A 72,089-nucleotide genomic window follows, 5' to 3' on the forward strand; every position below is an offset into this window, starting at 1 on the left:
ATTCTACTGGGGCTCCTCTCAGCTCCGATACCTGCCGACCCCCTTGTGCAACTCAGGCCCCTGACTGTCAGATATTCAGCCTGGATTCAGGGGCAGCGAGTGCCAGTGAATAAGAGCAGCTATTTCCCCCACACGTTAAGGAATCGGCTCTGTCACTTTGTAGCTGATGCTCCGGCCCCAGTCAGTGTGAGGATGCGGCGACCCCGACACCTTGAGCGCACGGAGACCCGTCTGTGAGTGGAGATTGTACCTGACACTGAGGATAATCCAGGGGGGGGGGAACTGGTCACCTGTCATGGGAGCTTTATAAAGTGGGACCCCCAGTCCTGATGATCACAGCGTCTGATCCTGAGAGACAGGAGTAGCGGGTTATTATTATGCCAGTTCCACTTCCAGCCTCTCCCAATCGCCGACATGAAGGAGAAATCCAAGAACGCAGCTAAAACGCGCAGAGAGAAGGAGAATGGGGAGTTCTATGAACTGGCGAAACTCTTGCCTCTCCCCTCGGCCATCACCTCCCAACTGGACAAAGCCTCCATCATCCGCCTCACCACCAGCTACCTGAAGATGCGAGCTGTCTTCCCAGACGGTAAGTCTCTTGTCCCCGACCCCGGCACTCCCTGCTCCTGCACCCATGGGTGGCACAGTCCCCCTGCCTGTCACCTCTTATAACCTATTGCAGCCTAAATACTCTCACTAGTGTAACCTTCATTCCTTTATCTTGTCACAACTGAAACATTATTTCCTATTGTATATCACTAGTGTAACATTGTTTCTTATATTTTGTTACTACTGAATTATTTCCTATTTTATATCACTAGTGTAACTTTGTTTCCTACTTTGTGTCACTACTGAAACCTTATTTCCTATTTTATATCACTAGTGTAACCTTGTTTCCTAAATGTTGTCATAACTTATACCTTATTTTCTATTTCATATCACTAGTTTAACCTTGCTTCTTATATTTTGTCACTACTTAAACATTATTTCCCATTTATATCACTAGTGTAACCTTTTTTCCAACTTTGTGTCACTACTGAAACATTATTTTCTATTTTATATCACTAGTGTAACCTTGTTTCCTAAATGTTGTCAATATTGAAACCTTATTTCCTATTTTAAATCACTAGTGCACCATTGTTTCCTAAATATTGTCATTACTTATACTTTTTTTCTATTTTATATCACTAGTTTAACCTTGTTTCTTATATTTTGTCACTACTGAAACATCATTTCCCATTTTATATCACTAGTGTAACCTTGTTTCCTACTTTGTGTCACTACTGAAACCTTATTTTCTATTATAAATCACTAGTGTAACCTTGTTTCCTAAATGTTGTCACTGCTGAAACCTTGTTTTCCATTTTAAATCACTAGTGTAACTTTGTTTCCTATTTTCTGTCACAAGTGTAAATTCATTTCCTACACTGTCACTACTGCAACTTTATTTCCAAATTTACTCGAACAGATACTGTTTAGGCGCAAACTTAGCGCCTAGATAGTGACATCAATAAAACCTTTCTGCATACAGTTTCTTTAGTGCAAATGTAATAGAGAGAGAGAGAGAGAGAGAGAGAGAGAGAGAGAGAGAGAGACCTTGATATTTTGGGCTATTTGAACAAATGTGTTTTGTTACAAGAACAATAAGTTCATTCGATTTTATGTCATTAAGAAATATAATAAAAAAGAGAAAAAATCCAGGTTTGCTCTTAACTCAATTCATAAAATAATTTTCCAATATTCTTTTTTGTCTACATAAAAAAATAGTTTAGGAAATGGAATTTAAGTTATTATATATTAAAGAGAACTGGTTCTAATAAATAACTTTTTCACTTTTTTTTCACTTTTTAAGACCTTGTGAGTGCGGACATTGCTGTTCGGTAAATATATAAATATATTTACAAAACATTAATTCCATTTAAAGGACCAGTAACATCACATTGTTAAAATCGTTAGTATATACATCGAAAAAAAAAAACACCAAGACAAATGAAATTTTAAAATCGCAAAGCCTTCATTAATGGGTCTGTGTTGAGAAATATCGTTTTAGAGTTACTACTGAAATTCTGTTTATGCGAATAATGAAAAAAACGTTCTTCTTCTTCTTATTATTATTGATCTCATGATTAGTGGAATAAAGGGATTGTTAGTAAGACTTGTAACATGAGAGCAGATGATTTAAGAGAAATGTTTGTGCGCTGCAATTGTGTCGCAAGAAGCAGAAAGTGTTTCAATACAGACGCAAGAAGGAAAAAGTCATTTCTTAGAGCCAAATGAAGATGATTATTCGGTTACAATGTTACTCACGCAGAAGATTATTATCCCCAGGACAAATCGGGCGATATAATTGGACGGTAATTTAAAGGCTAAAGGTGGCCATACACGGATAGATCCGCTCGTTTGGCGATGTCGCCAAACGAGCGGATCTCCCTCCGATATGCCCACCTTGAGGTGGGCAATATCGGGCTGATCCGATCGTGGGCCCTAGGGCCCAACGATCGGATCCTAGCGTTCGCCAAACGGGCGGTCGGATCGCGGGACCGCATCAACGAACAGATGCGGCCGCGATCCGACGGGATTTTTAACCCCATCCGATCGAGATCTGGCCGACTTTCGGCCAGATCTCGATCGGGGAAGCCCGTCGGGGGCCCCCATACACGGGCCAATAAGCTGCCGACTTGGTCTGTCGGCAGCTTTTATCGGCCCGTGTATGGCCACCTTAATGATTTAAAGTGATCTATGGTTTGGCAGCACGGGTTAGGCCTAATGGCTAAAGTGAATGATGTATCGGTACCTTTAATGCCCCATTTCATTCGCAAATGATTTTCTTCCTGTCTCTAAACTCTCTGCAGTAATAACTCTCCCTCCCAGAGGCAAATTGTACAGTGCAGGGCACACAGAGAATAATAACAACATATTACAGTCCATGCGAAAATTCCCTGTTTACAGGCGCAGGATTAAACGACCACCTAAATTAATTGTAAGCTCTGCGGATCACAGTTTCCGTCGTGGTTTGTTTTCTTCGGTTGTAAGCGGGTATTGATTCTGAATGATAAAAAAATAACCAGTACTAAAATTAGATTTCTCTTTTGTATCACAAACAACTGCATTTATTACAAACAGAAACAACTATACATATATATATATACATACATTTATATATCTATATATATATATATATATATATATATATATATATATATATATATATATATATAATGAAGGTGGTTTTCAAATTACCTTATTCCATAAATTACACCAACGTTTCGGCTCCTGCTTGGGGCCCTTTTCAAGCTTTATATATATATAGATAGATAGATAGATAGATAGATAGATAGATAGATAGAGATAGATAGATAGATAGATAGATAGATATATATATATCTTATATTATATTATATATAAAGGCCCCCAGGTGGGACCGAAACGTTGGACAATGCTGTGTTACAAATAAAAACACTTTAATTCACCTTTACTAGAGTGTGCTGGTCCCTGCATCGATTATATATATATATATATATATATATATATATATATATATATATATATATATATATATATATATATATATATAATTTTATATATAAACATACATAATATAGTTAAAACTTTATATATATATATATATATATATATATATATATATATATATATTGTATATATTTTCAAGCAAATCCTCAGAGCACCAGTTATATCACATATATTTTTATTAGTTGTCAGTTGAACCTTTATTAATCGAAGGTGATGTGCTTGTAGTCGTTTATATTTGACATAATTCCGTTGTGTTTAATACAGATCTAATGAAACATTAAATTCAGTACAGTCAGTATTAAGGTCAGAAAGTGAAATTCCTGTAACGATATCGCATAATCTATGGTGGACTAGGATTGAGCGATCAGACAGGTAACGCGCGGTACAAACTGGAGATTTCAGGCAGAAGATAATGGAAGAAGATTAGAGGGATCCCAGTGATTTGTACTCAATGGGGGGAACTTGTTGGGGGGACATGGGACGCACAGAATTAAAGGCTGCTTTTTTAAATAAACCCAAATCCTTTCCATTGTCCGATTTGCTTTCAGGACCTTTTACTGGAATTAGAATAGAGACCCCCCCCCCCATTCCAGATTTCTTCTCAGGTCACTAATGAGTTACAAAAAATAATATTTATAATAATCCCAAATGCCTCTTGGGAAACGGTTACCATCAGACAGAGTTTACACACACACACATATATATATATATATATATATATATATATATATATATATATATATATATATATATATATATATATATATATATATATATATATATATATATATATATGCTCTTGTTTTTTGTGGAAAGTAGAGGGACAAAAGAACACATTTTCTATAGGAAACGTATATATTTCTATTTTGGGCCATCTCTGATTTAAAAAACACCCCCACATATTTATGGTATAAAATGACATTATTATTATTATTGAGGCATTTCAGTAGGTTGTTTGCAACATTAATCGCCAGATGAACTAAAACTCTTGTATTTGTCAGAGTGTTGACACGTGGATGAAGAAAAGAGATAGATACATGGGTTATTGTACAAATAGACAGACAGAGTAGATGATTGATAGATAGATAGATAGATAGATAGATAGATAGATGATAAATAGATAGATAGATAGATAGATAGATAGATAGATAGATAGAAAAGAAAGAAAGAAAGAAAGAAAGAAAGAGGAATCTAGTAGCCTGTGAATATTTAGCAATGCAGGGGAAGTGAAACGTTGGCAGGAGCAGGGATGCTTCGCCAATGAGGCAAGTTGAGGCTGTAGCCTCAGGCGGCAGCACCCCACTAGGTACCAGGGGCAGCAAAAATGCTGCTCCTGGTACTTTAAGAGCGAATTTCCGGGGGAGGGGGGGGCAGCAGCAACTGCTGCTGCCTCAGGTGGCAGAGGGGCCAGGATCGCCCCTGGGCAGGAGTGTATATATATATATATATATAATACACAAAAGCCAGGAATATCTTGTAAATTATATCCTTATAAACGGTGAGTAGTGATGTCATCAGTTATAAACGGTGAGTAGTGATGTAATTTCTGTCACATGACTCACTAAAATTTGTGTATTATAATTAATAAAGTACCCCCAGTTGTAAAATATGAGGATATTATAAGTTACCTCGGAGTTCCATGACCTGTATAAAAACACTCGGCCTTCGGCCTCGTGTTTTTATATGGTCATGAAACTCCTCGGTAACTTATAATATCCTTATATTTTACAAGAGGGGGTACTTTATTCACTATATTATGGACAGAGGTGAGAGTAAGGGGGTGTTACAGTGCTACACGGGTATATTTATAGAGTCAGAAAGAATGTGAGAGGGAGTTGCAAGTGACATATTCTGAATTTCTGATACTTGTGTATAATAAATCCCATCCTGCTCTTTGACTCCATGCCCTCATTTAACCCTGTGTGTGCCATGGGCCGTGCTGAAATCTGTATCGGGCAGCAGAGCACACAGATACCGCCATGACTTGTCTGTATAACTGGACTACATGTGCCGCTACCATTTACGAATTGAATGCACGGGCGAGTCTGCTCTTTCATACAGTTACACACACAAACACAGTTACACACACAGTCACACACACAGTTACACACACACAGTTACACACACAGTTACACACAGTCACACACAGGGCTGCTGTGGTTCTGCTGGTTCTGCAAGGCATCGCATGGTGAGTAGCACATCGTCTGTATTTATACATACTTGTGGCACACACACACATATACAGTTGTTTTATTATTATTATTATTATTATTACTAATAATAATAATACATATTATTATTATTATTATTATTATTATTATTATTATTATTACTACTACTACTACTAATAATAATAATAATAATATTACTTGTTATTATTATATCCATTATATAGAGCGCTCTGTTTCAGTCCCTGCTGCTGCATTATGCCCATGTCAGGAATATTCATATTATACAGAATATGTTTATATATATATAGGATATGGAAGGTGTATGTGAGGCTCAGGGTTTGTGCAACTACACAAAACATCTACACAATGAGTACTGAAAGCATGTTATTTAGAATAATCACACTATAGGGTATAATAATAAGAATAAGTACATCTATACACAAGGATATATTAAGCACATTTATACTAAAAGCATAGCCTATACATGTATGGGATCTGCTATGCGGGACCTGGGGCTTTCCGGATAAGGGGGTCCTTTTGTAATTTGAATCCATATACCTTAAGTCCACTAGAAATGATTTAAATATTAAATAAACCCATCAGGGTTGTTTTTACTTCAATAAAGATTAATTATATCTTAGTTGGGATCAAGAACAAGCTTCTGTCTTATTATTACAGAGAAAAAGGAAATCATTTAAAAAAATATATATATATTTGATTAAAACTGAGTCTATGGGAGAAGACCTTCCCATAATTCAGAGCTTTCTGGTTAACAGGTTTCCGGATAATAAGTGCATTGATGCACAATGGCCTGTATATACATTTATATAAAAATGTACAGGATTTGTGCACAATGCTCAGCAATAAAACAGAAAGTATGGGATGCAATAATGAGTATATATCTAGTCAGGGAGCTGGATGTATTGAGTATATACAATATACAGGCTATAGCAGTCTAAATTCACATCTAATTATATCCATGTGTATATCTATAGGCACAATGTATATCACATACAGTAGGATATAATCGATACATCTACATTTGTATATATATTGCATAGGATATATAGTAACAGATGCACCTATATAGAGTGTATTTTCCATAAGTTATATTGTTAATATATTGTTGTACAGGTATGAGACCTGGGGTTTTGCAGATAACGGATCTTTCTGCAATTTGGATCTTCATACCTCAAGTCTACTAGAAAATCATGTAAACATTAAATAAACCCAATAGTCTGGTTTTGCTTCCAATAAGGATTAACTATATCTTTAAGTTGTTTTATTATTACAAAGGATATCAATTTAAAAAATCTGGATTATTTGGATAAAATGGAGCCTATGGGAGACGGCCTTTCCGTAATTTGGAGCTTTCTTAAAAACCGGTTTCTGGATAAGGGATTCTATACCTGTATATATATATGTAATATCTCTGTTCCTTGTTATTATACACAGTAACATTTCTATGCAGTGATGTTGGCTTCATATTGGTATTTCTATTCTTTGTGCAGAGAGGGGTCAGGACCCCATTTACGGCACCAGTGATTAGGGATGTAGCGAACCGCCGATAATGTGTTCGCGAACGCCGTTCGCGAACACCGGCAAAAAATGCGAACAGTTCGCGAACAGTTCGCGAACTTCGAACATCCGAAAATCGTTCGATTCGAACGATCGAAGGATTTTAATCGTTCGATCGAACGATTTTCGTTCGAATCGAACGAAAATCGTTCGATTTTAGCGACCGAATGGTCGAATGGTCGAACGATTTTGACGCGAACGCCTATTGGCGAACGTCGCGCGACGTTCGCGAACTTGCGGCGGACGCGAACAGCCGATGTTCGCGCGAACAAGTTCGCCGCAGAACAGTCCGCGACATCCCTACCAGTGATTGGGGCGGATGATCACCCTAGCCAATGACTTCACCAAAAACAGGTTGAAATAGATGTTTCGCGAAATTTTCGCCAGTTCGAATTTCATGGAAAATTCATGAAATTCGTGGCGAAACGGGACAAATTCACCCATCACTATATTCCTCTTGCAGTCCATTGTGTGAAATCCAATAAAATATTTGCTGCCAGCTGTGACATCATTTACGCACTATTTTGTATTTTTGGAACTAGAATTCATCCCATGCAAATTTTATATTTTCCCAGTGCAGTTGCCAGTGGTGGTGCCTTAATTCACGGCCGGGCCAGGCTAGCCGGGTGCCCTAAGCAATCCGTCCGGCAAGCCCCACCCCAGGCTGGCAAGCCCCGCCCCCGGAGCGCACGCGATGGAGAGTGAAGAGACGGACGGGAAGAGAGGGATGAGTGACAGAGGGAGAGCGACAAGAGGTGTGGACTAGGGGTAGACAGAAGAAGTTTTAGAGGTAGCTGCCCAGCACCCCCCTATTATTGCAGCCTAGAAAGCTACCTCTTCTGTCTACCCATAGTTCCGGCCCTGCCTTAGTTGTTTTGTCAGTGACAGCAACCCGATTTTGCACAATTCTTGGCATTTAAAGGGCACTTTGAGCAGTTTTGCTTGGTACTAGTGAAATTTCAAGGAGCACGGTGACCAGCCTATGTGTGACATTAGTGATTTAACGTTGCACTGTGAGCAGCCTTTGTGCAGCTCTTACTGTTTGTGCTGATGTGGCTATTCTTGGTGGTAGACTAGTGGTCTCACGTGACTATTTCATGTGGCACTGGAACCATTAGCATTTTGTATGACGCTGCTAATCCCATAGGGTTCATTTTCTAATACCGCACCGCTACAAAGTCATGCCCCTTATTGCTCATTCTCGACATGCCAGGGAGCACCAACAGCTTCAAGGTGCCACAGAACCCTGTATTGACCTCCTGCCTGTGGCAATACTCATATCATGTGACCAGTCTCTGTGGATTCTGGCAAATGCCAACCAGGCCGGGACTGGGAGTCAAAATAGGCCCAGTCATTCTAAGTACACAGAGGCCCAAACAGCCACCTACCAGCCCAAACAGTCCCCTACCAGCCCACTATATGGTAACTTTCTATGGAACCATACAGCAGCCCCTCTGGCATTTGCCGGAACCCACGGATTGCCAGTCCGGGCCTGATGCCAGTGGCTATGCCATAGACAGCCTGGGCCTGTGGACTTGAAACACCATGATGTATTTTGAATCTCTGTCCGGACATGTGACCAGTAGTGATGGGCGAATCTGTCCCACTTCGCTTTGCCGAAAAATTCACGAAACAACGATAAATTCAAGAAATGCATTGAAGTCAATGGCTGGCAAAATAATTTTGACACACGACAATTTTGATGCGAGTGACGATTTTTATACGCGTGAATATTTTGTCCAAATGCATTAAAGTCAATGAATGGGCCTCCGAATAATTTTGACGTGCACCAATTTTTTTTTGTTGCAGCAAATTTTTGCCGCAGTTTTGCGAATTTATTCATGGGCGGTGAAACACATGTGGATCCATGCCTGGCAGATTTATTTGCCCATCACTAGTGACCAGCATTTGTGAAGTGCTAGAGCAGGGGTGCCCAAAAGGTAGATGGGGATCCAGTAGATCTTTAGCTGGTGATCAGTAGATCTCAAGACACTGTCAACAAACAGCTTGTCTAAATCAACCTCCTGTTTCATGTGTTTCATTCAGATATTTATTACGTTAAGGTCACATAAGAAATAACTGTTTGTTACATTTTCTCATAAAGCAATATTTAAGTAATATTTTCCATGGAACAGAATGGTAACAATGCTTTTATGGATGTAGATCATAATGGGACAACATCGCTAAAAGTAGATCTCACATTAGTTAAGTATGGGCACTCCTTTGCTAGAGAATTAATTTATATGTTTATAGCACAATGAGCATTGTGTAGTACTGAAGAATTCATATAGTAAAAAGTAAAAGGATATCAAGGATTCTGGCTGTCCGCTTCCTCTGCCGGTATGTCGTATGTCTGTTCTCCTTCAGACTCAGGATCCAAAATTTTTAAAGGGAAACCAGCGCTCACAGCACGAGGTCAGGCTCACAGAGAAGAGAATAAAAAAGAATAAAAAAAGAAAAGAGAGATTTTTGCCAATATGGTGCAGTATTTTCCAAATGTGTTTGCACACCTTTTGTGATTATCTTATATAAAAGATAGTGTCTCTTATATCCACTCGGGTGTATTTTTGTGATTTATTAACCACTATCTCCAGCCTTGTACTGTGAGAATTTGTATAGGGGGGTACTCACAGACGTTTAAAGAATGATGCACATTAAGAGAGCATGGATGTCATCAGCGGGTTTTGCATACGGCTCCAAAACTTCATCCCACTATAAGAATTCCCTGACATAGTGTAAAATTATAAACATTTTTAATAAACACTCACAATGTTCCAGTGATAAGTTCGCATATAATACTATGTTTCCCACAGTCACCGCTTTCGCGTTCCCAAGAGTCTCCAAGCTGTCGGTGTATGTGCGAAGAATCGCCGGCGTCTTTTCCCACCACGTGTAGACCTCAGGCGCTTAGCGATGGCGTAATAGCCTTGATGCGTTTCGTCCTTCGACGTTTTTCGAAGGGAATTCAGGGAATTCTTATAGTGGGATGAAGTTTTGGAGCCGTATGCAAAACCTGCTGCTGACATCCACGCTCTCTTAATGTGCATCATTCTTTAAACGTCTGTGAGTACCCCCCTATACAAATTCTCACGGTACAAGGCTGGAGATAGTGGTTAATAAATCACAAAAATACGCTGGAGTGGATATAAGAGACACTATCTATTATATAAGATAATAACAAAAGGTGTGCAAACACATTTGGAAAATACTGCACCATATTGGCAAAAATCTCTCTTTTCTTTTTTTATTCTTTTTTATTCTCTTCTCTGTGAGCCTGACCTCGTGCTGTGAGCGCTGGTTTCCCTTTAAAAATTTTATGGCACGTAACAGCCTTTGTTTGGTATAAAATATTTGCCTGGCACTATGGCCACTAGTCATTTGTGACACTATGGTCAAGTTTACTGCACAATAATATGCTAACACCTAACAGGTCTCTTCGATTGTGATGACAGGTATTATAATTATGAGCACTTGGGCAGCTACAATTGAGCTGACAATCATCCCCCCATGTTATAGCAATCGTAAAAGGCACTTCTATATATCACCTTTTAAAGGAAAGGGACAAATTGCTCTAAGCCAAGCCAGTGTCGGACTGGCCCAATGGGATACCAGGAAAACTCCCGGGGGGCCCAGGTGTCTGTGGGCCCTTATGCTGCCAAACATTTGGCCTATTTCATGGCCATTCCCTATTTCTTTGAGAACAAAGAGGCTAAATAGATGGAATAATAGATTATATTATGTAAAGAATAGAGACTAGGAGAATAGAGGTTAAGTGAGGAGAGGAAGAATAATAGTACTGAGAGTGGGCCCCTGGTCTATGATTTTTTGGTGGGCCCCTGGTCTAAGTTTTTTGGTGGGCCCCTGGTGTCCCAGTCCGACACTGGGCCAAGCCCTGTTCATGTTTATGACCCTTATTCTGTTATTGAGATCCTTCATTGGGTGCTTGGAATTCTACTTCAATAGGAGACGAAGGGCGGGAGGTACAGTAACACTGATATATGCTGCTGGTGTTAAAATCTTGTCCTACAATGTCCATCTTATCTAATTGTCACTATCTTGCCCTGACATTTCTACAGTACTTTGCCCTTTTATACCAGCTGCCCCCAATTTTTTTTACTGACAACTGTTGCTCATAAGGGTCACTCCATGAGTAAGGCAGTCCCCACTATTTGTAACCATTCTCTGTACTGCTAAATTCATATGGCTGTCGTGCAATGGATCTTGTCTTAAAAAGTACCCCCATTCCCCATGCTACACACATAGCGCTGCCTTAAAGCCAAAAACAAGACACTTTCTTTAACAATAGCCCTAGTGCCAGACTCACTGTTATATTCACTTCCCTTACAGCTCTTCCACATATCTTATTTATAAACCCATATTACCTGTTAATAAGATGTCCAAAATCATTTACATTGATAGAAATCTACCAACTTGTTCAAAGCATGTGAGAGGTCACTGATTGGCCAGAGATAATGGAAATGCGCTGATATCAGACACGTTTCCATTTAAGTATCCAAACAATTCCACATTTTATAGAAACTGACTGACCTTTGGACCCATGAGTAACCAATAACATGGCCATTATCACACACCACCTGTATTCACATTAGCCTCATTTTTAGCCACTAGTGAGACATAACCAGCCATTCAGTTGGTCATTATTTTATGGATTTGTCAGTCCTGTCTGCTTTTTTTCCAACCTAGAAGCACTGAACATTGCAGGCTTTATGGAATTTAATATAAAAAACTATTAAAGCTCAACACCCTTATTTGAGATAAGCTCAGTCAGGGGGACTTTTGCTAAAATAGTCCATAAACCAACGTAACCTGCTTTAAAATGATTTATTAAAAAGTACACAGACATGTTTGGGGACCAGTTCATTGACACAACTTTGAAGGAGGCACAGTGGATGACAAGTTCTTATTTTTCTGCAAGATGAGGTCCTTCAAGTCCCAGAAGTCTTTACTTTCACTGCAGTAGTTGATAGAAATTGAGGGTCTTCATCAGTAGGAAAATGGTTGGGCTGAGTCACTGCCTGGAGGATCCAAGCAAACAGTGTAAGGCATTATGTGGGTGTATCAATCTGTTAAAGGCAATGCAAGAGCATGCAATGAGTTTATGTGGGCATGGGACAATACATGGGCTTGAGCAGATCAGAGCAGTAGTGTGTAGAGGGGTGAGACAAAAAGTAGAGTTCATCAGTCAGTCAGTGTCAACGTGTCTATCAATGAGTGTCACTACACTGAGCAGGCCTTTCAGACGTCGATTCATGATTCTTCCCAGTTCACATGAGCTGCACCTCTGATACTTGTTTTTATTGCAAAGTTGAATCTATGTTCTGGGCCAGACCCTATGACTTGCAGTTGATAGAAGAGTTGAGTCCAAGTTCTGAGACAGACCACTTGACTCAGGGCCGGAAGTAGGGGTAGGCAGAGTAGGCGCAAGCCTAGGGCGCAGTCATAGGGGGTGCAATTTTGAAAAGAAAGAACTTGGCAAATGGCACAACAGGTTCAGATTGGGGGCAATATTTTGGGTGCTGCTGGCTGGCACAGGTACAGATTGGGGACAATATTTTGGGTGCTGCTGGCTGGCAGGTACAGTAAAGTAGAGTGTACTTTATTTTTCTTTGTTAACATTACATATTTATAAAAAAGAAACTTTTAATTAAATCCACATGTGATTTTTAAGGTTTCTTTATTAAAAAAAAACTGTAAGTGATTAGGTGGGAAATGGTCCTACAGAACGGGGGGGGGGGCGCTGATTCAAGTCCTTGGCTAGGGTGCCAAACTACCTTGGCCTGGCTCTGACTTGACTTGCAGTCGATGGAAGAGTTGAGTCCAAGTTTTGGGACAGACCTTGTAACTTCCAGTTGAGTTGAGTTGAGTTGAGAATAGTTGAGTCCAAGTTCTGGGACAGACTACATGCCTTGTGGTTTATGTAAGCGTTGAGATCAACTTTTGGGATAGGCCACTTGATTTGCAGTTATGGAAGACTTGAGTCCAAGTTCTGGGACAGACCACTTGACTTGTAGCTTATGGAAGAGTAGAGTCCAAGTTCTGGGACATACCTCATGATTTGCAGCCTATTGGCCAGATCATATGATTTGGAGTATCTGGGAGAACTTTTTCCAAACTCTGTCTTTGTCCATAGTTGCTTAATGGCATCACTTTTTCTAGCCTATGTGGCAAACTCATTTTTTGAGATCTCATGGTCTGTGTCCAGCCATCTTTCATCTTCAATCTTTTTTTTCACCACATTGTAGCTTCTGTCATGGACCAAGCAAAACGAAAGACACAGCTAGGGTAGCAGAAATATTTTTTTTTCTATTGGAATGCCATATTCCGGTTCATTAGAGATTTACAAAGTAGCTGTGGCTTCTACCATCTATGTTGAGCTTCCCCTAACTCTTGCAAGTGAGCCGGCCTCACAATGTGGGAATCAGAGGTCTGTTCTGTGCAGCAGACACTTATAGGGGGGAAACAGAGGTATATTAAAGATATATGAGCAAATGTAAGCCCTTAAATCTGCTTTGCATTAAGTATTTTTAAAGGGAACATCTGTGGCAGTAGATAACCACATGCGTCTCTGTAACACGGCCCCGGCAGATTGAAATTGATTTTTATATTATTTCTCCTTCCCACTGGAGAAGTCATCTCCTTGGTGCTTTTTAGACAGAAATCATTTTATGAAGAAGGATAATGTAAGGTTAAAGGTAAACAATCCTCAAAATGAAAAGGGGTTCTGGTTTTTATCCCTGAAAACAGTGTGCAGAATATATAGAATTATTACACAGGTTCTGTAGTTATTCGTAAGTGTTATTGCAATCGAGATCATCATCTGTCTGGCTGTTACTATTGGGTGACCCTAATAAAATGTAGCCAGAACTGATTGAAGGGGTGGTTCTCCTTTACCTTTAATTTTAGCATGATGTAGATATGCATATTCTAAAACTATTTGCAATTGGTTTTCATTTTTGAAAATGTTTTCTATTTTTTTTTTAGATTTTGCTTTTTGCTCAGCAGTTCTCTAGTTTTGAATTTACAGCAGCAGCCGGGTTGCTAGGCTCCAGTTTCCCCTAGCAACCAGGCAGTGGTTTGAATAAGAAACTGGAAGATGCATAAGGGAGGGTCTAAATAGAAAGAGAAGCAACAATAACTATAAAATTATAGTCTCGCCGAGCAATAGTTTTCGGCTTTCAAAGGCAGTGACACCTGGAAAGAAGCAGAAAAAACAGACATAGTTGAAAACTATTGCAAATAAAAAATGAAGACCCATTGAAATGTTGCTAAGGATAGGACTTTCTATCTTTCTATAACATACTAAAATTGAAAAATGAACTAAAAAATGAGCCCTTTAAAAAAATACTGAGCTCATCATAATCTTGCCTGTCAATGATGTCACTTCCATCTCCCCGTGCCCTAGCAACCATACACTGATATTATAAAGCTGGCCTTATGCATAGATTTTAACCTCTCATCGTATGAACAATCATATCAGCATGTCTCCTGACCTGCCACTAACCATTCAGATTAAATAAAGTAGTAAAATAACAAATCAGAAGTTCTGGCCGTGACAGCAATCGTATGAAAGTTCTGTCCAACAAATAGAAGGGACAGTCACCCATAGATATTATCATTAGCTGACAGAAATCTTCTAACCTGTCCAATCGACTAAATGACTGATCACCATGGTAAGAAAAATGTCAGGACGATCCACATGCGGTTTTAAAAACTGTACGAATCGATTTTTCTTGCGACTTTATCTTTGCGTTTATGGCCACAGCTTAAGAGGAAAGGCCTGAATTGAAAGATGAATAATAAAAAGTAGCAATAAAAATAACAGTGTATGCTATGGAGCATTTGTTTTTTTTAGATGGGGGTCAGTGACCCCTATTCGAAAGCTGGAAAGAGTCAGAAGAAGGCAAAATATTCAAAAACTATATATAAAAAAAAGAAGTAATGAAGGTCAGTTGAAAAGTTGCTTAGAATTAGCCATTCTATAACATACTACAAGTTAATATAAAGGTGAAGCACCCCCTTAAACTCCCCCATACAGGGTTGGACTGGGGAGCCCAGGGCCAACTGGGGCTGCTACTTCAGGGACCCCCACACACCTCCCTGCCCCAGCCGCAAAGTCCCTTCCTGACCCCTGAAACCCCCCTCGGCCCCCCATGAGTAACTTTCTCCTTCTCATGGTCTCAACTGGGTCCAGTGAGGGGGCTCAGTGGCAGTGGCAATAGCGGGTCTGGGCCATCGGGGCCTACTGGGTTTTTTTTCCCGTCTGACCCTGTCCCCCTATAAATCTCATGCCTGAGTGCTATACTCACTCCTCCATCTGCCCTACCTACATTGTTAGACTGGCCCAATGGGATATCAGGAAAACTCCAGGTGGGTCCAGGTGTCCATTGCCCCTCATGCTGCTAAACATTTGGTCTATTCCATGGCTATGCTAACTAAATGGAATAATACATTATAGTATGTAAAGAAAAGAGACTAGGAGAATAGAGGTTGAGTGAGGAGAGGAAGAATAATAGTATTGAGAGTGGGCCCTGGTCTAAGGTCTTTGGGGGGACCCCTGGTCTAAGGTCTTTGGGGGGACCCCTGGTCTAAGGTCAATGGGTGGGCCCCTGGTCTAAGGTCTTTGGCCCCTTGTCTAAGGTCTTTGGGTGGGTCCCTGGTCTAAGGTCTTTGGGTGGGCACCTTGTCTAAGGTCTTTGGGTGGGTTCCTGGTCTAAGGTCTTTGGTTGGGTCCCTGGTCTAAGGTCTTTGAGTGGGCCCCTTGTCTAACGTCTTTGGGTGGGCCCCTGGTCTAAGGTCTTTGGTGGGCCCCTTGTCTAAGGTCTTTGGTTGGGTCCCTGGTCTAAGGTCTTTGGGTGGGCCCCTTGTCTAAGGTCTTTGGGTGGGTCCCTAGTCTAAGGTCTTTGGGTGGGCCCCTGGTCTAAGGTCTTTGGGTGGGCCCCTTGTCTAAGGTCTTTGGTAGGGTCCCTAGTCTAAGGTCTTTGGGTGGGCCCCTTGTCTAAGGTCTTTGGGTGGGTCCCTTGTCTAAGGTCTTTGGGTGGGTCCCTGGTCTAAGGTCTTTGGTTGGGTCCTGGTCTAAGGTCTTTGGGTGGGTCCCTGGTCTAAGGTTTTTGGTTGGGTCCTGGTCTAAAGTCTTTCGGTGGGTCCCTGGTCTAAGGTCTTTGGTTGGGTCCTGGCCTAAGGTCTTTAGGTGGGCCCTGGTGTCCCAGTCCAACACTGCCAACCTTCGCCATGACTGGCCCTGAATAGAAAGTTTACCCGGCATCCCCAAACTATCTGCCACTCAACCTTTTCCAAGGTCCATCCCTCTTACTCTCTCTCATTGGCAAGATTATTGACAATGACTGGACTTCTACAAGAACAGTTAAAGGGGTCAGTGGAAAGACAGTTGATTATGATGACGTTCTTTTTTTTTGGCATCTGCCGTGCAGTTTCTCCTATTGGGACTTGACTTATTGGACTTCAAGAAGCAAAGACAGAAGCTCAAGCTCAGATGATTCGCTGTAACGACTGGGAGACAAACACAAGAGCAGAGTGATCATTCAGCAGTCGCATCTTTTCATCCCCTTCATCCATTAACTCTTTATACGCACACAGCAACTACGTTTATCCCTCATTTGCTTTGTATGGACCAGCGCCGTGAATCCACTGCTCACCAACATTATACACAGGTATGGGATCCGTTATCTGGAAACCCATTATCTAGAACGCGCTAAATTACACAAAGCCCATCCCCCATAGACTATATTATAATTGTTTAATCCAAATTTGTAAACATGATCCCTTTTTCACTGTAATAATAAAACAGTAGCTTGTACTTGATCCCAACTAAGATATAATTAATCCTTATTGGAGGCATAACCAGCCTATTGGGTTTATTTAATGATTTTATGATTTTCTAGTAGACTTAAGGTATGAAGATCCAAATTACAGAAAGATTTGTTAAACCCCAGGTCCTAAGCATTCTGGATAACAGGTCCCATGCCTATAGTAATGTTTAGCTTTCTTCTATCTACTATTTTACACTTTTTAACTTTATAATAAACTATATTCAATATATATATATATATATATATATACACACAGAATTTCTATAAATACAGTCATAACAAATAGCAATTTATATACCAATTAGAATTATTAGAAATACTTTTTGGTAATATAATATATAATATCTATATATACACAGAAATTGTTTCTGTAATATCAGAATAGCTGAATATATTTTTATTATTGCAGTCATTACAAGAAAAAAAGATTAATGCCATAATATATTTATTACAATAGATAAATGGAATAATAACAATAATAATAATAACAATAATAATAAATAATAATAACAATTGTTGTTATTAGAAGTACATTTTGTGTTTAGAAATATTAAAAATATTATTTATATTACTTATTTTATATAAATATATAGAAAAAATATATATATACATACCAATAAAAATAATATATATTTTAATAAATGTTATACATATGAAACACATGTAAATACTAGTAACACTTAAATCATATTTCTAAACATAATATTAACAACTTTCAGAACATTTTGGGCCTTATTTATCAAAATCCGAATTTTTCTGAGCATTTAAATAAAAAAAGGCCGACCAAACTAGAATCCACAATTGGACCTTATATATTATTTAAAAAAAAGTACGATTTAAACGGATCGGGGACAAATCGATAAAATCAAGCGAAAATCCAAGTTGTAAGGTGTATTCAGATTTTTTTTTACCCCAAATCGATTGATCTTTTCTTGCTTTTTCCCAAATAGTTGGATTTTCAAGATAATCCCAGCGCAGACCACATAAACTTCCAAATAAGATAGGGACCTCTCCCATTGACTTATATACAACCTCGGCAGGTCTGAGATGGAGGATTTTCGGATTCAGACTTTTTCCATCCTCGGGTATAATAAATCTTGAAAAATTTTAGTTCGAATTTTATAGTAAAAAAAACTTTTTTTTGCATTCAGACTTTAATAAATAACCCCCTTTATGTTAAAAATGCAAAAATATATGTTTTTTTTTAAATTTATCATAGTTTGAAAGCTGCACTGTAAATTGTACAATAATTGTACCATCATAATATACTGATGAAATTCTGAAAACACAATTTCAGTTTTTAATTGATCTGTGATATATATGTACATATAGTGAAGAGCAATGAATAAAATATATATGCATATAGGGTCATATTTATCAAGGGTAGAATTTTGAGGGTTAATAAACCCTCGAATTCGACCTTCTAATTTAAATCCTTCAAATTCGAAGGATTTAGCGCAAATCCTTCGATCGATCGATGTAAAAATCTTTCGATCGAACGATAAAATCCTTCAAATTGAACGATTTTAAGCGAATGATTGAAGGATTTTTCTTCGATCAAAAAAATGTTAGAAATGTGCTGGGGAAGGTCCCCATGGGCTAACATTGTACCTCGGTAGGTACAAAGTCGCGAAGTATGAAGTCGAAGTATTTTTTAAAGAGACAGTACTTCGACTATCGAATGGTCGAATAGTCGTACGATTTTTACTTCAAATCGTTTGATTCGATAGAATTTGACCTATTCGATGGTCGCAGTACCCAAAAAAATACTTCGAAATTCAAATTTTTTATCATTCGAATTCTTCACTCGAGCTTAGTAAATATGCCCCATAATGTACAACAGACAATATACACGCCATTGATATCTACAAAATAAAACTTCTCTTTCCCTTTAGCTCATAGACAATAATCCTTATTTACAATAATAACATTCTCACGATGACAGTAAAAATATTCCGTATAAACAAAAGCGTCCATTCCATCCATTCTACACGTACATTAAAATTGCCAGTTTGAGACAGTGTAAGGCTTGGTGTAAATTTTATCTGCGGCTTCTACTTATGCCCTTGCCCTTTGGAGCAGCAGAAGTGGATCTGCAGTGCCGAGGCTTATTATCTGTGTGCAATTGCACTTGCAGGAGCGCGGTTCCCCTGCTGAGCGCAAGCCTCGGCTCTCCCACTCTATGTTTATATTGTACAGTGGAAATTTATAAGGCTGGTTTCAAAGGATTGACTTCCCTGATCTGATCTGACAACCCTGAGCTTTCTAACAATCCAAAATAAAGTCACATTTTTATCGCCTTGGTTTATTCATGTGATGATATATTGTTTACCATTAAAATAATGACAGTTTGCCTTTACTACTGTCCAATTCAAGCGTCGGCTACATTTTTTGTTATTAGCTGAAATCTTTTTACGTTACTGCGATTTCTTTAAATCTAAACAGATTTCATTTTTATTGGGAAAAAATTGGAAAAATATATACAGGTATAGGATCAGTTATCCGGAAACCCTTTATCCAGAAAGCTCTGAATTACGTAACGGCCATCATCCCATTTTATCCAAATAATCCAAATTTAAAAAAAACATTTTTCTCTGTAATAATAAAACAGTACCATGTACTTGATTCAAATTAAGATCTAATTAATCCTTATTGGAAGCAAAATCATGATTTTCTAGTAGACTTATGGTATTAAGATCCGAATTGCAGAAAGATCCGTTATCTGGAAAACCCCAGGTCCCAAGCATTCTGGATTAAAGGTCCCTGTATATATTTTTTTTAACAGACATGGATTTAGAAAATAGTGCATGAATAGAGTAAAAATGGCTCAGTAGCACATGGAATAAAATTCAATAATTTTACAATAATATTACCAAAATGTTATGTTTAATTGGAATCAGATCTCTGGATTTAAAAGAACATTATCTTAGTTTTAGATTGTATTCATTACAATGGGGGACACAATGGTACAATCCTGCACCCATAGGGCTCATCTTTTAGGTGGTGTTTATTAAGGTAAGTATTATGGGATAGCATCTCAGGGGAGCAATAATAAACTGATGTAGAAATGAAAGATGCAATGAACCCCTCACAGTAAGCTCAGCCGCTGGCACCCTGTTATTGTTACACACAAAAATATCTGCCCGTGAAATCGCAGGAGCATTAACCTTGGAAAAGGTGGAGATCACATTCTGCTCACCCCCCCAGAACAGGAGCCGATCACATTTTTTTTTTCTTTCCTATTCCTCTTGCGACAGACTCTTTTTTTTTTTTTCATTGTTCTGGATTTTATTACACAGAGGTTTTTTTTTTTTTAAAAGGAATAGAAATTTGCTGACATGAAAAGAAGTATTAAAATGGTCTTAATCTGAGATGGCGAACGCAAAACACGCACTGGATCTTTAGAAGCAGCGGGGGCGAGGAAATGTAGAACGCCGAGACCCCGGAGAATTAACCTCATGAGAACTGGATGGGAGAGGAGGTGGGAAGGCTGGCAGATTAACTCTATCAGTTGGCATAGAACTATAGAACTGTGTAAAGAAACCCAAACCTAAAGCGCCGGAGAGGAAAGTGCTCGGCTTGGGAAAGGATAACTTTGAACACTTCTATATTTTCAGCTTGAACAGAACATTTCAATAAAGTCCTTAGATCTTCAGTTAACACTCTAGAAAAGAAAAAGAACACAAATAATGGGTGCTTCTGATAGGCCAGCCCTGGGGTACCCACCTGGGTGACTGTTCCTGCTCCATGTTGATCCAATGTGAAGGACTGATCTCTGTTAGATGGACATTTGCATTATTTCTTTGGGGTATTTTTACAGTTTAAGCGGAGGGCCACTTATTATTCATGAACTATCGTGACCAGTGCAAGAATTCTGAAAGCCCCCACTACAGCTATTTTTTGTATTTGAGGTTTGAGACCAGTGCATGTTATAAGTCATTGCTGCAGTGCAATGTAGAAGTTCCTATTACTGTCTGGACTCGCCTCTGCCGGAAAAGTTACCTCCAACTTAAAGGTGGACCATGGATCCAACTCTTTGGGCCTTATTTATCAAAATCTGAATTTCTTAAAGATTTAAATAAAAAAAAAAGTCTGTCCAATAGAATCAGCGATTATTAAAAAAGCAAGAATAAATCGGTTCAAGGAAAAACCCGAAAAATGTGTACGAAAAATCAGATCGTACAATGTTTCCGAAATCGTACGATTTTTTCCCGAAAAGTCAGAATTTTTGGGATTTTGCCCGAAAAGTCTGGAGTAAACTAATTTTCAGGCTAATTCCAGCGCAGAGCAGAGAAACTTCCAAATAGGAAAGGGACCTCTTATTTACAACCTTGGCAGGTCTGAGATGCAGGTTTTTTGGATTCAGACTTTTTGCAGCCTCGGGGTTCAATAAATCCTGTAAAATATAGTTTTTAACCTTATTTATTATTAAAAAAAACCACAAATTCATTGGTTCAGGGAAAAACACGAAAAAATCGGATCGTATGGCTTTTCTGCGTTTTTTCCCGAATCATACAATTTTTTGAATTTTTGCCCGAAAAGTCCAAAATAGTCCGAATTTCAGGCTAATGTATGTTGGAGAGGTGCCGACCTTTTTTCCGGAAATCAAGCTAATTGATTGGAGAGGCTGGGGACTCTGGAATCCTTGTTGTGAGTTATAATTCCAGAGCAGACCACAGATAAGGGCCTCTCCCATTGACTTATATACAACCTCGGCAGGTCCCTAGATGCTGGATTTTTGGATTCTGACTTTTTTGCAGCCTTGGGGTTTAATAAATCCCCAAAATTTTTTATTTATTTCCACTAAAAATTTTATTTTGGCATTCAGAACTTGATAAATAAACCCCTTTGTGTTTACTGCGGAAGCATTTTTTGCTACTCTCTTGCTGCCACTCTTCCCTAAGGATTTTCCTCCATAAAATAGAAAAGATCAGGATTCCCAAATGGCAACATAAGAAAAGCAGCGCTGGTACGACACCGCAGATCTAAATCCAGCCCAGAGAATTCTGTCTGGTTCCAGTATGAGTATTAGATGACATGAATAATCCAGCAAAGAGACCATTGTGTATTGTTCTCATTTGTGATGAGGTAACAAGAAATGAGGAACAATGAAAAATTGGGTGTAGTAAAGCCGTGAGCGATACAAAATCGAGTTAATCAAAAATGCAGCTGAGACTCCTGAGCATTAAGCACAATGTCAAATACAAAAAAAGAATGGTAGACTATGTGGACCTGGCAGCGTATCAAAGCTCCTCCATGACCACCTGCAGCAACTACAACTTGATATAGAGGAAAGTGTCAGTGGATCTCGGTAACACCCCACAACTTCAGTGCTGGGAAAGAGAGACAAGCTTTAATGGTGATGGGACCAAAATAGAATTTATGGGGCCCCACAGGACTATGCAATCCATGGGCCTTCAGAGGGATGGTGAAACTACAGCTTGAACTTGCTTTGGGAATGATTATGGTTGGATAACACTCATACAAAGTGTTGATGTCACCATCTTGCTGAACTCTGGTCAGGGATGTAGTCTCACGGGTAGGGTTGGCAACTAGGGTTGCCACCTTTTCTGGAAAAATATATTTATCTATTTCCCTGTTAATAATATTGGGATCAACCATGATTTTTACCGGCCAGGCCTGTAAAATACCGGCTAGGTGGCAACCCTGTTGGCCATCTGGTGGGCATCCAAGGGGAGCCCAAAGTTCTCTATGATTACATATCATTTAGATCCGAAACGGTCAGGATGTAAAGTTGAATTTTACCAGAAGAGTGGATTCCGGATTGCTTGCTGATTTTCTTCATTACGAGCCCAAAGTTCCAAATAATTCGATCTTTAACCAGAAAGAAAAAAACCTGTTGAATAAAGCTTCGCTACATAATGATATGATGCTGAGTTAGGAATTAAGGGTTGGATTCATCCATGTAAACAAAATCTATGTCGTGTTTTATTTTTATAAAAATGCGTCAAAGTCACAGAAACGTGTAAAATTGTGTATTTTTCTATGCCTTTTACGTAATTTACACTCTAGATGTGGGGTAAACTAATTATGTTTGAAGGACAACTTTTTTAATTTTGTAATATGAAAAAATGGTGTAACCTTCATTCTCAGACTGTTGTGTTCCTTGTATACTCGACTGTGGAGCTCCCTACCGCCATTTTTTCTCATTCAGGTGACCTGGCACTGGTTGAGGGTGGACAAGATACATTACAGTTGGAATTTCAAGCAGTGCCAAACAGCTGCGCATGTGTCCAGTCAGACATAGTGTTTTACTGTTTTAGCCATAGTTCAGAAAGGTAAAGTTTTTTTTTGTTGTATCATGACATGCAGGGTCAGACTGGGCTGGTGGAACACCAGGAGAAAATCTGATGGACCCTGGCCCTTGTGGGTCCCCCAACCCAGGCCCACTTCAGCTACCCAACAAGACCTTTAGCTCTACCAGCCCCACCCCGACCATGGCTTTAAAAAGAAAGTAGAAGGTGGGAGCGAATGTGGGAAAGAGGCTGGGGATGTTTGGAAGAGTTTGCAACTGGGTCGTGGACTCTGAGGTAGCAGCCCCAGTGGGTCCAGAACTCCCCAGTCTGACCCTGGTGATGCCATTTATTAACTAACTGATATATTTCAAGAAAATATTACATCACTTCATCATGTTTTTTGTGATGGTATCTAGGAGGTGGCATTGTACTTCCGATCCAGTAATCCTGGGCTGGCTGGTTTTTACAACAAATGGTCGCCCCCAGTGATTTCACCTTTGGTGGTCCTATAAAGTGGTCCTTTAAAGTATGGGTTGCCCTTTTTATTTATCTATATATACTGTAATGAAACCAAGGAGCAGGGAGAATAATTTTTTGCAGCAAACTGCGTTCTTTTACTTATTGCTTCCAGGTTTGAAGGAAACCCAAGTTCCTCAGCAGGTATCAAGGGAGACATTGCTAGCAACCGGGCTGGGGGGGAGATGTAGAGTCAGGCTTAGACTTTCTAGCTGTTAGCAGATAAACATGACACATATCAGATGCTACTCTATAAGCCCTAATCCCTACTTGTGTCCATAGCAAACATCTACTATACAGTTCCTCCCCAGCAGATATAATTTACGTTCCCTTTGGGGCTTCTCTAGAATGTCTGCCATCTGCTACAATCACTGTTGATTCTCTCTGTAATCTTCCTCTTGTTAAAGAATTGTTACTCCCAGAATTATTAACTTTATTTATTATTGTTATTTATCTCAGTTCCACCTCAGGGACTGGGATAGGTGCTGTATATTCCAGCCCTCAGAGCTCCAATACAAACAAGTGCAAGAATAAGCATTAGGCAGAGATTATAAATCAGACTATGAGTTGCCCCTATTTTTATTTATTTACCCATCGGGCACATTTGAATTTCCATCCACCGATGCGCCATAATGGCTGGTGTATGTTGCATCAGCCTCAGATGTGTGGAGGAGCTGCAGCTTTCTGTAGACTGTAAGGTAGGATAATGGGAACATTAGAAGGGTGGCCGAGCCATGCTTGGGTATTCATAGCCATCCATTGGGCCTATTGACTGATACCAATCAGTACTGGTCAGTGTAGGCCAGTGATCCCCAAACATGTTGGTCACCATCCCCTTGCAAGTTGCTCCCAGTGACCCCAATGCAGTTTCTTCTTTTTGATTTCTTCACTTGAAAGCGAGTTTTGGTTGCACAAAACCAGATTCTCCTGTAGGCTACCAGTCCACATACAGGCTACCAAATAGCCAAGCAAAGCCCTTATTTGGCACCACAGGGACTTTTTTGATGCTTGTGTTGCTCCCCAACTCGTTTTAAATTTGAATGTGGCTCATGCATAAAAAAAGGTTGGGGTGTAGGCCATCTTAACAAAGGACTGCCAGACCCATACCTCCCAACTGTTCCGTTTTTAGAGGAAAAGTCCCGCTTTTGACAGCTCAACCTGCTGTCCCGAGTTTGTACTGAAAAGTCCAGAATTTCTCTGCACAACCAGACCAGAAAAAGAAACAAAGTTTCTAACTTAATTGGCTTTTGGCAGAGAGCCCAGAACAATCACCAGTTGCAACTAAGATACTTTGTAACAATTTTGAGATAAACAAATAAGTAATTGTAACAATTTAGATAAGGAGGTCCCTTGGGAAAAGTTAGAGTCACAGCTTAAAGGGCAATTCACCTTCATTAGCAAAACTGTAATAACTGAAAAAAACCACAGAAATATGTTCAAAATTTCACAACTTGCCAAACCTTGTAAAATGAACATGATAATTGGGAGTGTGGCCACAAAAATGGGTGTGGTCAAAAAATTCACAACACTACACGAGGCAAATGTTTTTGTCCCTTTTTTTATTTCCAAAATGTTAGGCGGCATCTCCTCAGGGGTGTGGGTCATAGCTTAAATTAAAACTTTAGGCATATTTACCCCTTAAAGCAGACATTTTCCTTATGGTAAATATAAGGGGGTTGGTAAGTGCAACTCAGAGCAATATTTCTTGAGTCCAAGGGTGTTATTTATTTAAGTCTGAATTCCAAAAACCTAAAAAAAATTGTGTTTTTTTAACTATAAAATCTGAATTTTTAGTGGAAAAAAAACCTAAATTTTTTTGGGATTTATTATACCCTGAGAAAAGAAAAAGTCTGAATCTGAAAATCCAGCATCTCAGACCTGCCGAGGTTGCATATAAATCAATAGGAGAAATCCTGAGGATATCTTGATCTGCGTTGGGTTTTGTGCAATAATCCGAATATTTTGTGTTTTTTGTCAGTAACATAACTAGATTATGTTGCCACTATATAAAGTTTAAATAACATTTATTCGGAGAAGCTTTGTAAAAATGTAACATGATTATAAACTGGTGGTGTTGCATGTGCCCCACACAGGGGGAGGCAATAGTTATAGAAAACCCTGCGTTTAGTTGTCCTTTTCAATAGTTGGCCACAGTTTCCCTCCCTGAAAGTCAATAGTGCATAAATAACAGGGGACTTCGACCATATACTAATGTATTCAATTTACCAAACCTGAAATCCAAAAAATGTTCCTTTAACAAAACCCATTTCCCATTGAGTAATTGATGCTGGGCGCTGCTTGTGCTAAGGGAAAAGCGAGGAACCAGTACTAGTATTTATTTCTGGGTTGGCCCCATTGCAATTTTGCAGCTGTGAGATCTGAAACGCAGATGAATTTCACTTATGTTTTATTTTTTTTTATTATTTTTGCAGTGATAAATTTTATTGTTGGGCGTTGGGGGTTAAATCTCTGTTGGGCCTTAGATCTGACATCTGTGCGGCGGCCAATAAACCGCGCAAAACAAACTGGTTGCGCTGCCCCGCTGGTTTTTTAGTGCAAGTACTTAAAACTCCGGTTTTATAGAGAAACACTGAGGATAACGGATTATTTTTCAACCTGTGCTCTTTGTTTGATGCCTGGAGGGGACACGAACAAGCTGTACTACAAATCCCAGCATTCCCTGGAAGCCAACAACTGGATGGCCAAAGGCCTGATGACCCTGCTGTAGGGTATCAGTTGTGATGAGAAGCAGTTTTCGCATGGGGGTATATCATCCTGCCTTAGGCCAGCTTTAATTCCCCTGTGCTATATTCTCCAGTATGTAACGTCACAATCAGTGTCGGACTGGGACAAGGGGCCTAACTACATAGGATGCAGACCCTGCAGGGGGCCCAGGTGGTATAGGTGCCCGTGAGGTCCAAATTAATGAGTAATTTTAATATACTGTATATTGGTAAAACAGGACAACCTCTGGATATTCTGGGTGCCCCAAAATTATTTTACTGTGGGCTCAGTAACATTTAGTTATGCCACTGGGGCCCACCCAAAAACCTTAGACCAGGGGTCCACCGAAAAACCTTAGACCAGGGGCCCACCAAAAAAACCTTAGAACAGGGGCCCACTGTCAGTAATATTCTTCTTCCTCTCCTCACTAAACCTCTATTCTCCTAGTCTCTCTTCTTTATTCTTATTATAATCTATTGTTTCCTCTATTTAGCCTCTTTATTCTCATAGAAAAAGGGAATGGCCATGAAATAGGCTAAACGTTTAGAAGCAAGAGGGGCCACTGACACCTGGGCCCACTGGGAGTTTTCCTGGTATCACATTGGGCCAATCTGACACTGGTCACAATTGTACGTGTTCATTCCCACAGATCCAGCTTACACACAATGCCTGAGTAGTCTCCCATACAAGCCACCAGGCCAGTATGACTGAAGAAGACCCACATAAGGGCCTGGGATCAGCTATAAATGGAAATATAATTTTAGGGGGTCCCTTATGGACCTGAGAGCCCTGTGCTGTGTATACGAGAGTCTGACAATTTGTTGTTTCTATCCGTGCAATCTCTGTCCCTTATTAGCAATTTTTATATAAATCCTTCTAGTGGAGCTAATGCTGGCCCAAATCCTTACTCCATATATTTTAGCATCTCACTGGTCAGCTGGAGTCTGAGCATCTTTTTTATTGGAATTTAATAAATGTTCACAGGGAATTCATGGTCCAAAAGGGAACTCTTTTCTCAAAAAGCCATGTTTTTAATCTCCATAGCTCTGTGACACATGGCAATATTTTTATTGGCATTAATGTCCGTGCGCGAGGCCCCTTTCTGTGGAACTCACATTTTTGGTGACGAAAGAACGGGAAAACAAGGCAGGAGAGATAAGGGAAAGTACAACTTGTTTGCATGCTAGGGCTTTTTCTGGAATATAAATATTTGCGAAATGGCGATCGTGCGTTTCTGAGCATGGTGACGTCCCACCCTATACCTGCAGCCAGATATGTCATTTATTATGTGTACAGATATCACATAATGTCCATAAAAATCCTAATAAACTTACACCTATTCCGGAGAGCACAGGCAGCACAGTAGTTTTTAATTATACTGATTATTATTTTTGTATCAGGAGACGTAGAGCAAAATCATTGCCCTTACCTACCACAATGACATGTATTTTCATCAGAGCTGTATTTCTTCTTCTTCTTATGAGCTCTTGCCCCCTTAAATCTATTTTATGGAGTAAACCATTTCTGTTACTTGCTTGCTGGATAAGGGGTCCCATGAATCCCTATTTAAGTTTCTTCACATATAGTCCATGATTGTGTTATAGTCTTCTGTCTCAAGGACATTTTATTTTTCCATATATCTCAATATTTAAATAGTTTTTTAATGTCTCTTACTGGTAATTTGCTTAGATCAATATAAAGTAGCCCCCAAACCCCCTCCCTGGGATTAAGGTTATTGTTCACAAAGAGCACTTTTGCCAACTTTATTGAGTCTTCATAGGGAAAAACTGGATATAATTCTGTACTAATTATATGTCATGTGTACATTATGCTTTTTACCCTTAAAGGGGAAATCCATAATAAAAAAATATCAATTAATGCTACACAAAAAGCCCCAGTATTAGCTATGTTGGCAAGGTGCTAGAGACGAGGGGTGACATCCCCTTGGTTCTTTGTGTCCGTAAGAAAGGAACGTAGATTGTTTTATGTAATACAGTCCTGCCCTAGAAAGGCAAAACAATATATATATATCCTTATCTATTACCTGCAGAAATTGCATATTTACAGGATTTGTTTTTCACCCTAATCCCTCTTATCTGAGAGAGCGAGTAAATAAGGGGATAAAAAGGCGCTTTCCCCTCCCTGAGCAAAGTTTCTGTTGCAAAGAAGTGAAAAGAGGGGATTTAGGAGCTTAAGCCCGTCATTAAGGTGAGACAGAGTTAGAAAAGGTGTTTGTATGGGGCCTTAAATCCTTTTATTGCACCTGTCTTCACTTATATCTGGAATGTGTTGTTCGCCCCTGAAGAATGTTCCATAAAGATGGAGAAATCGGCGCCTGCCTGGGATCAAGGGCCGGAGACTGGATAGATAGGGTCTATAATAGAGTCAATGGAGGAGCCACCTGTTTCTCATGGGATTATTGGGATCTCCGCACCCATTGTGAAATACTACTGTTGATTTATTAACTGCACCAGGGCAGTGCTATAGGCAGTAGCATAGGTATGATCAATGTTTACTACCTTGGTTTTTGCAGTCCTTACACCAGGGCCCTTGCCATTTGGGTGATTTATCATTATATGCTAGCAGCAAGGTCTTCCAACTTTCTTGGGTTCAGGCCCTCTTCTGTGCTCAACAAATGGCCAGACTCCACCCCTTAGCCATAGATATGGTTGTAGTAGCAGATGCCCTACTGTAGTTCAAGGGGTATGAAATCAAACTTTTTTTTACCAGTGAGCCACATTCAAATTTAAAAAGAGCTATGGAGCAACAGAGGCATAAATACACTCCACGGGGGGTGTCACATAAAGGCTTTGATTGACTATTTGGTAGCTCATATGTGGACTGGCAGCCTATAGGAGACTCTGTTTGGCAGTACAATTGGTTTTATACAACCAAAACTTGCCTCCAAGCCTGGAATTTAAAAATAATCACCTGCTTTGAGGCCACTGGGAGTAACATCCAAGGGGTTGGAGAGCAACATGTTGCTTATGAGCACTGGTTGGGGATCACTGCAAGACAGTATATAAGTGATCAGCCTCTGATTGGCCTTTAGGCTGGGCCCCCATTCCACTGGTTTGCAGCCCACAATGTGCAACCTGATGCACAATGGTTTATAGGGAGTGAAAATGGGATATAGTAAGGATGGAGCAAGTGGCCGAGCAAAGGGGAAAGTGATAGAAGGTATTTTTAACTTGGTGGGTAAAACTTTTGATGAAGAATAACAAAAGTGGTGCAAAGCTCACATCTAGCTAACTTGGTGCCCATTCCTTTGTCTTGTTTTTTCCAAGCCTTTGTGCACAGAGTCTTATCACTAGTCAGGGTGGGCAGAACAGTGACACCGTATAAATATTTTACAGGCTTTTCTGATTATGTCTAATGGCAGAACAGTTGCTGATGTATTACCATGGCCTGACCGTAGTCTAGCCTGGCATTATGTTGGCCGCCCAGAAAATTGTGCCATATGTCCTGGATAAGACCCAACTAAACACATTGTCGTTACCTTGGCTTTAGACTTCAGGCGGCGCGGTATTACTGTAATCTGCCTTCATGCACACGGCCGCTTAGAAACATGAAAAATTGCTGTTCAGGCGAAAGGTGACGGAACATGTTTCAGATGTGTCCTCATTTATCATAGGGAATTCTCTTTGATATACTGGCTCCCCGGCTATGCACAAATCCCCTCTAATGTGCAGTGTATGGTTACAGGGAGACAGGGTTACTAATGGGATCAGAAGCAGGGATCAAGGTAACACTGAGAGCCTGGGCAAGGGGCATAACTATAAAGGAAGCAGACCCTGCTGCTGCTGGGGGGCCCGGTAGGTATAGGGGAACCCAAAGTTTACAGGGGCTCTAAATGCATTTTGCTGTGAGGCCCGGTAACTTCAAGTTATGTCATTAGCCTATTAAGCTATGCACTTGGGATGGGAAACAGTGGGTACAATGTAGTGCAGTTGTTAATTAACTGTAAATTAACTGCACTGTGACACTGGCAGCCAATTAGCAGCCATAAGCATACTTAAGCCAAAAAACATTACACAGATCACCTGAAAGCATTAGCGGCATCAGATGGGGACCTGCTGGGTTTCTGGCCATCTGTGTGGCTCCAGTTTTTTCGCTCAAACCCTATCTTGATCTTGGGAGTAGGCTCTTCCAGATGTTAAAGTGGCTCGGAAATGGTAATGAAAATTTTTTGCCAAGTTTCGCCATTAAAATGACGCCCATGGGCTCTAATGGGTGAAAAATTCAATGCATTTCACCAAATTTTTGCCATGCTGGGCCAGATTTACCTATAACTGGGATATAACAAACTATGCACCAATTTTTTTTAAATGTTTTTATTTGCACTATAATACAATACATAAACAGAGCAAACATGTTATTACAATTATGGATAAAACTTTGATTTTTGAGACTGGGTCTGGTCTGCACACTATTTTCGACCTTCCCCAGTCATACAAGTGGAAAATGCAATATAAGACAAAGTGTTATTATAAAGAAGAATTTATATAGTTAAAGGAGAAGGAAAGGTTAAAACTAAGTAAGCCTTATCAGAAAGGTCCATCTAAATATACCAGTAAACCCTCAAAGTAATGCTGCTCTGAGTCCCCTGTCAAAAGAAACACTGCATTTCTTTCCTTCTATTGTGTACACATGGGCTTCTGTATCAGACTTCCTGCCTTCAGCTTAAACCTCATTGCCCTGGGCAAGAGCATGCTCAGTTTGCTCCTCTCCCCCCTCCCCTCCCTTCTCTACTGTAATCTGAGCCCAGAGCAGGGAGAGACTCAGGCAGGAAGTGATGTCACAGCATGTTAATACTGCAGCTCCTATCCTAAACAAACAGAGAGTTTCTAGAGCTTTTTACTCAGGTATTGTAAAACATTCTACAGAATAAATATAGCATTCTAGCATTCTAACTTGCACTATTGCATCTAATCTATTGGCAATAAAATGCCTCTGTAGCTTTCCTTCTCCTTTAAATATTCCCTTCCCCTAGTTTCCCCAACCTTTCCCTTTATCCAACTTAGTTCCCTTGATGTTTTTTAGGTCTCTATGTCTGGCTCCCCGTGTATATTATCTGCCTCCCCGACAGTTCCTTTGACATATACCATGAGGTGAATCTGAATATTGAAGCTATTTCTTTTTGTCTTTGAGGGGACAAAGTATGCACATATTTTAACCAGGTATTGAAGAAATTTGTTACCTAACGTCCCCTATTGAGATTAACCTCTAGCCGGGCCATCTGAAATCAAGTTTAAACTTCACTAGGTTCAGTGTTGGAGGTATATTTGAAATCCAGCAGTTCAATTTAGCTTTTCTACCAATCTGCTTTCAGGATTTTTGTACCATCGCTAAATATCGCCCATGTGGGTGTGAGTGGTATATCAATTAATAGACTAGTTTTACAATACTGCATTACCTTTATAGAAGTGGACAAGTCCACAAGCAATGGTAGATATCTGGCCCAGCAGCTGAACATTTTAGTCAACAGTCTGAATCCGACCAGTCCACTTTTTTCCTGAGTTCTGGGGAGAAGTAACCCCTGTGCAGTATTTTAAGGAACATTTCATGAAATTGGTTGGCCCACTTTTAAAGTAAAGGTCACAGATTCATAATAATTCAGTAACGTGCAGCAATGCCTGACACAGTGACCCCAGCAATATATGTCAGTGACCCCACCATTTCATGCTATAGTAACTCCAGCAACGTATAACAGAAACCCCAGTATTTCATGACCTAGTAGCTCCAACAATATATAATGCAGAGACAATAATATTCAGGGGTGCATGTAGAGGAGGATGGGCCTGGGTGTAGGATGTGTACCCAAGACCCTCGCTGGGCTCCCCTTCCTCTAAATTCAAGCTCCAGACACACACATGTGCAAAGACTTCTCTACCATCCGTGATAAGTGGACCCCAAGGGGGTGAAGGCCTGGATGAGCTCAAACCTCCTGTACCCCTGGTATTTCCACCACTAGTAGTGTTTTATGATGCACTCCACTATCCAATGTTCATAATTGATCCCCGGTGTCCCCTCACAATAGCCCCAGTGAGATATGCCACAGTGGCCAAACCATCCTATGATGTAATATATTTCATGGCAAGAAGAAGGGAAGAGGCCAGAGGGTGGATAGGGGAGGAACAGAGAAGAGGTGGTAAATAGACAACACACAGGGAAAATATATGAGAAGTTAAAAACTTATGAACGCAACTTAATAAGCTCTAAACTGACTGCCCCCCACAGTTTAGGGTACACTTCACCATGGGATTCCAGCATCTGCCCATCTTCCCCTGTATCTCATATGTGGGAGTTCTCTCATTATGGAAATTTTGGGGATGAGCAAGGAGGAGACCTAAGGGTGGATGAGAGACAAACAGAGAGGGAAGGAGAGCAGGGAGGAGATCTGATGGATGGCAGTAAACACACGTGCCCCCTTAAAAAGTAAGAGCTGCACCCTCCTCTGCATGCCCTCAAGTGGCGAATACCCACAGTTTGGGAAACTGCTCCCTAGCACACCCATGCCTTTTTTCAGTTATGTTTACATACTAAGTCCATGAGAAAGATTCAGTTTCAAGAAGTGAAATCTCAGACTCCTCTCTCATGGGGGGAATAGTAACTGCTATTATTTTCTGTACTGCATCTGGCCCCTTCTGGTCCCCTAATAAAGAAATGGAACCTATTTATGAAATGCGATGAAGGCAGGGTACAAATCAGTAGTTGCCACTAGAAGGTCCCTGCCCCACAGAGCTTACAGCCCAGTGATAGAACCATTGTACCACACTGTCCCCTTGATTCACATCCATACGCAATAGCATACATGAACGTCTGTATCTGAAACCCACTCACTCTACTGAGTGGTGAATATCCTTATGACTTTGCTCTTTTCATTTTTTCAATCCAGGATTAGGAGATGCCTGGGGTCATCCAAGCCGAATTGGACCACTGGATAATGTGGCCAAGGAACTGGGATCTCATCTTCTACAGGTATCTAACAAATCGACATATGTATTGGCTATATAAAGGGTATATTCTACCACTCAACTGCAACTACCAGCAGCCTGTTGTCACCCAAAAATATATTATTATAATACATTTCCATATTTAAAAGCACATAGTATCACTCATGTATTTTAAGGTATAAAGTACCCCCTACTGTAAATGATAAGTATATTCAAAGTCACTGAGGGGTTCTGTGACCATATAAAGGCACAAGGCTGCAGGATGAGTTATACAGGGAACTCTGAGTATCACTAATGTATTATAAGGGATAATGTACCCCCTACTGTAAATGATAAGGATATTAGAAGTCACTGAGGGGTTCTGTGACCATATAAAGGCACAAGGCTGCAGGCTGAATTATACAGGGAACTCTAAGTATCACTCGTGTGTTATAAGGGATAATGTACCCCCTACTGTGAATGATAAGGATATTAGAAGTCACTGAGGGGTTCTGTGACCATATAAAGGCACAAGGCTGCAGGCTGAGTTATACAGGGAACTGAGTATCACTCATGTATTATAAGGGATAATGTGTTGCAGCTACTAATACTCAGCCTGAATGAGCTCTGCAATAGGTTGGTGCTCTTAAATACATGTTACGGTAATAATAATAATAATAATAATAATAATAATGAACACATTTATATTTTCCCTTGGATAGCACATTCAGATTAACATGTTGTTCAGTGGAGGAATCCTTAGAAGTCATAATGAATAGACTGAGGGGGATTAAAAAGTCATCCATTCTGCTGGAAGTGTTAAGTTGTCAGTGAGCTATTAAAGTGATTGATAGTCTACACGCAGGGCCTGGGATAGAATTAAATATATTATTCTGCCATTTAATCCAGCGAGTGACTGGTAACCCCTCACTGCCAGCTCTGCCCACATCACTCACACTCTTTAGCGAATAGAATGGAGCCTGTTTGTGTGCCGCACGTGTAATATTTAATGTTGCAAAGAGTTCAATAAACCACCCATTTCCCTGCCAGAAAGTGAATATTTTTATAAATTAAACCACCTGGACGTTCCCTAATGAGGATTTTCCAGAAAAAAACATCATTTTCACTCAGATGAGACGCCATATTACATTTTTATTGGAAATTCTATATTTAGTTTAGATTTGGAAGTCTGATTGATAGGGAGGAGTGCAGTTCAGCACAGCGGGGCTTTTATCTCTGTGGCGCTGGGGCGTTTGATTTGAGCCCAGGCTAAATATTTATGGGTCCCCCCTTTTTTGATAGAATTTGTCCATGCCGGGCGTTTGCTTGTAGACGGATTTAATCCAGCGCAATTTATCACTGAGGGCCCAAAACCCTATAGTGAATGTGCCCATTATTGGAGGAAAAGACTCAGCAGGGCTGCAATAATCTCCCCCCTCCGACCTGTACAGTCTCACTGCACCCAATGTGTTTCCCATAAAGAGCCCCCCGGACCCCATGTTTCCCTGTAACGGCTCGGCCATGGGCTAAACTCTATTTACAGATTCAGTGACGCAGAAAGCTTGTGGGTTACAATAACTAAAGTGCAAAAAAAAAGGGAATGAAAGAACATGTCATTCTAATGAACTTTCCAATATACAATATATTATCTGTAAATCTAAATGAAATTCAAATGACTGTCTCATTGTTTACATTCAATGCACTGCTGGTTCTAACCCCTGAAACATTGTAGCAGAAGCCAGTTAGAACTTCTGAACAGGAGAACTATATTCTGCCACGTTGTTTTAAGAGCCAAAGAACATTGACATGTTTAAAATCCTTGAACGCTTGGAATTAATATATATCGGAAAATTGCTTAGAGATTGTCTTTTTAATAAGCGAACGCGGCGATGCTTTCCATTTAATAGGCAAGTAAGATAACAATTACTGCTGTTACTGTTATGGGGTATGTAAACATTTTTTTAATATGTGAATTGAATATAGATTGGAAATAGATTTTTTATGTATTTTGAGCTATGGGATGTTTTCTGGGAAATAAGTGGTGCTTTGGGGACTGAGGCAATATCCCAGGAGTGCATTACCCAATATAGACTGGCAATTATATTTTACCAAGATTTTTGTAATAATTAAAATAACAATCACTATCACTATAAGGAAAGCCCCTCAATTATTGACATTTTCCCATCTGAAGGCCCCCATAAACGGGCTGATAAAAGCTGCGTGGGGCCATCCGATGGGCTTCCCTGATCGATATTTGGCCGAAAGTCGGCCAGATCTCGTTCAGGCAGGTTAAAAATCCTGTCGGATCACATCTGTGCGTTTATGCTGTCCTGTGATCCGACCGCCCGTTTTGGTTGCATTATGATCCGATCGTTGGGCCCTAGGGCCTATGATCGGATCAGCCCGATATCGCCCATTTCAATGTGGGCATATCGGGGAGTGATCCACTCGTTTAGCAACATCGCATCAGAGCAGATCTCTACGTCTATGGCCACCTTAAGTTAGAAGTGTGCGTGTGATGTCAGCATTGGGTTATGCACATGTGCAGTGACATCACCATTTTCCCAAATAAGCCACACAGCCACAATTTTCACCATCTTGTCCCCCGTGGTACAGGTATGGGACCTGCTATCCAGAATGCTCAGGACCTGGGGTTTACCGGATAATGCATCTTTTCAGAATTTGGATCTTCATATCTTAAAGGTGGCCATACACAGGCCGATAAAAGCTGTTGACAGACCGAGTCGGCAGCTTATTAGCCCGTGTAAGGGGCCCTCCGACGGAAGTCGACCAGAATTCGATCGGATGGGACCAAAAATCCCGTTGGATCGCGGGCGCATCTGTTCGTTGATGCGGTCCTGCGATCCGACCACCCATTACCATTCATTAGGATCCGATCATTGGGCCCTAGGGCCCACGATCGGATCAGCCCAATATTGCCCACCTCAAGGTTGGCATATCGGGGAGAGATCTGCTAGTTTGGCGACATCTGCAAACGAGCGGATCTCTCCGTGTATGGCCGCTTTTGTCTACTAGAAAATCTCGTAAACCCGATAGGCTGGTTTTGCTTCCAATAAGGATTAGTGATGGGCAATCCTTGAACACCTGCTCTGAAGTTTCGTTTAATATTTTGTCGCAAAAGATGTTTTGCAATTGCGAAATTTTATCACATCCGCTGCAAATGTTCACAAAATCGATTTGGTTGCAAACTTTGCAAGGAAGTCGCTGAGGTCTTTAATGAGTCAAAAATGGAGCAAACATGGTCACTAACATTTGCAAAGGTGTTTGTGAATGTTATTACATTGCCCCATATAAGTTTTAAAGGTGAACAAGGGTCTTGATGTTTAGTCCTCCTTTAAATTTTTACTTGAACACAATCGTCTGGGTGGAGCCAATACCTTTCCAAAAACAACCAGATAGCATTTTCAGTTACAGGTTGGAAGAAGGCAGAATAAGAAGGCCAATAATAAAAACATAATTAAAAAAAAATAAGGAATAAAAGCAATTTTAAAAGTCTCTTAGAATTGGTCCATCTATATTATAAAAGTTAATTTCCCCATTAGCATTCCATCTGAAAACAATCAATGCTGAAAGATTCAGCTTCTATTTGGTTTCCGCAGGGAAACTTTTGACTAATAGTGATTTTATACATTATGCCTCAACCTAACTATGTGGCCAACTGCTCCTGCTGCCTGTCTGAGACTCACCATGTGAGATAATAGTTTGCAGCAGGAAAAATAATCGGTTAATATTTTCTTATACCACATTTTATTCCAGAATTTTGTTCTGCATGAATTCATTCCTTTGGTTTTAAAGGGGGAGTTAAATACATACGTTTACTGTGTTATAGATGTCCCTTATTAGCAGCTTCTTATTGTATTTGATTGGGCTTTTTTAAATTTTTTTAAATGCCCCTTTTCCCTCCCCTACAGACTCTCGATGGATTTGTTTTCGTTGTAGCGTCTGACGGCAAAATCATGTACATATCAGAAACTGCCTCCGTCCATCTGGGATTGTCCCAGGTAAGCGGCGCATGAAACGCGATGGGCATGGTGGTTTTAATGGATTAATAAAGTTAACGGATTTTCCTTGATTGACGACTGGTGCGTGAAACCCACTTTGTTATTGCAAGTAAGCTGGTGGGCCTGTTGAGAATGAAGTTCAGTCTACCCAACATGTTATTATGATAAAAGCTAAAAATAATGTTATATTATAGAGCGGGAGACTGATGTCTAATTAATTCAGTATTTTTGTTTGATGGGGAACTTGCCCTTTAATAAGTATGACCCTTTGTACCACTGGCTTATGCTGTTTGGGGCACATACTTGAGACCTGATAAGCAGGACAGAGTGGTAACTTGCTACCTATCAATAGCCTTGGCTTCTCTTGGCAGGTGGAATTGACGGGCAATAGTATATATGAATACATTCATCCGTCGGACCATGATGAGATGACAGCAGTCCTCACTGCGCACCAGCCGCTGCACCCGCACTTACTGCAAGGTACATGGATTGCATGTGAATGGCCATTTATTTGCTGCTTATGGAAAAATGTATGTGCAAAATTGCAGCTAGGAGACCTGTCCAACAGACAGAAAACTGGTCTAAAAATACACTATGCAAAAAAAAGGGGTGTGGCTTGCCAGAAAGTAGGCAGGGTTTGGATGAAATATAGGTGGGGCAGTGTGTAAATGGCCATTCCTTATGTTTAGACTGTAACAGAGAGGGCTAGGGTCTCTTTTGGAGTAATGTGAAATCACAAAGGAACCCACCAAGGCCGCTATTCTTCTATGCCCCTCAGCAGCCGCTGGGTCTGCTCTCCGCATTGTCCTGGTTGGTGGCTGCTGCCTTCATTCCACTAGAACAGTGTTGAGCAGTAACGTAACTACCCTATTCAGGGCCCCTTCTCTAACCCCTCCAGACGTGCGGATTTCCTTACCACGTTCGCTGCGGTGTAGTCACTGGTGGGCCCCGAGTAGTTACCCCACTGGTGTTAAGGAATAGGGATCCGACTCCTGATGTATAAGGAAGAGGATAAAGGTCCAAGCATTTATTGTCGGGATGCACGAATCCAGGATTCAGTTCAGGATTTAGCCTGTAATTTATGGAACCGAATCCAAACCCTAAATATCACATGACTGAGTCACACATTTAACAAAATTGTAACATTTTAATCTATACCCCCAAAATAAATACTTAAGCAACAGATTAACATCATATTAAATGCCCTATTAAAGAATCTTACCAAACTGGAATACAGGTATGGGACCTGTTATCCAGAATACTCGGGACATGGGGTTTTCAGGATAATGGATCTTCCTGTCATGTGGATCTTCATACAGTATAAGCACTATATAAGTACAGCATGAGTATGTTATATTTACAGTACCGGTGTGGGATCAGTTATCCGGAAACCCGTTATCCAGAAAGCTCAGAATTACGGAAAGGCTGTTTCCAATAGACTTCCAAATAGTCCAATTTGTTTTTCTCTGTAATAATAAAACAGTAGCTTGTACTTGATCCCAACTAAGATATAATTAATCCTTATTGGAAGCAAAACCAGCCTATTGGGTTTATTTAATGTTTACATGATTTTCTAGTAGACTTAAGGCAGGAAGATTCAAATTACGGAAAGATCCGCCATCCAGAAAACCCCAGGTCCCGAGCATTCCGGATAACAGGTCCCATACCTGAATAAGTATAGTATAAGCACTATATAACTACAGTATGGGTATCTTATATTTAGTGATGGGCAAATTTAGGTGAAATTCGCAAAACAGTGGAAAATTCGTAAAAAACGGCGTCCGTTTTTGACGCCGGGAAAATTTTTGCGGCGGTTTTACGTATTTATTCGCCAGCGGCGAATCACGTTATTCCCTACAAATTTGCGCCTGGCGAATAAATTCACTACTTACATTTACAGTATGAGCATGTTATATTTATATATACAGTATAAGTACTATATAAATACCGTATGCGCTTGTTATATTTACAGTATATATATATTTATATATATAAAAGCAGATTAGGTCTTTGCTTCAGATGGTTTTCCCTGAGCTTATGGAAGGTGCCGGCTGACAGAGAGCAGTTGCCAGTCAGTAACAGTTATGTCATCCCTGAGGCTACAGGAGCACATGTGTCAGGGATAGTAGCCTGTAAAGCTGCCTGGGTGGCCCTCAATGACACTTCTGTGTAATTAACCCCTTACATGCACCAAACTCTAGTGATAACCTGAAACCAAAAGAAAAAAGAAATACAGTTTCTGGGCAAAGACTGGTTGAATAATAAAAGTTGTAGGTAGAGACACATGTATGAATACATGTTAGAAGCACCTCCCGTAGGGAAGCTCTGTATGTTGTTCTCAGACACAATAAATGAAACAACTGGGGTGGATTGTTCAATATCCGATCCCTTAGAGGGCAGAGCCTTGGGAAGCTAAGCAGGGGAATGCAGATTTCATACGTTTCCCAAACAGCTGTGCACTTCAGTGCGGCCAAAAGGAATGATTAAATGGTTATCTGCAGGCCCAGGCGCTCGCTCCTCACTATCACCGCACACATGATGTCAGCTGGAGCGACACGGCCAATACTTGCCCTCGCCCATCAATACAAATACATCCCTTTGGCAGTAACTGACACTTTGTTTATTAAACAGTTTTTCTGAAAACCAAGTGCATCTGTATTTCCACGTTGGAATGTTCCTCCATGCACTGACAGTTCCCTGGTCTGATTTCAGAGATAGCGGAGCTGATTTACGAACATAAATAAATTGCTGATCGGTTGCTATTAACAACTAGCCTTGTGCAATTTAACACCAATATACCCCCAATGTGTGTGTGTGTATGTGGTGTATATCATATGTTCCAGAAGGCGCCTCCCATTAGGGCTGGAACTAGGGGAAGACAGAAGAGGCACCTGCCTAGGACGCAATGATAAGGGGGTGCTGGGCAGGTACCTATTCATCTCTTCAGCCTACCTGTAGTCCGTGTTCACTGCCCTCTCTAGCTCTTTGATTATGGAGTTGTCCTTATAGTGGTCATCGAGGTGGGACATGGGGGGAGTTAAGTCAGGGATTGGGCAGGGTGGGTGGAAGCGGGATGTGGGTAGGGCGGGAATTAGATGGGACAATGGGGATCGAGTGCGTCGGGCCCCTCTGAAGGTTTTTTTGCAGGCTCACTTGGGTTACGCCACTGCTGATGGGCCAGTCCAACACTGTTTTTGACTGCTTCACCCTACCCCAATTTACCCCTCAGAATGGGTTTCATATATGAGTTATCCCCCCCCCCCCCCCCCGCCACTACCTAGTCATCTTTCATGGGGATCCTCCTCTATAACTTTGACTTAGTTATACTTCTTATCTCAGGGTCCTCTTCTCCATCCCCCCACCATTGATGAAGTACACAGCTGCCTGAACTGACTACTACCCTGCCCTTTTATACAGCTAGGGAAACCACTTGACATCCCTGGGCCAATTAGAATCCTACCACAAGGCATGCCTACACCTAAATAACAAACTCCTCCCCCACCCATATCTCTCTTTTATTATTTTACTAGGTGTTATGTTTTGGGTAACCGAGGATGAGGAGAGTATAACAGTGCTTTATTAGCAGAGTCATGCAGGCATTACACAACAGTAACTTTCACTTTTAAGCTGATAGGAAGTATGTACAGTAACTCATGTAGACAGTGTCACCTGCAGGCCATTTGTATAAACACCACACTAGGCTATTTAATTTCATTCTATTACCTTCCAATCTCTGCACTTTCCCATTCTTTTCGCATTTCCCATTTTTGTTTTTTCATTTCCTGTGGCTTTTTCCATTCTACATCTGGATTAGCCCATCCCCTTCCTCTTTTATTTCCTTATCCTGTCTTTTGCATCTGTAGGGAGGAGCTATACTGGGTAACAATTTAAATATTTAAAGGGGGCCTTAAACATTTTCAACGCAGTAAGGCTAGCACCTAACATGCATTGATCTTTGTGATTATCCCTTTAATTTTCAAACAGTTTAAAAAATACAACACACCCCTTTAAAGGAAACTAGTTTTTATGTTCCCTTTTCTAAACTATTCAGCAGATCCTATGATAATAAGGGATTCTTCACAGGAAGCCTTAGCCAGTGTTGCACTGGCCCACCAGGATACCAGGAAAAGTCCAGGTGGGCCCAGGTGTCAGTGGCCCCTCATGCTGCTTGACATTTGGCCTATTTCATGGCCATTCCCTATTTCTATAAGAACAAAGAGACTAAATTGATGGAATAATAGATCATAGTGTGTGAAGAACTAGGAGACTAGGAGACTAGAGGTTAAGTGAGGAGAGGAAGAATACTAGTACTGAGAGTGGGCCCCTGGTCTAAGATTATTTGGTGGGCCCTGGTCAAAGGTTTTTGGGTGGGCCCTGGTGTCCCAGTCCAACACTGGCCGTAGCTGTATTTATTAAAGTGATTTATACGTGTGACAGCTACAATATTACAGTGTTGAAAAATGTAAAATCAGTCCTAGATTCCAATGGAAGAATCTAAAGCTTTCTGAAATGCCTTTCAGAATTGAACCATGAATTGTAATTATAATGTCCAGTTAATACGGAACCTGCTGCAAGTCATTAACATTATTGGGAAACCTCTGCTCCAGACTGACAAAAGGAATAAAACTCTCGCTATTCTCTCAGCCCCTCATTCTATATCCCCTCTCATGTTATCCACACTTGGCAGGGCTACATCATTTAAGGCCATGATATTCCACGCCACGATCAGCTTAAGATCCAGCCGGGAGCAGCTCCAATCAGCGCTTACTGGGAATATTAATAATGACAATCTTGAACTTCTCAACACTGACCAGCAGCGTCACAGATCCAGGCTGGAGGGAAGATACAATAGGGATCTTAATCCCCCAGAACTGGGAAACAGCAGCCCAGTTGGAAAGCGATGGATATCAAGGCTTTACAGATGAGCAAGAGTTTAATCCCATGATCCTATTAGGGTCTGATTCATTAGACAGTGACTAGTAATTTGCTGCTCAGTAACCTAATCGTTTCCTACACGGGAAGGGATTTCCTGTATCCTTCTAGCACAAGGCAGTGAACTACATCTCCCAGAATGCTGCACCCTCAGAATTCAACATTCACTGGGAGCCACAGATTGTGGATTCCAGGTGCAGGGAATAAGGAATGGACAGTCCCAAACAGTGGATATGAAACAGGTTAAAACACTTACTGGAAAGTGAGCAAAGACCTGACTGCTGCCTACAGAGAGCTTAAAGGGATACTGTCATGAAGAAATTTTTTTTTTCAAAATGAATCAGTTAACAGTGCTGCTCCAGCAGAATTCTGCACTGAAATCCATTTCTCAAAAGAGCAAACTGATTTTTTTATATTCAATTTTGAAATCTGACATGGGGCAAGACATATTGTCAATTTCGCAGCTGCCCAAAGTCATGTGACTTGTGCTCTGATAAACTTCAATCACTCTTTACTGCTGTACTGCAAATTGGAGAGATATCACCTCCTTCCCTTTTCCCCCCCCAGCAGCCAAACAAAAGAACAATGGGAAGGTAACCAGATAACAGCTCCCTAACACAAGATAACAGCTGCCTGGTAGATCTAAGAACAACACTCAATAGTAAAAACCCATGTCCCACTGAGACACATTCAGTTACATTGAGAAGGAAAAACAACAGCCTGCCAGAAAGCATTTCTCTCCTAAAGTGCAGGCACAAGTCACATGACCAGGGGCAGCTGGGAAATTGACAAAATGTCTAGCCCCATGTCAGATTTCAAAATTGAATATAAAAAAATCTGTTTGAGAAATGGATTTCAGAGCAGAATTCTGCTGCGTCTTGAAAAAAACATGTTTTCCGATGACAGGATCCCTTTAAAGAATCCCTTTATGTGTCCATCAGAGTATTCTAGTCCCACCCACTACTTAGATATTTCCTGCAGTTCAGTGCAGGAGTGTAGTGGTTGGGATCTATCCTGTATGATGCCATCAGACTGTTCTTGTCCCACCCACTGCTTCAGTTAAAGGATCACAATTATTCTCCTTTAAGTGGCCATCACAGTGTAATAGTCTGTCTCACAGATTCAGTTGAAGGATCCTTAACCTATCTCTTTAAAGGGGTAGTACATCTTCAATTTACAATTGTAGTATACTATAGAGAGTGATATTCTGAGACAATTTGGAATTGGTTTTCATTTTTTTATTATTTGTGGCTTTTGAGTTATTTAGCTTTTTAATCAGCAGCTCTCCAGATTGCAATTTAGATTGTAAGCTCTACGAGGCAGGGATCTCCATCCTTTTGTCTCCTTCACAATAAGCACTTAATATGTATTGTAACTATACTTTATAATTATGTGTATTGTATTTTTATACTTATTTGTACTTAGTGATGGTCGAATTTGGGCTGTTTCCCCGAAAAATTCCTGAATTTCCCGCAAAACGGCCAAAAATTCACAGTGGTTTCGTGAATTTATTCACCGGTGGCGAATCGTGGGAATTTGCCACGAATTTGCGCCTGGCGAATAAATTCGCCCATCACTAGTAATTATTGTAATGACCCCCTGTTTGTTCTACTAATAAATTAATACAAATAAAAATAAACATGTATACATACAATTTCAGCAGTCTGGTTGCTAAAGTCCAAATTATCCTAGCAACCATGCACTGATTTGAATAAGAGACTGGAATAAGAAAATGAGAGGTCTGATAAATAAAAAGTAGCAATAACAATACATTTGTAGCCTTACAGAGCATTTGCTTTTTTTTAGATGGGGTCAGTGACCCTCATTTGAAAGCTGGAAAGAGTCAGAAGAAGGAGGCAAATCATTCAAAAAAGACAAAAAGAAAGGTCAATTGAAAAGTTAGAATTAGCCATTCTATAGCATACTAAGGGAAGAGACACACGCTCAAATTCGGGGAGATTAGTCGCCCAGCGATAAATCTCCCCAAACTGCCTCCCGCCGGCTAGAATGTAAATCGCAGGCGGGATGGCAATTGGTGTGCTTCGTTTTCCGAAGTCGCCCGAAGTGGCCTCACGAGGAAACTTTGGGCGACTTCACAAAACGAAGGGCTCCGAGTGCCATCCCGTCTGCAATTTACATACTAGCCGGCGGGAGGCAGTTTGGGGAGATTAGTCGCCCCGAATAAGAGGCAATTTTATTGTCAACTGAATCTACCCGAATCTGAACGTGCGTCTCTGCCTTAAGAGTTAACTTAAAAGTGAACTGCCCCTTTAATGTGTACTTAGAATCTTGTAGCCCTGAAGCCCAGCCCTCTGACTGAGTCTGTGACACATTGGGACTGACTGTTTCTAATATGTTTTCCATCTTGTCCTTGAAGAGTATGAAATAGAGAGGTCCTTCTTTCTACGGATGAAGTGTGTTCTTGCCAAAAGGAATGCAGGACTGACATGTAGCGGATACAAGGTGAGGTATCATTTTTTGCTTTATAACATGATTTTATAACATGCTCTTTATTGAGGCTACAAAGTCAGAATTCATCTCATTGACATTTTAAAGTCATACCTGCCGAGTTCATGGAGAAGTCAATGGGAGAAGTCCCAAAGATAACCTGATCTGCGCTGGGTTTCGTGCAATAATCAAGATTTCATGATTTTCGGGTGTCAAATATGAAAAAGTCGCAGTTTTCAGTGACAAATCAGAAAAAGTTGTATTTGGATTTTTTCATGATTTTATCGAGTGTTTTCCCGAACAAGAAATTTCCAGGAAAATGTATTGATAAATAAGGGGGAAAAAACCTGTGCGGATTTGGTCGGAGTAACTTTCAGAAAATAAAATAAAGATATTTTCAGGATTTTGATAACTAACCCCCATATTGCTATTGCCACTTTTATTACTCATTTTTCTATTACGATCCTCTCCTATTCATATTCTAGTCACTTAGTCAAATCTCATGGTTGCTAGGGTAATTTGCACCCTAGCAACCAGATTGCTTGAATTTGAATCTGGCGAGCTGCTGAATAACAAGCTAAATAACTCACAGATTTAAACCCCTTCAATGCATACTAATACTGTTTATACAAATCATGTGATTAATGTAACGGTACATGTGATTAATGTAACGAATATTAATATGTTGGTGGAAGATGTTCCTTTGATCCTGTTAAGCTTAGATATGGATAAAAATGGTTTATTAAGGGACCCTTGACGCTGCTAGGTCAGTAATCCCAAGACATTGGAAGGAGTCGGCTCCTCCCAGTTATATGGAGTGGCAGCAGGTTGTAGAGGATACTAGGAAGATGGAAGAAATAACACATATTATTCACAATAAGAGTATTAAATACTGGGAAATTTGGGAACCATAGGTTAGGTTTTTAAACAAATAAGTATAAAAGGGGAGGATAGGCCGAAAGAGGATCAAATGGAGGATCTTTCTGTGTATAAACACGATTTATCTGGGGGTCTGGCAAGTGAATCAGCCGGAATAATAAAAGTGTAACTGTTTTATGTAGCTTGAATGGTTCGCGGGTTAAGTATGTGAACAATGGAAGTGTACTGCAACGAAGTAGCGCTTGTTTTATGTATATTCTTAATATTCTTCATCTACTTTGCTATATTCTTATCTACTTTTTATCATCTTTCTTTTATATTTTTGTCACTAGACTTATCTTGTAAAAATTTGTATAGACAAAGTATGTTAAAAAAAAAAATTTGTAATAATGTTCTTTAATGGATTTACCATTAAAGAAACGGCTCAGGGTAAAAATAAAAACTATGTAAATAGATAGGCTGTGCAAAATAAAAAATGTTTCTAATATAGTAAGTTAGCCAAAAATGTAATAGTGACTGGATGTGTAACATAATAGCCAGAACACTACTTCCTGCTTTTCAGCTCTATAACTCTGAGTTTGTCATTGACTTGAAGGGGGGCCACATGGGACAAATCTGTTCAGTGAGTTTGCAATTGATCCTCAGCATTCAGCTCAGATTCAAAAGCAACAGATATGACCCATGTGCCCCCCCCTCAAGTTTCTTATTGGTTACTGTCTGGTAACCAATCAGTGTAAACCAAGAGAGCTGCAAAGCAGGAAGTAGTGTTCTGGCTATTATGTTACACATCCAGTCACTCCAGCCTTTATACATTACATTTTTGCCTAACAAACTATATTAGATACATTTTTTAATTTGCACAGTCTATCTATTTACCCAGTTTTTATTTTTACACTGAACAATTCCTTTAAATTAATTCCAAATAAACTATAACCTGTAGAATTCCATGTGACGCTATATAACACAGGGCTGCCCAGCTTGAGTCTATGGGCCGAATATATGACCCTCGCTCCAAGGTACTTTCAATCATGCCCCTCTGTCTGGCTTCATGTGTATATCATCATCATTTTGATTTATATGACACGTAGTATGTCAGCTAACTGGCTTACTCTGTGGGAGAAGTTGCTGAATGAGCATTAGCAGGGGCGTAACTATAGAGGAAGCAGACCCTGCGGCTGCAGGGGGGCCCAGGAGGTATAGGGGCCCCATGAGGCCCTAATTCATATACAATTTCAATAAATATTGGAGAAACAAGTCAACCTCTAAACATTTTGGGGGCCTGAAAAATAATTTGCTGTGGGGCCCAGTAATATCTAGTTACGCCACTGATTAGAATCAGAGATCCAAACATTCCCTTATTTTTAAGGAGTCTCTTGGATTTGTACCCTGGCCATGGATGCAGCAGGGGATGTGGTTTGCGTGTAACTGGAGATAATTGAGGTATAACAGGGCATGACCCAAAATTTTCCCCAGAAGGTTGATGTCTCTGGTTGATTATCCCCAAGGGTAGACAGGTTGCTGTGTGTAGAGTTTGCTTTCAATGCATTTTCTATTTCTGTGGCAGGTGATTCACTGCAGTGGCTATCTGAAAATAAGGCAGTACATGTTGGACATTTCTCTGTACGACTCCTGCTACCAGATTGTGGGCCTTGTGGCCGTGGGTCAGTCTCTGCCCCCCAGTGCTATCACCGAGATCAAGCTGCACAGTAACATGTTCATGTTCAGAGCAAGCCTGGACCTCAAACTCATTTTCTTGGATTCCAGGTAAACAGAATTATAAACAGTCATAAAGTTACTAGGTCCGGTGTCGGACTGGCCCACCAGGATTCCAGGAAAACTCCAGGTTGGCCCAGGTGTCAGTGGCCCCTCATGCTGCTAAACATTTGGTCTATTTCCCGGCCACTCCTTATTTCTATAAGAACAAAGAGGCTAAATATATGAAATAATAGATTATAGTATGTAAAGAAAAGGGACTAGGGGAATAAGAGATTTGATTGAGGAGATGTATAATAACAATACTGAGAGTGGGTCCCTGGTCTAAGGTTTTTGGGTGGGCCCCTGGTATCCCAGACCGACACTGACTTGGTCCCAAGTATCTGAGTAGTTTGCTGTTTTCTCTTTGTGCTTTCTTAATAACGTATAATATTCACTGCTCAGCGTTTTCATTGCAGAGTGGCTGAGTTAACTGGATATGAACCTCAAGACCTTATTGAGAAAACTCTCTACCATCATGTACATGGCTGTGACGTGTTCCACCTCCGATATGCTCACCATCTCTGTAAGTTTCTCAGTTAAATATATTTTTATTGCCCATATACAGGAACCCTAACCTACAACTTTTTATCCATGATAACTACCAAGGCTTGTCCACAGCAAGGGAGATTCCATACTCATACTTCCCAACTGACCCAGTTTGGGATGAAAAGGCTCCAGGCTTATGGGAAAATGTGTGGACTTTTGGGTGGATCAAGGGGCAAATCTAGACATGGTTAGACCAAATGAGGGAAAGCCTCCTACAGATCTGGTCCTAGTGCACACAGCTCTGAAGCCAGAGCAAAATCCATAGAAAGTAGAAGAAATGATTCAAGCAAGTCCCAAAAATGACACAATATTAATATAATTGTTAGGTATGATACAAATATTCTTCATTCATTTAGCTTTCTGTGTTCTTCTTTGGCAGTGCTGGTGAAAGGCCAGGTCACTACCAAATATTACAGGCTGCTCTCCAAGAACGGAGGTTGGGTCTGGGTTCAGAGTTATGCAACCATCGTTCACAACAGCCGTTCCTCAAGGCCCCACTGCATAGTGAGTGTGAACTACGTACTCACGTAAGTACTGAGCTCCTTGCACTGGTTTTCTTCACTTTTGTGTTTATTTCCCGGGCAGGAATTCCCAAACTGCGGCTCTGTAGTCTTCTGCCTGCTTGAGCTATGGGATCTACATAGGCTTGTTTTGAAAACACAGCTCACATATTCAGCTCCTACCAAAAACGTATCATGCTTTTGTTACTTTTGGTGAATTCAGGTGTATGAACTTGTCTTTGGTTTCCCTTGCAGGGATGTGGAGTACAAAGAGCTACAGCTTTCTTTGGAGCAAGTTACAGTATCAAAGGTTCCATTTTCATGTCGGACACCAATGACTACCTCCCAGGAAGCCCGCAAGCCCATTAAGGTGAAAACTGGCAAGGTGAAGTCCAAACCAAGGACGAACCCATATCACCAGGTAATTGTGCTTATTTTTTAGCAGCATATACTTTTGCACAGAGGTTATCATTACTGCTTTAAGAATGGGGGTCTCTGTGGAGTTTGTGCTCCCTGTGTTTTCCTGGCTTTTCTCTATGTGCTCCAGTTGGACAGCTTTGCTTGGTAAACCACATCTCCAATTTAGAGATGATATCATTGAGAGAGTAGCATTTTTATCAAGATTTCATTCTATAATTAGGGAATTTCTGCATCATTTCATTTGTTGTTGCACAAGAGGCAGCGGTGCTTATTAAAAACAATGAGATATATCATGTACTGGAAAAAAAAGCTCATGGAAAATCAAAGTGAATCTATTCTGAAAGTTTACATTCTATATTCCATGTTTGTCCTGATGTCTGGAAGGGTTCCCTGCTTTACAGGAAAGGAAGTGAAGTGTTTTGCACAGCAAATGGAATTAATTTAGACATTTATATATAAATCTATGTTTGATGTCTCCATTCCAAAATGGTTTAGGTGATACTTTTTATCCCCTTTTTTCAGCCATATACATCATTCATTGGTGATAAACGGGATTGTTCCCAATATGGAAGTTGGAAAGGAACTCCGACAATGAACACTGCCACTAACCAAGAACAGAGCAACCATTCAGAAAACAGTGAACTGTTATACACCCCAACATACAGTCTGCCATTCTCTTACCACTATGGACATTTCCCTATGGACTCCCATGTACTTAGCAGCAAAAAACAGGTGATGCCCTCTCGATACGGACAGCCTCAGAGTTCCTCCCCTTGTGAAGTGGCAAGATTTTTCTTCAGCACTCTACAGAGCAGCGGGGAGTGCCACTGGCATTATGCCAATTCAGTTGTTCCAAGCTCTCCTCCAAAAAATATTCATGAACAATCGGTAACTCAAGTCCGGCACAACTTGGCACATAATTATGAAGGTAGGTTATGTTATGTATGTTCTTAAATAAATGATTGTCTGTTAACGTCACAGTAGGTGACGTCTAGTGGAAATAAATCACCAGAAAAGGGACTGGCTTTGGATAAAGCAGACAAGTGACTGTTGACTTTGACACTCCTATGGATGCTCTCAGCGACTTTCAAAACGACTGGTGTGGTTACTTAGATAACCGGCACATAAAGCACTTAATGCTAGAGTGGCCTACAAGCCTTTGATGGAAGCAAAAGTGATATCCCAGAGGAGCAAATTGTGGGGGGAAACTCTTTGGTGTTGACTCTCCAATGAAAAGCTACTGAGATTTATATTTCTGAATGGTAAGAAACAACTGGCTGATGTGGTGGCTGATAGAGGGGATAGTTGTATAGTACCAGCTGGAGCTAATGTTACCTGCCAGAAACAAAAGTTGTTGCAGACTCAATACATAAAGTTCTCTTTGATGCATATTCCTGTGCAATTTCTCAGTGGGGACTAAAAGGGAGGTTCTGACCTAGGGTTGCCACCCGGCCGGTATTTTACCGGCCTAGCCGGTAAAATACCTGCCAGGACCGGGGCCGGTATTACAAATTTACCGGCAATGTAGCTGCCGGTAATTTGTAATACCTATAACAAAAGCCCTTGGCCCTCCGGCAGAAACGTACCCCTCCTTCGTCTTCTGTCCCTCTTGCGATGGGGCCCCGCCCCCTTCCGCGGCACGCTGCACGTGGCCCCGCCCCTTTTCGTCACGCCGTTACCGCCCCCCATCACTGTCCAGTAATTTTTTTTAAAATAGGTGGCAACCCCATTCTGACCCCAAGGGTCACTTTCTTTACTCTGGGGGAATAGAGGAAATGTTTTCTTTCCAATTAATGCAGAAATGCATCTGGTCATTCTGCTCATTGCCTGATAACGTGTCACTATGTGATTCATGATAGTTTCTGAGCTTCATCTCTTTGATGTGCATGATGGACCATAGAGATTCTCTGCATAATTCACTTGTGAAGCAAACCTATATGCAGTATGAATATCAGGGCTGGGAGTAAAGGTGGCCATAGACGCACTGATAATATTGTACAAAACTAATTGTCATATGATATTTGGTGCGTGTATGGTGGGAGACGAGCCAACCGATATTGGCAGAAGAATTGGATATCGGTCGGAAAATTTGGATTAAGCACCTTTGAAGGCAATAATAGAAGTTTGTTTAAAAAAAGGGAATAAAGCTCAAAATCCTTATATAGCTTTTATTAACATACACGCAAATGCACTGGGAACACTGCACATTCTATTCCAAATCAAACCGTGAAGAAAAAAGGAACAAATTGTGTTATACATTTACAAAAACTGAAGAAAAGGGAATATTAGGCTGTTCCAAAAAATAGCAGTTCTTGCATTCTTCATACAAACTCAAACATTCACTTTATAAACTGAGAAATGCTTCAAGATGTTGCTTTCCTTTGAATGACTGAACTAATATTGAGTTGTATAAGGAGTGTTTCTGAGAACTGCTGCACATCTGTGTTACATGGAGTCCACCAACTTCCAACAACCTGTTACATTTCACAATTCTTCTGCATTTTTTGGTTTTACCTCACAAACAGCATTTTTGATGTCACCTCACAAGTTTAAATATTGTATTAAGGACCAGGGATTGGGCCACTCCATAAAGTCAATCTTGTTGGTCTGGAAACAAGATGTTGCTGGTTTACTGGTGTGTTTGGGGTAATTTTCTTTGTTGAAACCCCCATTTCAAGGGCATTTCCTCTTCGGCATAAGGCAACATGACTAGTGATGGGCAAATTTATTCGCCAGACGCAAATTCGAGGCAAATTTACATGTATTCGCGAAACTATTTTGCTGCCGGCGACAATTTAATGCGCACCCATCAACTTTAACGCAAATGGACAAAATGTAGACGCCCACCAATTGACACCAGCGTCCAAATTTTTGTTTACTCATCACTAAACATGACCTCTTCTAGTATTTGGATGTATTGAAACTGATCCATGATCTCTGGTATGTGATAAATAGACACAACACCATAGTATGAGAAACATCCCCATATTATGATGCTTGTGCCACCGGCTTCACTCTGTACTGTTACTTGACTTCAGTGATTGATCAGGTTAGTGATGTCGGACTGCTATTATTCTGAACACAACTGTAAATTCTCAAATATCTACCCTATTTAGATCTTAGAATTCCGATTGGACACACATGACTAGAAGTCATGTGAACTTCTGAGAACTTACTATAAAAACAAAAAGAACAGTTTCTTTGAAAAAACTGACCAATGTCATATCCCAAAATAATATTCCCCTTTTGTGTACCTGCAGGACAGGTTTTATGGTCTGATATTATGATGAAGCAAAACCCAGTAATATTTTTTACAGGCGTTTTATTTCATCCTAATCTTTGAGTCGCATTTGTTAATGAAATCACCCAAACCCCTTTGAAATGGAAATAAATCCTATTAACCGTAGTTTTGACTTGAAGTTGCAAATTTGCATGCTAATGTGTATTCTGTTTAAAACAGGTCTCCCAACTTTCTCTAATATCATTTTTGTTTCTATTTTATGGCTTGGATGTTAACAGCAACCAAAAAATTCAGTGCATTAGACAGTCCACCTGATGGATTTACAGACTGTTCCATGTCAAGATCCAGTGCCAGATATAAAGATGAACTCTACCACTCGTCTCCAATGAAAACGAATAAATCTGAAAACCGGGCAGCACCACCATACCATGGCGTGAAAGAAGAAAATAAGCTGTCTTTCAGCAGGTACCAGCAGGAGAAAACATTTGCCAATGAAAAGCACTTTTCCAACTCCCTGAGTAATTCAGTCCTGCAGAAATCAGAATGCCTCCATGCAAAGACTATTGAGCAGTTAAGTCATCTCCTTCCAAGGCCAGTGGTATATGAGCAGACAAGACGGCTTTGCATGAAAGAACCTAGGTACAGCCATCCTAATTTTCATCACTCAGGTTATAATGAACTAGAAAATGATAGAACAAACTCAAGATTTGCCCATCACAATTCAGAACATGAGCACTTCAAGCCTGGTGGGCAAGTTCCATATGTCCCTCTGAATTATCATCATGTGTTGTCCAAACATGGGACTTGCCAAACGTCACCATGTGCAGGAACGGAACATGGCACAGAACATTATGGGTATGGTTCTGAGGAAGTTAATGCGTTTGTTTACAAAAACCAGAGACAGACATCCGTCTCTTCTCCAGAAACTCACCGGGAAACATCAGTTCCTCATTACATTGGGACTTCAGTAATTATAACCAATGAAAGGTGATATTAGGACTTTGTATAGTCTTATTTGTTAATAAAATGAAGTCTAGAATCATTTACGCCAAAGCACGAGGAAACATTGTGACCAGTTCTTACAGATTCTAGCGGAAAGGTCTTGATAGGAGAGACATGCACTAGTTCTTGGCAAACCATGTGTAACAGATATCTATACGGTCTCACTAGCTTGCCAATAAGTCAATGGTGTAGAGAAGTCATGAAGTTTTGAGAAGTCATATCCCACAATCAAAGAGTTATACATTTACAGTAATTACATTGAGGAGACATATTTATAGCCACCAATTTTCTCTGTAATGTTGATCAAGTTATGGAGCCAGTCTACTTCCAATGGTACTGCAATCTTTGGTAACCAGGCTGCAAGTGCCAGTTCATGTTTCTATGGCAGTGCCAAAGATAGAGGCCATAATGAATTCTGGAAGCTAGATAAGAATGGTTCCAAATAGGTGTTAAGAGTGAGAAATAAATCTAAAGTAATGGATTGTGTTGAATGTTTCGGTGTTTGGTGAGATTAAGAGGGAGGACAACGAAGGCCATCATTTAAGAGAAAACAGGCCACCTTAATTGAGAAATAAACCCACAAAGCTCTCTAGTTATTGCTGAAATCGAAGCAACTCTGTGAAAGCAGAAAAGCCACCAATAAGCCATTATCCTAATTCTAAACACTCATAAATATAAATTTTTCAGACCCATCAATAATGTAATGCCCCAGAATCATAGGAGGACTGTGATGGCTTGAGCCACCCCCCCCCCCCCCAAATCAAAACCTATGAATTTCCTAAAAGAAATGGGACAGAAGCGTTATACGTGGAATTTGCACTGAATTTATCCTAAAATGTGTTCTAGGGTTATTATATATTAAATTATCTTGCCAAGTCTTTTGGGTTTTGGAGCTGTATTTATCCTACCATGCATTATGAAGTATAGATGAGATGGACACTAAAGTTATGCTACAAGTACTATTATACATTATACTGGCACCTCATTTATCCTGCCATGTGTTCTGGGCATTATACATATAATTTACCATGGGAAACTATAACAAAAATGTAGAATATGTGTTTAATTAGATTCTTCAAACACAAAAATGACCCTTCACCTATGCCTAGAATCATACCACTGATGGCTGCTTGAGGACGCAGGCTGATCTTGACGTAAATGGAATGCTATACAGTAATGTTATTTCTACATTTACCACCCAACGTACTGCCAACTCCTGTCCTGGAGCAAGGCTAATTATGCAGATTTAATATTAAATTTAGGTGCATGGATTATGGGGTTTGTAGATAAGGGGGCAAATTTACTAAGCGTCGAAAATTCGCCAGCGACGGCTTCGCAGGCAGCGCAACACTTCACCAGGTGAAAATTCGCTCAGACAACGCTAATTCACTAACATGCGAAGTTGCGCCCAGGGTGCCGAACGCTGGTGAAGTTGCACTACCGAAATTCAGCAAGTAGAGCGAAGTTGCGCTAGCGTTGGCTAATTTGCATATGGTGGGAAGTTAAAGTTGAATGGACGTATATGTTGCAGCAAACACATTACACTACACAAGCCCAGGGAAGCTTAATTAAAGAAAATAGAGTTGTTATATTGCCCTGCACATGAGCCCAGTGTATAGTTTATGTGCCATATGGTAGAAATGTAGGGGGGAAGCCGGTTACCCCCCAAAAAAAATACTCTCTTTTGCAGCCTATCACCCTGAAAAAAGGCAAAGACATCAGCATTTTTTTGGACTTTAAAATAAATTATGAGGAAGTCTTACCTTAGCCTGGTCTGAGGTGGCGAAGGCAAATCTGGCGTAAGAGGTAACGTTCAGAATCTGCATCTTGGTGAATTTGCGTAGTTACATCCCTTCGCCAGAGCACAACATCACCTGGCGATTGAGTGCGAATGAGCGCCAGCATCAGTCTCTTTCAGTAACGAAGTTACACCTGTGCCCGTTAGTAAATCGGCAAAGTACCGAAATGACATCACGCTGGCGAATTCTTGCCAGCGTTAGTCACTTTGCCCTTTAGTAAATTTGCCCCAAGGAGAGGCCCAACTGAATTTATACTCAGTCAGGAAGTTTGGGAATTGTAAAATCAGTATTTCAGTTGGCAATGTTGCGTTAAACTATGCACAGTTATTGGGAGAACAAACCAACAATGACCTAATGCTTACAGAGACTCATGGGAAATAGACTTCTGTCCCACAAAGGTTGGCATTATGCAGCTGCTGCTGTGCTCAAGTCCTCAATCAAACATGACTTTTTGCATATATGTATAAATCCCACTCTGAGGGCGCTAGCCTTGTTCTCTTATATACATGTGTCCTCTGTGTTTTCATATACATTGCTCACAAATATACTCTCTCTGTCCCCTGCCACTGAAAATACTTGTGATTACTCAACTAAACACATGTAGATCCTTATGTCAATGAACCATAATTAGCCTTGGAAATTAACGATATCTATGCTTATATGATATATGAAGAAAACCCAATTATAGCCTTTTTACATGTAAGACAAAATGAAAGTGAAGGAAAATGTTGTCCAAACTGAGGTATTACTAATCCAGGGCATCCCTCAAAAGAAAACAACTAAAACTGGCTATCCACAGTCTTCCACTCATTTGTCCATCATAGGAGAAGATCTTTGCTTAATTTGGGGATCCAAGTAGTGGCCCAAACATGGATGATCCTATTGCTTTGCCACCAGGCAAAATAAAACATTTCTTGGAGAACACATGCGCACCAAGTGTGTTTCTTGCTCTACAGGACTTCCACTCTTTCCAATCAATCTATCTACATAAGCCACGATCATGTACTATTTGGGGGTGCTATAATTTTGGCCTCACGCACTGGAAAAAAACAAAATGACACCATACAGCTAAAAAACAAACACAAAACAGTAGTTAAGCATCATCAAAACAAGCAGTTAAGAATCTTTGATGTTGACTCTTCAAGCCTAATGCTGATAAGCCAATTTGTGTGAAAATGACTGTATCCACGAAAGCAGAATCTAGAAATACCAAGAACCATGGCGATGTTATAATCCCACTGGTTAAATTGACTTAGTCCAGATAGGCCATATGGAACCATATACAGTAGGCCAGGTATTCAGACAAGGGAATATTCATTTAAGAAACAAAAACATGAATTTAGCACTTGGGGAAGGAAATGTGTGGCCCAGGTTAAGGTGGCCATATATGGGTAGATCCGCTTGTTTGTTGATGCCAAACAAGTGGATCTTTGCACCGATATGGGTGATATGAGACTGATCACAAGGCCAGGAGTTCCCTGATCCGATGGGAATTTTAAGCCTGCCTGATAGTCGTCTGCCTTTTTTGGCCAGATTTGAATCAAGGAAGCCTGTTGGGGGGCCACATACACTGGCAAATAAGCTGCTGACTTTCTTTCAGCAGCTTTTAACGACCTGTGTATGGCCACCTTTACTCTTAATGACATGGAACAATGCACCCAGTAAATACATTTTTATCATGAAAGACAGTACCTTGGATTCAGCCCAGGATTAAGCGTGCAGAAGAATGACGGCGCATTCTGTGGTCAGGAAAGAATTACGAGCACATCTCATTATTAATGACAGGTTTTTGGAGCTGAAGTCACAATTCCAGCTGGAGCTTCACATTTCCTTTGCTTTGAGTGAGTTCAGGTAACAGATATTCATCATGAACTTCACAGTAATGCCAAAGATGTTACCTAAGAAAAAAGAATATTCTGTTTTCTAGATGCATCTGTCTCCGTAATTGGCAAATGTATCGCAGATGCCCTTTGGAGGACTAGGGTAATGTCACCTGTTTATAGAGGCACGATGCTCAGAAGGAGGTGCAAGTAAATAACAAATTGAGTTGAAGATAAAAAATCAGTTTGGTAATTTTTTTTCGCAACACTTTGTTAAAGTGATCGGACAAGCTAAATATTTAGTAGGTCAGTTTAATCAATTTGATAAAAATGATTAATATCTATGTTTATTATGTTCAAACCTTCCGAATTTATTATCCAAGACCGGCCAAAAGCACAACTGGCCAATACCATTGAGGGGCCTTGGCATAGCACATAAGCTTACATATTTTGGGCAAAGTGTGATACTAACACCTTCATTATTGTAATAATTATTTTTTAAAGGCAAACTGTGCACTGCAATTTTTTCTCTTTCTCTTTGTGTAGAAATATTGGCTTTTTATCATTTATAGCAGTTATGTGGGTTAGACCGAGCGCTGGCACAAGGGTGTTTATAGCAGCGGTCAAAGCAACAACATGAGTTAGACCAATCGCTGGCAGTTTTATTCTATATGACCTACATGTACCTGCCCTATTCAAATTGTGGCGGAGCCTTTGCACACGAAAATTCATCCTTTAGTGAATATCCCCCTATGTTGCGTTTTTGGGATGCTTAAATAACATGATGCTCAAAGGGTCCAAAATCTTCTGTTGCCCTTGAAATGTTAGAAAAGCAGCAGTCACAAACATTTGAAGAAAAATGAACAATTTAAAAAGAACCAGGCCTACCCCAAAGGCACATTTGGAAATTTGATGACAAACAATCAGTTTCCCTGATGTAAATGTAAAAAATTCCATAGGATTATCTCCGCACTTCATTCATTTTGACATTGAACATTGATAAGGTTTCTTCATTTTATGTTCCAAAACAGCAAAATGTAAAGGGCTGTTCCCCATTAGCTCTTAAAATGAAAAAAATCCTACAGAAATTCTTCATGTTGCCTTCAAGCTGCAGCTGCAAGAAAATCACTTTTAAAGTTGCAGTACTGATAAGTAAAATTTACTACAGAGACACACGCTGCTATTTCGGGAGATTAGTCGCCCAGCGACAAATCGCCTCTTCTTTGGTGAATAATCTCCCCAAACTGCCTTCTGGCCGTTCTGGATTTTAGAATAAAAATCGCCAGTGGGATGGCACTCGGAACACTTAGGGGCAAATTTACTTATGGTTGAATACCGAGGGTTAATTAACCCTCGATATTCGAATGCCGAATAGAAATCCTGCGACTTCGAATATCGAAGTCGAAGGATTTACCGCAATTCGTTCGATCAAACGACCAAACGAAAAAACGTTCGATCGAATGATTAAATCCTTCGAAACATTCGATTCGAAGGATTTTAATCCATTGATCGAACAATTTTTCTTTGACCCAAAAAAGCTTAGAAAGCCTATGGGGACCTTCCCCATAGGCTAACATTGACTTCGGTAGCTTTTAGGTGGCGAACTAGGGGGTCGAAGTTTTTTTTTAAAGAGACAGTACTTCGACTATCGAATTGTTGAATATTCGAATGATTTTTAATTCGAATCGTTCGATTTGAAGTCGAAGTCATAGTTGAAGGTCAAAGAAGCCAAAAAAAAACGTTCGGAATTCAACGTTTTTTTTCTTCTATTCCTTCACTCGAGCTAAGTAAATGGGCCCCTTAGTTTTCTGAAGTTGTGCGAATTTGCTTAACGAGGAAACTTAGATTAGTCGCCCGAAGAAAAAGCGATTTTCCGCTGGGTGACTAATCTCCCGAAATAGCACTGTGTGTCTCTGCCCTAATGGTCTGTATAAAAGAGGGAGCCATGTGTATTTACATGATATAATGAAAAATGGTGCAATTCTGTCTCTTTTTTGCCAAGCTACCATTTATCTCACATGTATTTGTCTGTGATTTGCTCAAACACAGAAGCCATTCACAGCATGAATCCTTCATTAAATCTATAACTGTTACTACAAAGATGGATGTTGCGTGGACATGCCCAAGAAATTCTCTCTCTCATTCTTCGATTATGGTTACATTGACTTTATTGCCAGGCCATTTGAGAATTCTAGAGAAAGTGGAGTGTTTCAGTGAATCTCAGCAGGTTTGAGTTTCCAAATTTTTTAGATAGAAAAATTATTGCGAAAAATAAAATTGAAATGAAATTGGTAGCTGCAGGAGAAAAGTGATTTGGTAAACAAATATTTCATGTTAAGCTGTGACATATAGGTTCTTTATTTTGGATGAATAGGGTAGAGTTGGAGGACCTACAGTCTGGTTCTTGAGTTGTTGGTGGAATACATTGTATATGTTGGAGTTATACCCCTATTATATAGTCCAATAGCAGTTGCAGTGCCACACAAAACTGCCCAAATGTGGACAGATCCACTTGCTTGGCTATGTCTCTAAGGGAGAGGTCACATGGGGCATTTTCAAACGTAAATACGCCAATTAAACCACATTCGCATGATAATGTGCATTTTTCAGCCTATAGTTTTCTCGTTCCCCACAATTCGGTTCAGAAGAACTTTATTAAACTTTTGTGAAAAAAGCCAAGCGGAAAAGCAATTTATAAACCAAATGTAGCCGGACTGATCATTAATACGCAATGTAATTACGTCACAAGTGCATTCCATCTCGCAAGAGTTTTGCCACCATATTGAAAATACATAGAGTATTTCAGGGAAATGTGTTTCCAAACTGGAGGATCCCATAGAGTTCAAGAATATGATGTTTCCTTGGCATATCTGCTAAAAAACGCAAATACTGACGTCTTGTGGCGGATGTTGGCTCGCACACACCTAGTGGGAATTGCTATAGTACGTATTCTATTATTTTCCGTAGGATGTCATTTCATGCGTATTTAAGCACCGGGTGGCCTCGCCCTAAATCGTCTGGGCTACAGGTCAATGATTGGATCATATGGAGGCCAATGAAGATCTGTTGGGAGAGGTCTGATTTTCAAACCTGCCTGATAGGTGTCTGCCTAATTTTCAACTTGGTCTCGAGGGACATGTATTTACATGTGTATGGTCAGCTTTAGTTAACTTTAGGTTGAGACAATTTATACATAACATTATTTTTAAAAGGCTACTCTACTTTAATGCATCATTTTTAAAAGCCACCCATTTCAGATGAACTGCGACGGATTGTCAAATGGATAGAGGCCTTCTGATGACCGGTATAAGCAGTGACAATAAAAATGACATTACTGTGATCCTTTCTCCAGCTGTGAATGTCTTGGGTTGGCTGGTCATAACCTCCCTTATCATGTCTTATAAACCGTTTATCGTTTTATACTACAAGGAGCAATAGGGCATTAGCTTATGTACAGTTGTTTTCAGAATGATAGCAGTCCGACATCACTAACCTGATCAATCACTGTTTTTGGTAGAAATTATATTTCTACATAGCAAATAAATTACTAGTAGGTGTAGGAGGGTAATAGAAAACCAACAGACCCAACAGTCATGAAATGCTGCTGATTCTGTGTCATTTAATCATTAATTGAGGCTTGTTCGAAATAACAGAGTGGAGTTCAATTAGTGAGGTCATTTATTCTGTGAAAAAACAGGTGTCAAATCCTGTCCTTCTTTAAGGAAGGAAGGAGCAAATGTTGTGCTGGTTATAGTGCATTTCTCTAGTTTCAGACATTGTTCAGAACAGAGTACTTTGATTAAAAAATTGATGGGAGAGAGGGGAACATATAAAGAAGTGCAGAAAATTATAAGACCTCTAATGCTTTAAAATGCCAACCAAATCCTGAAAGACATGGAAGAAAATGGAAAGCTAGCTTTTGAATGGCTCAGAAAATGGCAATGATCAGCTCCTGGAAGATCAAAGAAGGTGTGCATAGTTCCCAGTGCATTTTCGTGTATGGAAATAAAAGCTATTATATGGATATTGAGCTCTATTCACTTTTTTTTTTTAAACACACTGCTATTATTCTGAACACAACTGTAACTGGACGTATGGTTAACTGAACTGAACTGATTATGTGACAATCAAGGCAGAGTAGAAACAAAACCCTTAGCTTTCTTTTGGCTGGTAGAGAGAAACACTATAAACATGTTAAAGGAACAGTAACACCTACAAATTAAAGTGTTTTAGAGTAATGACAATACAATGTATTGTTGCTCTGCACTGGTGTGTTTGCTTCAGAAAATCTACTATAGTTATAAACAAGCTGCTGTGTAGTCATGGGGGCAGCCATTCAAGCACAGGATACACAGTAGATAACAGATAAGTACTACTATAGTTTATATAAACAAGCTGTTGTGTAGCCATGGGGGCAGCCATTCAAGCACAGGATACACAGTAGATAACAGATAAGTACTACTATAGTTTATATAAACAAGCTGCTGTGTAGCCATGGGGGCAGCCATTCAAGCACAGGATACACAGTAGATAACAGATAAGTACTACTATAGTTTATATAAACAAGCTGCTGTGTAGTCATGGGGGCAGCCATTCAAGCACAGGATACACAGTCGATAACAGATAGTTTCTGAAGAATCCCATTGTATACTACAGACCTTATCTGTTATCTACTGTGTATCCTCCTTTTTCAGCTTTGAATGGCTGCCCCCATGGCTACACAGCAGCTTGTTTATATAAACTATAGTAGTACTTATCTGTTATCTACTGTGTATCCTGTGCTTGAATGGCTGCTCCCATGGCTACACAGCAGCTTGTTTATATAAACTATAGTAGTACTTATATGTTATCTACTGTGTATCCTGTGCTTGAATGGCTGCTCCCATGGCTACACAACATCTTGTTTATATAACTATCTGTTATCTGCTGTTATAAACTATAGTATAGTTTTACCAGTTCAGGGAAACAGGACATTATATTTTGATTACTTTAAAACGCTTAAATTTTTTGATGTTACTGTTCCTTTAATAAAGTTTTTATCCTGTAAAATGTATAATTCTGCAGAATATAAAGGGTGCGGTGGCTGAACACTGATGTTATATTCCATGTTATAGCTCTTAATTAACTATTTCCTATAGCAATTTCCCAAAACATTGTAAAATCGGAACAATCTGTTTGTGATCTTTAGAGAAACAAATCAAATTTTGCACAGGAAAGCAGCATGGCAGCTCCTTCTCCTATACATACGAATCTAAACATTCCGAGAAGGAATATTCTGCGTGTATAGTAAACTATAACCGTATATATTTTATTTTCTTCGATTATAAACCGCAAATTTATATTACGCAACATCACGGAAACGTATTACGGTCGAATGTTTAAAGGCAGACTTACAGAATAAATTTTGGCTTTTAAAGGGGTATATTAGCAGGCTGCAGGCATTCCTCGTATAAGCAAGGAACAAATGATTTTGATTGTGTGGGAGGACTGGTTTAATGTACACAGCCAACATCACGGCTACGCCAGTCATTGTTTCGCTGCTCGCATACGCTATTTACTGTGCATCCATAAAACGTCTCTGATTTATTCATTCCAAAATCTGAAACAAATGAAGTTTTTTTATTTTTTTATTTTATTATCTTTCATATACAGTGAAATTAGTAAATATCTAAGCCGATTGAAATGTGCATGGTTTACATAACTTTCCCCCCGGGGTTTATGAAATCTATTGCTATTCATTTTAATGGGAGACGTGGAGCAATCATTTAAAGGATCATGCACAATAGGATATTATAGATTTTTTTTGCTCAGGTTATTTGTGTTAAATAAATAAGGCAAAATGATCATTTCTACAGTAATAAATGTTTAGGCTGAGGCCAAGAAACACAGCTGCTCAGAAGCAGGAAAATAATGTCTGCCACGACTACAGATACAGTTAGACATGTAAGGGGGAGTTTATCTTAAAAGTATCAGCCATCTTTATAGATGATTGTGTGTAAATATTCAGTCCATATTTAATGATGTGAGGGCTGGAACTAGGGGTAGGCAGAAGAGGCACGTGCCTAGGGTGCAAATGCTGTGGGGTGCCAGGCATGTACCTCCTCTGCCACCAACCTTTGTCCTGGCCCCCGGACTGGCCCACTGGGATACCAGGAAAACTCCCGAAGGGACCAGGTGTCAGTGCTGCTAAACATTTGGCCTATTTCATGGCCATTCCCTATTTCTATGAGAACAACGAGGCTAAATAGATGGAATAATAGACTATAGTATGTAAAGAAAAGAAACTAGTAGATAGAGGTTGAGTGAGGAGAGGAAGAATAATAGTACTGAGAGTGGGCCCTGGGCTAAGGTATTTTGGTGGGCCCCTGATCTAAAGTTTTTGGGTGGGCCCCTGGAGTCCCAATCCGACACTGTGCACGTGTGGTTTCGCGACACGAGCGGCATTTCGCGCATGTGCACCAAATTCAAGATACGGTTTGGGATTCGGTTTGGTATTCGGCCAGGATTCGGGCTAATCCTCCTGCCCGGCCTAAACAAATCTGAATCCTAATTTTTTTGAAGGAAGTAAAAAAATGTTTTCCCCTTCCTGTCCCTAATTTGTATATGCAAATTAGGATTCAGATTCTGTTTGGTATTCGGCTGAATCTTTCGTGAAGGATTCGGGGGTTCGGCCTGGCCCAGCTCTACATGTACTTTTTCCAAACACTTACCCCTATTCCGGGCCCTCTTCCACACACTATGGGGCAGATTTATCAAGGGTCGAAGAGTAAATTTGAATGTGAGATTTATCACACCTCGACCATGGAAACAGTCCTAATTTTTCGATTCATACTAAACAAATACGAATCAAATCCGATTCGAATTTTTGGGTCAGAATCATTCGTTTGAATATTAGACATTCTCATTTTTTCTTAAAGGAAAACGATACCCCCCAAACAACGTAGGTCTCTATAAAAAGATATTGCATAAAACAGCTCATATGTAAAACCCTGCTTCATGTAAATAAACCATTTTCATAATAATATACTTTTTTAGTAGTATGTGCCATTGGGTAATCATAAATAGAAAATTGCCATTTTAAAAAATAAGGGCCGCCCCCTGGGATTGTACGATTCACTGTGCACACAAACATACCAACAAACCATACTTGTTAGGTCACATGAGCCAATTAACAGACAGAGTTGTGTCTTCCACACTTCTTCCTGTTTCAGTTAGAGATGCAGTTTTTCTGGTCAGGTGATCTCTGAGACAGCACACAGACCATCACAAAATGGTGGTTCAAGGCAAGAGATGTAAAAGGGCAATTTTTGCTTAAATATATATTCCAGTTTGGTAAGATTGTTTAATATGCCACTTAATATGATGTAAACTATCTGTTGCTTAAGTGTTCATTTTGGGGGTATAGTAAATAAAATCTTCTGTTTGAAGGGTACTTTTCTTGTATTATAGGCTTTATTTAGCATCCATCATTTCTTTGGTATAATGAGGTTTCTGAGCATGTCAAAAGAGTTTCCATCAGGATGCACAGAGACAATTTCCTTCCCTTCCTGTAGAACCTGAAGGAACCCAGAGTCATCTATTCCAATTATCATCTCCATCAAGTCGGACATTAGCACCACTGCAAGGCAGAAGATGTTCATAAGTCACAATTATACTTTAATTCAGCATACAGTATATTTGGTTGTACAGGTAAAGGACTGGGGTCTATTTATTAAAGTCTGGATGCCAAATATTCGAAAAATTATAGGTTTTTTTTCTATAAAATCATTATTTTTTTATTTTTTTAGTGGTTTATTATACCCCGAGGCTGCTAAAAGTCCAAAACTCAAAAATACTCCATTTTCAAGTTGTCGGGGTCCTGTAGAAGTCAATGGCAAAGGTCCCATTTCAAATTTGAAGATATGGTTTGAGTATCTGAGTATCTGAGTTTTGGCCAAAAATCCCCAAAAAATTGGGCGGTTTGAGCAATTTCATGAAAACTGTGAGAGTTTCAGCCATAAAACCATAAAAATGTTTTAAAAAAAACTGAATCTTTCAATTTTTTTTCCAAATCGCTTTTATCAAGTGTTTTCTATGATAAAGAGGGTCAAATCGTGGATTCTAGTTTGGTTGGACTGTTATTATTTTGATAAATAATCCCCTTTTAGTTACAGCTTTTGCTTTTAGCATTTTCCTAGAAATTCTGGTTTATTACCCTGAGGTCCCGTTGCCCATAGTGGGCCTACAGCCAGGACTGTATTTAGGTCCAATGCGACTCTAGGCATTGGACCTAAACATGCCCTTACGTTGTGCACGTGACGTTGGAATAGCAGTGTCTACATCATTCCAATAACGAATTGCAATGAGAACTGTTTTTTTTTGTTTTTGTAACATAATTTTTATTTTAGAGCAAAAGAAAGAACTTTACAAGTATGTAGCAATGCAAAGTTATTGGGGGGGGGTAAAAGATAGGGTCAGAAAACAAAATTAAAATGCACAACAAAGGAAAAATTACATAGGAACTTTCAGCCTTGAGGTTAAGAAGAAAAAGAGAAGTAGTAAGAATCTACATTTATGCCATTGTTTGGATACATTTCTGTTATGCAGACCTATAAGTTCAATTCACGCTTACGTTGTGAAGCCTCTCTGAGCACCCAAACAGACCAAACCTTCAGAAAGTTGGGAGTTTTGTTTTGCATGAAAGCTATTCTTTCCTCAAAAGTTCTGTTGCTATTGACCCTGGTTATCACCTCTGATATTGTTGGGGGATTTGAAGTCTTCCATTTGGCTGCTATGACCATGCGTGTAGCCATTGATATATAGTTGACCAAACACTGGGTCTGCTTAGATGGCCCAGGGAAGGGTTTCCCAAGAAGATAGGTGAGTGGGTCCCTAGGGAGGTTACAGGTGGTTAGTATAGTTAGTAAGTCTGCTACATCATCCCAAAATTTTTGAATCCTGGGGCAAGTCCAAAAAATATGAAGTAGGGATCCCACTTCTCCACACTGTCTCCAGCAGATGTTGGGATGGTTTGGAAAGATTGAGTGCAATTTTTCTGGTGTTTGGTACCAGAGCATCAGAACTTTGTACATGCTTTCTTTTTGTTTGATGCATGTGACCACTTTTCTAGCATTTACCCAAATTGAAGTCCAATCTTCCTCTGTTGGCTGTTGTGCAAGAACCAAGTTCCATTTGGCCATGTATGGATGATTGTGTAATCTGTCCGGTGGCGGTTTTGTCAACATTTTATAGATTTTTGATATTAGTCCTTTTTGCGGTAGGCCCAATGCCGGTAATTTACAAAAGGTAGAGAAAGTGATGTTTTCGCTTGGTGAATATAAATGATAACTGCTTTTATAAATGGGATCAGGTTAACCAGTAGTAACCAAGACAAAATCCCCAAGGAGAAAGATAAAGATGCTGAGTAGTTACACTAAGCCGCCCTTGCAATGGAAAGTGATGTGAAAACACACTTGTGCCCATAATGACTCCAGAGCTAATGTTAAACTCCATGCTACAGTAGAAAGTTAAAGGGATACTGTCATGGGAAAAAAATTTTTTTTCAAAATGAATCAGTTAATAGTGCTGCTCCAGCAGAATTCTGCACTAAAATCCATTTCTCAAAAGAGCAAACAGATATTTTTATATTCAATTTTGAAATCTGACATGGGGCTAGACATTTTGTCAATTTCCCATCTGCCCCTGGTCATGTGACTTGTGCTCTGATAAATTTCAATCACTCTTTACTGCTGTACTGCAAGTTAGAGTAATATCACCCCCTCCCTTTTCCCCCCAGCAGCCAAACAAAAGAACAATGGGAAGGTAACCAGATAACAGCTCCCTAACACAAGATAACAGCTGCCTGGTAGATCTAAGAACAACACTCAATAGGAAAAACCCATGTCCCACTGAGACACATTCAGTTACATTGAGAAGGAAAAACAGCAGCCTGCCAGAAAGCATTTCTCTTCTAAAGTGCAGGCACAAGTCACATGACCAGGGGCAGCTGGGAAATTGACAAAATGTCTAGCCCCATGTCAGATTTCAAAATTGAATATAAAAAAATCTGTTTGCTCTTTTGAGAAATGGATTTCAGTGCAGAATTCTGCTGGAGTAGCACTATTAACTGATTCATTTTGAAAAAAAAAATTTTCCCATGACAGTATCCCTTTAAAGTAAATGCCTTTATATGCCTATCAGCACCTCACAATATTCTTATCTAGGCGATAAGCGTTGGCAACAGATATAGGAGGCGGTATAATTCTAACATAGCTGTTCTGAAGGGAGGCATCAGGTGTATAATACCTTATCTCTGTGTTACTCACAGGTGTTTAACCCAGTGAACTCCTGCCCCCAGATCTGAGTAAATGCAAGATAAGCAAACTCTGAGCTACTCACCTTTGCAGCCAATACTTATAATAAGCAGGTAGGACACCATCTGGTCCTTTGCTCTGAAATGCCTTTATGAGCCCTTCTAATGCCGTCACAGATCTGGCAATCAAAGTGTCCACCCACAGTGGTTCAATATTTGTTCTGTGGCTCTTGTTATGCTGCGCAATGAGATCATTGATACAAACAGTTGGGTTACTATGGCTGACGTTGAACCTGCAGCCTACGAGAAAAGGAAAACACTGTAATAGCCCCACTGTTGTACTGGATATATAAAATAAAGAAACCTGTGACATTCTATATTGAATGAAGAACTCTCAACTGCTAAATTAAATTGCCCAGCCCATTCACTACCTGAAGACAAAGCAAGCTGCCCTAATGCCCAGTGGCATAAACAACCTCTTGCTTCAGTTGAAGACCAGGACAGTCCACAAGATTAGTGGGGAGGCATATGCTTCAATTAGGAAATGTTTAAGTGATAAATAAGAACATTTTTTGTGACCTGCTTGGTGCATTGTAAATAATCCCTAGTGTGCGTTTGCTGCTTTGTTGGTCTTGTCATGTATAGACACACTGGGCAGGCTCATTCTAAATGGCATTAGACCTCATCATCTTGCTAAGAAGTCCACAGTCCTTGTTGGGTTCTGGTTAGGGACAGCACTGATAAGTCTTGGGCAAGACTGGAAGTAGCACTTAAAAGCAGATGCTAGGGGAAACAATTCAGCAAGAATAAAATAACTCCACCTCTGCTATAAAAAGATACACAGAAATACAATGAAATATGGGATAATGACCCAGGGAAGGTTGCTCCCACTGGCAACAGACAATTTCAAGATTCCACCTAGAGCCTTGGCATTTAAAGAAGATCACGTAAATTAAACTGCCTACCATTTAGAATGTGGAAAGTATTTCCCATGAGTGTAGAATTCGCCAGAACCCCACCAATCTTCGTCAAATCTCCATAGTAAATATCATAAGGCCATTTTACTCTCAGGTCAATATCATGCAATAGAAATAACAAAAAAACATGAACACTATTTTTAAGATAAATCCTGTTGAGCACCCCAAATTGAGTCTTAAAGGGAAATTACATAATATGAATGGAGGGGAATGCAATGTTTTAAATGCTACTCATGGCAGGGATCAAAAAGTGCCCCTGACAAAGGCTGATCCCAGTTCACTGAGCACTGTGAGATTCCCAGCCAGGGTAACTGCTCACAATATGTAAGAGCTCTGGGCAACCAGCTGCTTGATTTTGATGAGAGGCTTAAGTAGCTTGGCTGCCATGATATGGGAACGTTGTAGGACAGTGGTGCCCAAAATGTAGATTGGGATCTACCAGTAGACCTTTAGCTGGTGATCAGTAGATCTCAAGGCAATGTCAACAAACAGCTTGACTAAATCACCCTCGTGTTTCATGCTTTTCAGATATTTATTTCGATAAGGCTACATACAAAATGGGTGTTTGGGAAATATACATTGTACTTTTTCTCAAAAATTATATAAGTAATATTTTCCATGGAACAGAATGCTAGCAATGCTTTTATGGATGTAGATCATAATGAGACTTCATCACTAAAAGCAGACCTTGCATTAGTAAAGTATGGGAGCTCCTGCTGTAGGACCTCCATTTTTGTAGCTAAACTCAAAGACCAACAGTACATTGTCTGCTATTGAGCTTAGACACACAGGCTGCTCAGCACGTAAGCCTAAATGCAACTTTCTCATCAACGCTTGCTAGACATTTTGATAAGCAGTGGGTGACATACAGTTGTGTTCAGAATAACAGCAGTGTGTTTTAAAAGTGACTAAAGCTCTAAATCCTTATAATAGCTTTTATTTCCATACACACAAATGCACTGGGAACTCTGCACATTCTATTTCAAATCAAAACATGAAGAACAATTTATCAAATTAATGTTATTCGTTTACAGAAAGTGAAGACAGGGGAATATTAGGCTGCTCCAAAAAATAGCAGTCCCTGCATTCTTCTTTACAAACTCAAACTTTCACTGTATAAACTGAAAAATCAAGATGTTGCTTTCCTTTGAATGACTGAACTAATATTGAGTTGTATAATCAGTGTTTCTGAGAACTGCTGCACATCTGTGTTACATGGAGTCCACTAGTGATGGGCGAATTTAGGGCATTTCGCTTTGCCGAAAATTGCTGGCGAAAATGCGCCAGCATAAAAAACGCGGCGGTTTCACGAATTTATTCGCCAGCTGCGACTAGCAGAAATCCCCCCACGAATTCGCACCAGGCGAATAAATTCCCCATCACTCGCGTCCACCAACTTCTGGCACCTGTTACATTCCACAATTCTTCTGCATTTTTGTTTTGCCTCACAAACACCATTTTTGATGTCACCCCACAAGTTTTCTATTGGATTACGGTCTGTGGCCACTCCATAACGTCAATCTTGTTGGTCTGGAACCAAGATGTTGCTCATTTACTGGTGTGTTTGGGGTCATTGTCTTGTCGAAACTCCCATTTCAAGGTATTTCCTCTTCAGCATAAGGCAACATGATCTCTTTAATTATTTTGATATATTAAAACTGATCCATGATCTCTGGTATGTGATAAATATGCCCAACATTATAGTATGAGAAACATCCCCATATCCTGATGCTTGTGCCACCGGCTTCAGTGGCTTCACTCTGTACTGTGACTTGAATTCAGTGTTTGGGGTTGTCTGGCAAACTGTCTGCAGCCCCTACACCCAAAAAGAACAATCTTGCTTTGTAGTTTTCCATTTTCTTCAACGTCATTTAAGTAGTGATGGGCGAATTTGCGCCGTTTCGCTTCGCCGAAAAATTCGCGAATTTCGCGCGAAATTCGCAAAACGGCGAAAAATTCGCGAAACGGCGCCGGCGTCTCGTTTTTGACGCCGGCGCCCGTTTTTGACGCCGGCGCCCGTTTTTTCGACGCCGGCGAATTTTTTTCCGCGAATTTTCGCGGGAGTTTCGCGAATTTATTCGCTGGCGGCGAATCGCGCAAATTCGCCGCGAATTCGCGCCTGGCGAATAAATTCGCCCATCACTACATTTAAGGTTTTGGGTGCCATTTTAAAGCATTTGAGATCATTTTAGCTGACCAGCCTATCATTTTTTGCACTTCTTTATATGTTTTCCCCTCTCCAATCAACTTTTTAATCAAAGTCCGCTGTTCTTCTGAACAATGTCTGGAGCGACCCATTTTACTCAGATTATCAGAGAGAAATGCCCCACAACCAGCACAACATTTGCTCCTTCCTTCCTTAAATAAGGGCTGGAATTGACACCTGTTTTTTCACAGAATAAATGACCTCACTAAATGAACATCATAATTTTATTATTTGGAACAAGCCTCAATTAATGAGATTCAATGACACAGAATCAGCAGCATGTCATTATTGTTGGTTTTCTATTACCCTCCTACACCTACTAGTAAATTATTTGCCATGTAGAAACATAATTTCTTCCAAAAAAGATCAGATTAGTGATGTCTACTACTTTTATTCTGAGCACAACTGTAAGTATATTTGATTCCCTACAATCTCCCAGAAGATTCTACCCTGAAATACTTTATTTGTAGGCAATCATATGAATGAACTAATATACTCTACAGCAATAACAAATCTGTTAACACTTTGGCTAAATAATTATCTATTTGTTTCCCATCAGACAAATAACTTAGTGACTATAACTGCAAATGCAGCATTAAAATCTGAGCATATGTGTATAAGCTTTCTCCCCATCAGCAAAACAAAACATTGTATTTTCTTTGCAGGTGCAATAACTGTATAAATTGTGGCATTTTTCAAAGCCCATACATCTGCTCACATTTAGTGCCTGTGCTGCTAACGTTTCATTGAGAGCTCCCCACGGGCAGTACTTAGATTTGTGCCCCATATGGCTGAGAAAGATTTAAGGGGAAAATGCTTGAGGTTTGGGAACATCTACGGGAGGTAGCACATGAAAGATAACAGGGCTGCATGTTAAGGCATTGGATTGAGAACTGACTGATGTTGGAGAAATTGCCCATGACTTGCTTGCCACGCTGGCTTTCTAAGCTAAGGAACCCTTAAGGGGCTGATGGATGGAAGTTAGGCATGGTCATCCGAGGTATAAACCTAGGAGCTCCCAGTCCAGCCTGCAGTATATAAAGTCTTACTGTAAATGTGCGGAAGTCATCGGCTTTATGGAATATTGGAAACATATGGCTTGGTTAAGCACTCCTGAAAAATAGCAAAGGTTTATGGTTAGCAAATATCTGAACATGGTAACTGTTCTACAAAGAAGTATGAGGTGCCAGGGAAGACTGGATTTCATAAGGACAGACAGGTTCTTATTCTTCCAGATGACCTCTTGCACATAATATACAGAAAAAGACTTGTAAACCAGACAGGGCAAGCTCATGTTCCGTTGGAAAGAAGAATCCCATCTGCTAAAATATTTTACAGAGCCCAGGATGGATATTAATATTCTGATGCTGAAAGGTTATAAAAGTAATTAAAAGTAATTACTAGGGATGCACCGAATCCACTATTTGGGATTCGGCCGAATCCTTGGTGAAAGATTCGGCCGAATACCGAACCGAATCCGAATCCTAATTTGCATGTGCAAATTAGGGTCAGGAAAGGAAAATGTGGGAAAAAAATCTTCTTTTGTGACGAAAAGTCACGTGATTTCCCTACCCGCCCCTAATTTACATATGCAAATTAGGATTCGGATTTTTGGGAAAAAGCCAGAAATAATCGATCGCTTTAGGAAAAAAATCTAAAAAATTACAGGCTTTCACTTGATTTTATTGAGT

At 40.1% G+C, this 72,089-nt stretch overlaps 1 protein-coding gene and 1 pseudogene across 2 annotated transcripts; one reads left to right on the plus strand and one right to left on the minus strand.

The window, feature by feature from the left end:
- Nucleotides 1-405: 405 nt before the first annotated feature.
- sim2.S (SIM bHLH transcription factor 2 S homeolog) lies at nucleotides 406-53,345 on the plus strand. 2 transcript variants are annotated; one of them, XM_041582958.1, is made up of 14 exons: nucleotides 415-589; nucleotides 1,853-1,880; nucleotides 3,796-3,903; nucleotides 32,866-33,038; nucleotides 33,524-33,606; nucleotides 37,493-37,582; nucleotides 37,954-38,062; nucleotides 44,892-44,977; nucleotides 47,406-47,605; nucleotides 48,013-48,119; nucleotides 48,522-48,669; nucleotides 48,898-49,063; nucleotides 49,585-49,990; nucleotides 52,582-53,345. In XM_041582958.1, the coding sequence occupies exons 1-14, from the start codon at nucleotides 415-417 to the stop codon at nucleotides 53,292-53,294; spliced, it is 2,592 nt and encodes an 863-aa protein (XP_041438892.1). In that variant the 3' UTR covers nucleotides 53,295-53,345.
- An 11,045-nt stretch (nucleotides 53,346-64,390) lies between these two features.
- LOC108709241 overlaps nucleotides 64,391-72,089 on the minus strand; it is a 10,023-nt pseudogene continuing 2,324 nt past the window's right edge.

Source organism: Xenopus laevis, chromosome 2S (genome assembly GCF_017654675.1).
Source record: "Xenopus laevis strain J_2021 chromosome 2S, Xenopus_laevis_v10.1, whole genome shotgun sequence".
Classification (NCBI taxonomy): domain Eukaryota; kingdom Metazoa; phylum Chordata; class Amphibia; order Anura; family Pipidae; genus Xenopus; species Xenopus laevis.

Bases quoted from the DNA above. Each gene is read 5' to 3' on its own strand.
- sim2.S (XM_041582958.1), top strand. From the start codon at position 415: ATGAAGGAGAAATCCAAGAACGCAGCTAAAACGCGCAGAGAGAAGGAG. The intron at 1,881-3,795 runs GTAAATATATAA...TGTTTAATACAG, and splicing joins AGTGCGGACATTGCTGTTCG to ATCTAATGAAACATTAAATT. The intron at 47,606-48,012 runs GTAAACAGAATT...TTTTCATTGCAG, and splicing joins CTCATTTTCTTGGATTCCAG to AGTGGCTGAGTTAACTGGAT.